This window comes from Aegilops tauschii, chromosome 2 (genome assembly GCF_002575655.3).
Source record: "Aegilops tauschii subsp. strangulata cultivar AL8/78 chromosome 2, Aet v6.0, whole genome shotgun sequence".
In the NCBI taxonomy this organism is placed as follows: Eukaryota; Viridiplantae; Streptophyta; class Magnoliopsida; order Poales; family Poaceae; genus Aegilops; species Aegilops tauschii.
The window spans coordinates 541,703,386-541,774,354 of NC_053036.3; the positions used below are offsets into that span (position 1 = coordinate 541,703,386).

Consider the following 70,969-nt stretch of genomic DNA (forward strand, 5'->3'; position numbering starts at 1 on the left):
GCGGCAGTACCGCTTATCGCCCCAAGCGGTAGTACCGCCTATGGCCATAAGCGGTAGTACGGCTACGGTTCCGCGCTGGTACCGCCTCGATTTTGGGTCTTGCATTTTTCGTGTCGAGTTTTGCAGTAGTTGCACGGCAGTAAGGCACGGCAGTTCCGCCTATAAGCGGTAGTACCGCCCCGATGGGCGGTAGTACCGCCTATAAGCAGTAGTACCGCTCCGGTCGGGCGGTAGTACCGCTACTGCATTTTTGGTCCCATGTTCTGCTCCTCCAGCAGTAGTACCGCTGGGGTGCGCAGTAGTACCGCTTATAAGCGGTACTACCGCCCCAAGGTTCATGTTTGGTTGCTCCTTTTCCCTGCTTCTTCCGCCAGAGCGGTAGTACCGCTCGTGGAGCGGTAGTACCGCTCGTGTGCGGGCTGAGCACATAACGGTTGGATTTTTCCCCTTCTATAAAAGGGGGTCTTCTTCCCCAATGAACCTTATCCTTTGAGCTCGTGTTCTTCCCCCGTTGTTGACCTTCTTCGAGCTTGCTAACTCTCAATCCCTCCATGGATTCTTGCTAGTTTTTGAGGGAAAAGAGAGAGGAGATCTAGATCCACATTTCCACCAATCACTTTCTCCTCTATGTGAGGGGAACCCATTGGATCTAGATCTTGGAGTTCTTGGTGTTCTCCTTCTTGTTCTTCCTCTCTTTTTCCTCCCTAGCATTAGTTGCTTCGGTGGGATTTGAGAGAGAAGGACTTGGGCACTCCGTGTGCCCTTGCCATTGCATTTGGTGCATCGATTTGAGTTCTCCACGGTGATACGTGGAAGTTACAAGTTGAGAAGCTTATTACTCTTGGGTGCTTGGTGCCCTTGAGCTTGTTCCTCTTGGGTGCTTGGGCACCCTAGACGGTTGGTGGTGTTCGAAGCTTAATCATTGTGGTGTAAAGCTCCGGGCAAGCGTCGGGGTCTCCAATTAGGTTGTGGAGATCGCCCCGAGCAATTTGACGGGTTCCGGTGACCGCCCCCAAGGGTTTCCAAAGTGTACGGGTTCGGTGACCGCCCCCAAGGGTTGCCATTTGTACGGGTTCGGTGACCGCCCTCAAGGGTCCCTTAGTGGAATCACGGCATCTTGCATTGTGCGAGGGCGTGAGGAGATTACGGTGGCCCTAGTGACTTCTTGGGGAGCATTGTGCCTCCACACCGCTCCAAACGGAGATTAGCATCCGCAAGGGTGTGAACTTCGGGATACATCGTCGTCTCCGCGTGTCTCGGTTATCTCTTACCCGAACCCTTTACTTATGCACTTTACTTTGTGATAGCCATATTGTTTCTTGTCATATATCTTGCTATCACTTAGTTGTTTATCTTGCTTAGCATAAGTTGTTGGTGCACATAGGTGAGCCTAGTTGTTGTAGGTTTTGTGCTTGTCAAATTAACCGCTAGGTTTATTCCGCATTTGTTCAAGCCTAAACCGTAATTATTTTAAAGCGCCTATTCACCCCCCCTCTAGGCGACATCCACGATCTTTCAACTATGATCATTAATGGTATAATTGCAACTCCAACATTGTATCTCAAAACAAACACATCAAAATGCGCGAACATGTCCGGACGTGTTCACAAAAAATGGTAAGGGAGCCAATCATTCAACCGATGCATCAAAATGACACCAAATCGTGACAACATGGTGTGTTAGGTGGACCTAGAGGAAAAGTCACACGAGCTATGAGGACACGTGGTCCAACTGACAGTGGGCCAACCGAAATGTCTGGACTCCTCTAAATCTCCCCTAGGTTTTCTTCAGATTTGTGGGAATTCAGACATCTAAACTGGTCCACAGACGTTTGATACACGGCTTGGAAGACAAAAAGTATCCAGACCATGCGGTCTAGACATTTAGGGCATTTTTTAACATAGTATAATTGGTCGCAAGCACTCATCCACGCACGCATGCGCACAACCCTATCTTTTGAACACCTTCAAAATACTACATCGACACAACAACTTAAGATTTACGAAGGCATCACAAACGCCTTATTGTGGACTTGATTTATTTTTCCGCATTGAATAAACATTGCTAGAATTCTAAAATGAATACAAACAATACGAGTAGCGACATGAACGCGGTGGTTGGTTCTATAAGAAACCTAACCATTGCACATTTAGGGCATTTTGATGATTGACCGCACTGAAGATGCCCTAATCGCACTAACCAATCGGAAAACCATTTTTTTATTTTTTGAGGATCAAAACCATTTTATATTTTAAAAACGAAAACACTAACGCCCACACGTGTGGGCGTTAGCCAACTCGCCCACACGCCTTCATCGCCGTCCAACGCCTTTTGCACGAATTTTGTTATGAAAAGGCTGTTTTTGTGTGCCACGTAGGACAACTCGTGCGTGTGGCGTGTGAGGGAGTTCGCCCGCACGCCGGTTTTCTCTCCGTGGTCAACGGTCGCCAGTTGGGACGTGCGATGGAACTGCTGTCGCGCCCGCACGTCGCGCACCACTTCTGTTCCCCGTCTCCCACGACTGCCCATTCTCCCACTCCCCACACCCAAGCTGTCATTTGCCATGTTTTTGAAGGGTACATGGCAACTGCCCTATTTGTGATTGTAAGCAAATGGCAACTCTCTTTTACCCGAACGTGTTATCTATTGCCACGTCTGTTTGTTGCACTACATGGCAACTGTCTAGTGTTAGTAGGTGGGAACTCCTAAAGATACCACCATCGCCCACATGCCCGTCTCCTCTCCCACACACCAAAAGCTATCAGTTGCCATGTGTTTTTGCAGGGTACATGGCAACTGCCCTAGCGTGCTTGTAAGTAGATGGCAACTCTCTCTCTTTTACCCGAAAAAAAACATGTTTTTTGCCATGTTTTTTTAGTGCTACATGGCAATTGTCCGGTGTTAGTAGGTGGCAACCCCTAAAGTTTTTCAAATCATGATAACTGTAGTAGACCAGATCATACATGGCAATAGCTGCAGTTGCCTAAAAATGGCATCCGACACTTGACCTAAGATGAAAACTGCAGTTGAGCAACCATGGCAACTGTAGTTCAGCAACATGGCAACTGCAGTTCAGCAACATGGCAACTGAAGAGGGTCCGGACCATGGCAATCGCGTCGGGACGCGTGGGTACTGCCACGCGGGGCGTGTGGCTCGCAGGTGGGGAGGGGCGACGGCCGAGACGGGGTCGTGCGGGCCGCGTGCTCGCTCGCCCGAACGTGTTCGTGCGGGGCGATCGCGCTGCACCGAACGTGCGGGCTGTGGCGGGGGTGCGCCCGGACGCCGTCGTGCGGGCGGGGTTGTCTCCGTGCCACACAGAGCGTGCGGTACAACCACCCGATACACCACACATGTGGCAGTTATCGGCGTCGTTTAAAAAAAGAAAATTCTTTTTTCCGTCCGAGTCCAAGGAAAAATCGACACCCTATGCTAAATCGGACCCATCGCCCCGTCCGTCCCTATATCCGGCCGCAGCTTCCACCGCAGGGGTATCCCCGTCTCGCGTCGTCCCCGTCTCCAAGTAAACTCGCAGACGCCCCGCACCGAGCCCAACAAACCCTCGCGCACCCCCACATCTTCGCCGACGCGGCCATGGCGGCGGTGGCGACTGTCAGCTCGGCCGGCGGGATCCTCGCCATGCTCCACGAGCCGGCGGAGGAGCTCAAGCTGCACGCGCTCGCCAGCCTCAACTCCGTCGTCCACCTCTTCTACCCCGAGATCTCCACCAGCATCCCCACCATGTGAGACCCCTCCCCTCCCCCCTCTCGTATCCTTCCCGCGCTACCCGGTCGCCGCCGCCTCTCGGCCGGCGCCCGCTGCCGCAGCCGCAGCTGCTCCGCCCTGCCCGCGCGATTCGTTCCAGCGCCTTGGCTTGGCCGGCCGGGCGGTTTCAGTGTTTCGATCTGGTTCGCCGATTGATGAGGATTCGGGAAGAGAAGTTGCCCTAGATGCTGTTGCTGTCGCGCGATTCGTTTGCTTGGCCTCGTCTGGCTCGATCTGCTGCTTTCGTGGGGGAACCGTAGGTTGTGGTTTGACTCTGATCTGGTAGCCTGGGGATTCCTGGGATTCAGTGCGCGGCTGTGCTCTCCATGATGAATCCGCAGAGTTTGAAGTGAATTCACCCAAAAGAATCTAGTAAATTGTGTGATTGTATTCGGTAGCCGTGGTAAAAACATGAAATTTTTGCACTTTCGTGTCACCGACAGTTGTAGGAGTGAGATGTGAACTGAGGAGGGGTGGGAATTTAGAAAGCTTCCAACTTTCAGTTTGTAGAAGTTGTTTTAGGGTTTTGCTTCGCTGGGTTGGTTATAATCAGTCATAATGCCTGCCCTGTGCTAAGAAAGAACCTGACAGAGTGACCATTGAACTGTTACTGGCAATAGTTTAGGGTGACATGTTTTGGGAAGTTAATCTAATGTTTGTTTCTTAAGTTCAGATTAAATTTCTTGTCTTCTAGGGTATGTTTGGTGTGCCTAGTCTAACCCTACCAAATATTTTAGGCCCAAAAATCTGGCAAGCCACTATTTGCCAGACAATCATAGGCTTCCAATTTTGCACCAACTGAACATATCCATAATTTCCATATGGTTGTTTCGCTTGCGTTAGAATAATGTGTCTGTTTAAGTTATTTTAGTTTTAACGTTGCTTTTCATATGCAATTGTTGTGCGTCTAGTTGTTATTTTTGTGTAACAATGAGGCTCTAATTTGTAATTGGTTTTGATTTGGGAGCTTTATACATTGGATCATAAATATCGAGCAAAAATTCTCTAGAATACAGGTTGTTAAAGTTTGTATTTCCAATGAAGCAAGCTAATAATTTGTTTCCATCATATCCTTTTGCCTGCAGTGAGAGCTTGTATGAAGATGAGGAGTTTGACCAGAGACAGCTAGCTGCACTAGTTGTTTCTAAGGTAGGACCTCATGTTATTTTATACCTCATCTGTAAGTGTCATATTTTGTATTGCTTATATTGACGATTGCTGCATATTATGTAGGTATTTTATTACTTGGGCGAGTTAAATGATGCACTATTGTATGCACTTGGTGCTGGGCCTCTGTTTGACGTTTCTGAGGATTCAGATTATGCTCATGCTCTTCTAGGTGAGGAGTTGTCTTGAGTTCTCTATCATTCTGGATGTTATTCACATGAATTTCTTTTGCTCATTGTGTTGAGTCGGTGGTTCTTTTCTTTCAGCCAAAGCATTAGATGAATATGCGAGTTTCAAGACAAGAGCTTCTAAAGCTACCGAGGAAGAAGAAAATGTGGATCCTAGATTAGAGGCCATAGTGGAGAGGATGTTGGAGAAGTATGATAAGATCCTACCGTTTGTGCATATTCTCTTATTTATCAGATGGAGTATTCAGCTAACAGTTACTCTTTGCTGTAGGTGTGTTCTTGATGGGAAATACCAACAGGCCATGGGTATGGCTGTTGAATGCAGGAGACTGGATAAACTGGAGGAAGCAATTGTTCGGTGTGATAATATTCACGGGGCTCTTTCATATTGCATCAACCTTTCTCATCAATATGTTAGTCACCGTGAATATCGCTGTGAGGTAGGGGCATGTTAAAAATTATTTGGCAGTATGGTTGGTTTATATTAATTAAAAAGCAAGTATTAGTTTAGACTAGAGTAAGCAAAAATTAACATTCTTTATGTGTTGACCTAATAATCCATTTTATTGACAGGTTCTTCGCTGTCTTGTTAAAATATACCAGACTTTGCCGCATCCAGATTTTCTGAGCATCTGCCAGTGCCTTATGTTTCTGGGTGAGCCTGAAACTGTTGCGAATATATTGGACACACTAATTTCTGGAAGCAAGGTACATGTTTGTTCTTTACTCTGCCCACCACATTACTTATGTTTTAGTCCCTGTTGCTTACTTGAGATATTGTGTTCATTATACAGGATGATGCTCTCCTTGCATACCAAATTGCTTTTGATCTGGTGGAAAATGAAAATCAGGCCTTCCTTCTGAATGTGAGGAATCGCCTGGACTCACAGACTCCTGGTCAGTCCAACCCTGATAGTGGTTCAGCTTTACCAGTTGATCAGACTGTTAACGCGGGTACAACTAGCACAGAACCAGCGGGTGATGTTCAGATGGGAGATGACACTACTACGGCAAATGGAAATGCTCACCCAGTTGATCCAAATGAGGCAGCGCATGCTGATAAGCTTGCAAAACTTAAAGGGATACTGTCAGGGGAGAAGTCTATTCAGCTTACGCTGCAATTTTTGTATAGCCACAACAGGTATACTTGTTATTATGTCTTAAACATTGAACCCTGGTCTCTTGTAACTTTTATATCTGACATCACCTTGATGGGTTTGTTGATATAGGTCCGATCTTCTAATTCTGAAGACAATAAAGCAGGCCGTGGAAATGAGGAACAGTGTTTGCCATAGCGCAACTATTTGTTCCAATGCGATCATGCATGCAGGAACAACTGTAGATACTTTTCTAAGAGAGAATCTGGTAAGAAAAAATATCTGGTTGTTTTGTTGTCATGCGGTATATACTTTTTCCCCTCTGTAATGTCTCATTTTGGTAATGTCTTGCAGGAGTGGTTGAGCAGGGCTACTAATTGGGCTAAATTCAGTGCAACAGCTGGGCTAGGTGTGATTCATAGAGGCCACCTTCAGCAAGGTCGGGCTTTGATGGCCCCATACCTACCTCAAAGTGGTGCAGTTGGTGGTGGCAGTCCATACTCGGAAGGTGGTGCCCTCTATGCTTTAGGTTTGATTCATGCCAACCATGGTGAAGGAATCAAACAATTCCTCCGTGAAAGCCTTCGCAACACCAGTGCAGAGGTGACATTCTGTTCCTTGTCCTTCTTGTGTAATGCTACTTATATTGTGTGTATATATATTTTTCTTACCTAAAACTATATTATGCAGGTCATCCAGCATGGTGCTTGTTTGGGACTTGGGCTTGCCTCTCTGGGGACAGCAGATGAAGAAGTGTTTGAGGACATAAAGAATGTCCTTTACACAGACAGTGCTGTGGCTGGTGAAGCAGCTGGTATTGGCATGGGTTTGCTCATGGTAGGGACAGCCAGCGAGAAGGCTGCTGAGATGCTCGCTTATGCACATGATACACAGCATGAAAAGATTATCAGGTCAGTGCTGTTTAATTATTGTTGTGGTATTTCTGAAGATGCGTCCAGCTCTTGTTTCTGACATCTTTCTCTCTCTCTTGCTGCAGGGGTTTGGCACTTGGCATCGCATTGACGGTGTATGGCAGGGAAGAGGAAGCTGACACCTTGATCGAACAAATGACTAGAGATCAAGATCCCATACTACGTTATGGTGGTATGTATGCATTGGCTCTAGCCTACAGAGGAACCGCGAATAACAAAGCTATCCATCAGCTGCTGCATTTTGCTGTATCGGACGTCAGTGATGATGTTCGTAGGACTGCAGTTATGGGTCTTGGATTTGTTCTATACAACGAACCTGAGCAGGTATGTAGCATTGAAATGCCTTAATGTTTAAATAGATGCCCTATATTCAAATTTATTCCAAGAAACAACATAGATCTGTTCATTATGCATTTATGCTTACATCTCTTTGCCATCTAATAGAATGTTTTTGCTAAAATAAACAATCACCGATAGCTTTGATCCACACCTTACATCTTCTTAATAGCTTTGATCTACAACTTACATCTTCCGTTCTGATCATGCAGACTCCAAGAATTGTGTCCCTGCTCTCTGAATCATACAACCCGCATGTTCGTTATGGTGCAGCTTTAGCTGTTGGGATATCCTGTGCAGGAACAGGGTTAAGTGATGCCATTTCCTTGTTGGAGCCTCTCACGTCGGACGTTGTTGACTTTGTACGTCAGGGGGCTCTAATTGCCATGGCAATGGTCATGATCCAGACGAATGAATCCTTTGATTCTCGTGTTGGAACATTCAGGCGTCAGTTGGAGAAGATCATCCTTGACAAGCATGAGGACACCATGAGCAAAATGGGTGCCATACTTGCTTCTGGTATTCTGGATGCTGGTGGCAGGAATGTCACAATCAAACTTCTCTCGAGGAACAAGCATGACAAGCTCACTGCTGTGATTGGCCTCGCTGTTTTCACCCAGTTCTGGTACTGGTACCCACTCCTATACTTTATCAGCTTGGCCTTCTCGCCAACAGCCATCATTGGTCTCAACTCGAACCTGGAAGTGCCTAAGTTCGAATTCCTGTCACATGCTAAACCGTCCCTCTTTGAGTATCCGAAGCCGACCACTCAGCAGACTACGACTTCAGCAGTCAAGCTGCCCACAGCCATTTTGTCAACCTATGCCAAGGCAAAATCTAGGGCGAAGAAGGATGCAGAAAGCAAAGCTGCTAACCAGGAGAAGACAGCAGAAGCAGAAAGCAAAGCTAACCAGGAGAAGTCAACAGCAGAAAGCAAACCTAGCCAGGAGAAATCAACGGACGCAGAAAGCAAAGCTAAGACAACGGAAGATGCTTCTGGTTCTACTTCAGGCGAGGCAGCTAAGACACAGGAGAAGGATGGTGATGCAATGCAGGTAAGAATAAGACTTAACTGTATATGATTCGCTTCACTTTTTTCCATCATGTGTTCACATTCAAGAATTTTACCAGCTCATAATTAAGTCATGCTAGTTACTTCTCTTGCTTTACAACCATGCTAGTTACTGTACCTGCTTGCTCGAATAGCTCCCCATAATAAATTACTAAGATGTCACAGCACAGCTCATCATATCACAACTGTTTTTGATTTAATATAAGCCTGCTGATAGAGCCCTTTGCTGTACCTTGTGTTCGGTAGTGAACTTGTGATCATATCTAGCTGAAGTTTCTTTTTGGAGTCCTCTGCTATTCAGTAGTGAACTTGTGATTCATATCCAGCTCAAGTTACTCTTTTTCCTTTTTGGCATCAGCTCAGTTCATTTGATTGAACTCTCTGGCCTCTTCTGAATTTACCCGTCTCTCTCAATCTTTGTTACCAGGTTGACGGCGCGGCAGAGAAGAAGGCCCCGGAGCCAGAACCGGCCTTCCAGATCCTGGCGAACCCAGCCCGTGTTGTCCCCGCGCAGGAGAAGTTCATCAAGTTCATCGAGGGCAGCCGATACGTCCCCGTGAGGCCCGCCCCCTGTGGGTTCATCCTCCTCCGAGACACGCAGCCCAGCGAGGCGGAGGAGCTGGTGCTCACCGACGCCCCTGCGACCGTGGCCACGGGCGCTGGCAACAATGCAGCAGCCGCTGCTGCGGGGCAAGGCTCGGCCGCCATGGCCGTCGACGACGAGCCCCAGCCGCCCCAACCTTTCGAGTACTCGGCGTAGGCTGCTGTGATAGGATGGAGCGTTGTCTGTACTCACCCACTAGCTATACGTTGTTGCTTATTCCTTTTTCAAGAGTGCGAGGGAATTTGTTGTTTGTTGGAAACTGTGTAGAATCATCATGAGTAGAGAACTCAACTCTGAACGGGAGTTACAGGATATGTGCTCAACCATGTTTGCATCAAGGAAGACGATTTGATTTATATTTTCAATCGCATGCAAGGATAATTTGTTGCAATTTTAATTCGAAACTGCGGGGAGTGCTAGAAAGAGATGGACCAAACGACCTTGGATATTTGCCAGAACTACAGTGCCTAATTTGTACCCAGTTTCACCCTTTTGCTGTTAATTCTGAAGCCCAAAGTCCATGGGCTCTTTGATCCGGTCGAGTTTGTTGTTGATTAGTCAGACGGAATACAATCTGCATAAAATTACGTCTTTGGTTGATGCAAACATTTGTTGAAAAACATAAATTTAGACGGTTAAAAGAAAATCTTGTGGATCTTAAGAGATAATCTTTGGAGAAGGTAGTGTGGCTTACTCTGTAGGTACACATGTTTATATTTAGAAAAATTTATCTATAGTTTTACACAATTTTTTTGCGGAAATATAGTTTTACACATTTGCAATGTTTGCAGACCAAAAGTTTGTGCATGCAGATGGCACATGTTTAAATTTTATTTATAATTTTATCATGTATCAGTAGCATGCAGATGACACATGCAGATTTTTTTTTTCAAATTTAAACGTGTCAATTTTTTTTTCAAAAATATCATGTGTTCAAAAGACACGTGTCTACAACTTGTAAAAAATTCAAATCAAAACCTGAGATACACATGGAGAAACAAAAAAGAAATATCCAGATTCTTTTGACACACTTTATGACGGATTTGTCCTTTTTATTTCTCAGTGTGTATTTTGAGTTTGGGTCTGATTCTTTTAGGAGTTGTAAACACTTGTGTTGTGAACATCCACGATTGTTTTTTTTGAAACATTTAGATTTGAATTTTTTAAGCTGGAAACATGGAAGGATTTAATGGACTATAAAATCTCTGATCTTGTCATTCTCAAAACAAAACAAAAAAGTAATCTTTGATCTTGTCATTCTCGAAAAAAAAAAAACTTTGATCTTGTCCACTAAAAAAGGGAGTATCAATACATGTCGTTATAGGAAAATCAATTCAGGATATGTGATTTCTCAGGCAAAAAAAAACATAAGAATAATTGCAGTGCGTTTATAATAATCCTGATGGTGAACCACACAATTTCTATCCATGTTTATAATTAGAAAAGGCACAAACCATAGACTGACCCTCATTCTCAAAAGAAAAAGCGGGCCAAACCATTGAACAATTACCGTTGGAGCCATGAAGAAAATAACAGACATTTTACCAAGACATTCAGATCAAATTTTCTTTAGAACATACTACTCAGATCAAATTAGGTAGGTGCGGAACTGCAGAGGACATGCAAAATCAAGAGTTTCTCCAATGCTGCTCTGTTGTGTTCGTGTCTTTGTGGCAGATCAGCGTAAGGAAAAACCACAGGTCAAGCCAATGCAATGGTGATACATTCTTGTGATCCACACACTACCCAGGAGCAAAAATTATAAGACAACGGGTATATGCAACCATGAATCAAGTGCCAAATTATCCATCTGTATTCCTATACTTTCTGAGAGTTATAAATTCATATTCCCTAAACTAAAACCACGACAAGTATTTTGGAACAGAGAGAGTAGTAAACTACACCCACACATTTCAAAACTAATGGCAACATTTGCTGAAGCCCCATCAGCTGGAGAACAATCTATGGACCTACACGCCGGGGTCCGAAAAAGCAGAAGCACCCGGGGTTCGTCCCTTCCGGAATCATGCCTCCGCCCTTGGTCGTGTCAAGATCCTCCAGGAGATGCACCACCTCCTTCATCTCGGGCCGCTTATCAGGGTCAGCGTCCCAGCATCTCTTCATGATGTTCGCCAACCGGGTTGGGCAGCAGCGTGGGATCTTAGGTCGCAGATTCTATGCACACAACATAAGTAAAACTATAAGCAAAAAATATTTGTTGTGTAAGCTTATTTTAACACATATGTGCATGCACCATTCTTCTGGGTGTAATATTGAGTGAGGGATCTGACGGCTGAAAACATACATTGTGAACAACAGCAGACGAGATCTCTATGGAGCTCATGCCTGGATAGTACGGTATGTCACAGCAGTAGATCGCCCACAAGCAAATCCCAAAGCTGTAAACATCGCACTTTCTGTCGTATGGCTTGCCCTCAATAACCTGCATAGAGAAAACAACGACAACATTTTTTTTTGTGAAGAAACACAAGAATTGAGCACAAAAAGCGTTGAAATCGATTGGTAGGCAGCAAGTAATACCTCCGGGGCCATGTAACCGAGAGTGCCTGTCATGCCTGTCATGTCCTCCGGATTCTTAGCTTGGACACGGGTGACGCCAAAGTCGGCGATCTTAACGACCGCTTCTGCGTCAAGAAGCATGTTCTCAGGTTTGACATCCCGATGCACGATATCTTTCGAGTGAAGATAGCTCAGTCTGCAAAAGAAAATATATGAGATTGTTGTTTATTCTCGGATTCAGATTGGAAGATATATGGGAGCTAGCCAGCTTGCTTACCCGTTGGCCAAATCCAACGCAAACTCAACCACAATTTTGTATCCGATCTTTCTCTCTCTGTGAGCATATAGACGTTGTCTCAGTGTTCCTAAACAGAGATATTCAACGACAACACAACAGGCTCTCTCTGGCAGATCAATGGGTGCACTGCTCTCGCCACTATCAGCCGGAATGCTACGGTCAGTGGTACCCGTTGATGCACCGATGAACTGCAAGGAAGAGAACATGACACATTCAATGTACCACACAAAGAGACTCAGAAGACAGTGTTGTAGTGCCTACTATTGTCGATCCCGAGGTAACATTGTTATAACACACCGAAAATGAACTGACGTCGCTACTACCCCAAAAAAAATTAACATCAAACATTGGTAACACAGTATGCAAATGCACAATGAGGAAAAAATATTCACCCTTGCAACATTTCGGTGGTTGAGCTCCTTCCAGACCGCAACCTCCTTCCTGAATGCTTCGCGCCGAGTAGAAATTTCAGTCTCTGTCATAAAGCCATCTTCTCCCTGGTCCAATAGTTTAGCTTCATACACGATGAAGAAAATAAGCATTAGCGCTATAATCTTTGGAAGCTCGGAGCATTGTAGTGCGTATTGTGGCAGCTTGGTAAAAATATCTCAACAAAACTTGAAACTCGTTAAGATCAGAGGATGTTCATCAGATATATTTTGCCCATTTGATAAGATGCTATTTAGGCATTTATTTATTTACTTGCCCACAAGACTGCAATGATGACAATGCTGCGAATATCTAGCAGAGTCAAACACAATGACCTACCATGTACTCCCTCCGCCCAAAAAAACTTGTCCCAAGCTTATCCCTCAAATGAATGTATATAGCACTAACTTGGTGCTAGATACATCCATTTGAGGGACAACCTTTTTCGGACGGAGGGAGTAGCAGTCTAACATGTTTAATTAGGATATTTAAATATGAGATCTTGATCAGCTTCAGGTTCTGTGACCAAGAAGCAAAAGCTTAAACAATAAAATTCCAATTTTAATCTTATAAATGCATATTACTGGCTAAGGAAAATGTAAAGACACATGCGGAACTTTAGCAGGAATGAACTAAAGAAGATCAGCGTGTCCAAGGCCCCCAATGATGATTTATCAATGACGACAAATTAACGAAAACAAGAATCTGACGGAGGGAATACAAGAAAAATAGGATCTGAATTATAAATTGTTCATATACACAAGAAATATGCACATGCAGCAGATGATAATTATATACACTGTGTGCAGGATGATAAAGCATCTAACACAGAACATGATCCAACCAATTTGTACTATTCAATCCCATGGTACTCCTATATAACATTATAAACTCCAAAGTTACTCAAATATGTGAGCTTTACAATTCCATCACACTCATAACTTGATTGCAAGAGTTGTGAGTCCAAGATTAGACCTCAAGACTAGACATTACTGTACTTTTTTTATTTTTTGCGAAGAATATAGACATTACTGAGCTTGAGGGTACACACCCAACCGCTTGATCGGACTTTCTTTTCGGAAAGTGCTATTCACGGCAGTTATTTATTTAATTATGCACAGGACATCAATGATGGTATGTTTTGAATATCACATGGACCAGCCAAGGCGCGGAAAATAGCATGATCCAAGAAAACAAAAGCAGAAACATAAATTCCCAGTTTTAGGAAACTTTAATCTTTTTGACTGGAGGCATGACGCGTACGGACTAGACGTGTCTACTCGCAAGAATTTAGATGAACGTATCCAAAGCCCAGCAACGATGATCCATATATAGATTCGAAGTGTCAAACCAACACCAAATTGAAGAGCATCGACCGAGAAATAAACAAGATCGCAGAGATATACCCAGGACCTTTCTGCCATTATAGGTGGCGCTGCAGAAGCTGCCGAAGGATCCGGGCGGTTCCCGGTGGTGGATGTCGAGCTTGGCGAGGTCGATCTCCCAGGACGCCATGGGCCGGTCGCCTTCCCCCTTGCGCAGCTGCTTCTCCATGGCGAGGGTCTTCTTCCACACCACCACGTCCAGGTCCTCTAGGCCGAAACGGTCGGCCCGCAGGTAGCTCTCCGGCTTGTCGCCGCCGGCGCTGAGGAATCCGCCCGTCGCTCCGGGAGGGCAGCGCTCTCAGATTGTGTTGCCACGGCTAGCCGGGATCCTACTCTCCCGTGCAAATCTCCATTTAAACAGATACTGCAGATATCTCCGGCGGGCATGCATATCTCGTCTCTGGAGTACATACCAACCAAAAAAAAAAAAATCTCTAACGGCCAAACTAGATCGTCCATGTACATGTTTATGGATAATCCCCGCAAAAAAATGTTTATGGACATTTATTTGTATATCAGCAAAGCCGACGAAGCAGCACAAGCTGCGACCGTCAAGCGAGCAGCGAGGACGCGCCATCGCGCCCGCGTCCATCAGCCGGAAATAGTCAAGCATGGATACGTCAATCAATATAATGAACCAAATAAGGCAGCAGGAAGAACCAAACATATACTACCACGTTAATTAACTCAACAAAAAAAAACCCTTACTGTCAGGCTTCACATCTTCTAATCTAAAAATACACGACCATACTGAAGGCTACATAGACCTCGGACGTCATACCAGGAGTTAGTAACAAACCTCTTAAGCAGTTGTACCAAAAGTAACTGATTTAAACGTAGCGTCGGCTACTTTCTCCACAATCTTCGCCGCGTTGGGCATAATTCACACTCGGTCCCAACAACCTACGAGCACGACACGATCCGGAAGGACCGAGCCCTCCATAGTTTTTGAGCCAACATCTGCCACCAATTCCCTGTCTCGTGCCGAGAACATGGGTGCGATTCAAAACCAAGTATCACCGACTACAGTACTACTGCTGTTCCTTGTTCTTGAGTTCAGTCTCGATGACCCGTAGCTTCTGATTGTTCTCCTCGTTGAGGAGCGACAGCCTCTCCAGCGAAGACTTCATCAGCGACATCTGGGACTCCGAAACGTGGCCTCTTCCGGCCTTCGGCGCCTGAAATGGCGCCATTCCTGTGCCAGCTGCACCACCGCCCAGGGATGGTTGGGTGAACCGTTTCATCCTCGCGCTCAGGGCAGCAATGGAAGTACGCAGAGCGTCCAGCTCCACGTCCGCAAACCTATCTGCACAAGTTTTAGCAGGTAGGAAGCATGTTAGGGCATGATGAAGCTGTACGGGAAGAATATGTGAGGTCAGGTTTCTCGACTACGGACCAAGCTGTGACTTGAACTCCAGCTCCGCTTGTGACAACGGTTTCTTGTTTGCGGCAGGCAGCATCTTGAAGCTTTCTATGCGCTTTTCCAACAGGTCGTATACCTTGGAGGCCCGATTAACCCGCTTGTTTATCTCCTCGTCTTTGGCTTCTATGGACAGAAGTGACTGCTTCACTGCTTGTAAGCGTTTCTGCTTGTCTTCAATCTCTGTCTTCACATAATCTTCGTGTTCCTTGAGCTCGATGAAAACCTGAACATCATTCAAATGAACCCACGATCGTTAGTGATATGCTTATATTGTGGGGATTGAAAGATGTAACAGGTTCAGTTATCTCCAGAATGGAATGACTTTTACTTGTGCACCAACAATGGCATATGACATATTCTAAGTTGGTGGAGGCACTCTTTGCCTTTCTTCTTTAATAATGATATGCACACTCATGCATATTCGAGACTAAGTTGATAAGGGATATGCACAAAATACCATGATGATAGCTCTTACCTTGTGCCCATACTCCACATAGTGCTCATGGAAAACCTTAATATAGTGATGAAGTGTGGACTTCCCTTCGATGGAGTCAGGAGTCAACGACCTCAGGCTTGTTGAAGATGGAAGTATAGGTGGATCTGGACCAGCAAGAAGTTCTTTGCTGATCATTCCAGTTGTCGAAGATTCCACATCCTTGATGTCCTTGCTACATATGTCAAGCTGAAGAGGTGTTGGTTCCTTCCAACCTTTCATCTCCACCACAAAGCACTCACCAGTATATGTGATGCCAACTAACTGCACATGGCCATATGCATCCGCTATGGCGACAAATCCAGAAAGGAAGGGAGAACTTGTATCGCTGTTGCCTGTGGTGAGTACAGGATGCACGGAGGGTGGTGTGGAAGCCATTTCAGGGTATGAAAATGGCAGGAAGTGCAACGTGACCATGTCAAGTCCCCCGCCATGTGCACAATAAAATCTCTCCGGGACAAGGGGGTCCAGAAATAACGATAAAGAGCTACCGTTAGAAGTTTTTGGTAGTGCCAAATCCACAATTGAGAGCCTTAGCAAAGGAGGAGAGTGTCCCATCCAGACAGCTTCTGTATTGCTCTTCACATTTGACCCCATACTGGATGAACGATGTGATCTCAGGGCCGACGAATCTTGTGGATTAGAGTCACATATCATAGCAACGCTCTTTATGCGTCCATGTGAATCAACATTAAGGCGAGTAGGAACCCCAATGCTCCATTGTGGTTGGATTTCATCGGCTAGAGCATCAATCTGGAGCTGTCCACTACCCCAGGCAGTTACAAGAACTGAATCTTTTCCAACAGAGCTGTACACAAAACCCACAGCTTTACCTTCACAAGAGCTGTTCTTGCCTTCGAGTTCATTGTTTTCCTCGCAAACTCTACAAAGAGGCCCCTGCATGGGTGCTCAATCTTAATACACATTGATTCATGATAAAAACATAGAATGAAGGTCACATAGAAAATAGCAGTCAGAATTTGGAGAACCAAATTCTAAATTTCTCATGACAAGAAATGATGATATTTCTCGGTTATCAAAGCAGTTCAGGAATAGTTGGTATTTTGTTGATTTTCTGTATAACATGTTTCGTAAACTTTAACATTTAAGTTAGACTACAGATTGGTCTTGTTTCCAAGGAACTTCAGAATTCAAAATGAGTGGTAGATTTACAAATAGAAAATTTTATACCTATAGTAAGTCAACCAAATATAACCACAACAGTGATTTTCAAAGAGAATTTAAAACAGTAGAATCAATGTTCAACATAGTGTTTACTATTTTCTTCCTCCAAAGCGTGCTGGCTATCAAAACATTTAACCAATTGTCCGTCCATGACCAAAACTGTGGGTACAATATTTGTTGACACATTTCTCGAAAAATATATTTGCTGACACAATTACAGTAGCAAAACTGCGCCTGCAGAGGAAGTGTCACGTGTACACGTGAGTGTTGCAGACATGACTGTGCAATCTGTGGCAAATGTTTGGTCACGAGCCAAATGGCTCCTACTCTTACAAATCAACAATCTTATGTACTAGAAAAGCATCGGATTGACTATGAGCACTTAAATGAACAAATTACTAGTTTAAGAGGCATGCCTTTTTCCTTCCTCTTCATCATGGTTGTGTTACAGCATCCTAACTTTATATACAGCAAGGAATAGAGGCGATTTGCTACTTGTATCCACGGTCAAATCTCACCTCAAAATATTTCTGACCAAAAGTAATTTACTTTGTTCCTTCAAAAGGTGCTTACTTTTTTCCTTCTAAAGGTGTTTACTTGATATTCACGTGTTAAAACCGAATGCAATAATGCATGAAAAATTTTCATACGTCTAGCCATCCCAAGATAATAAAAGCATCAGCCCTATTCGAACACCACAAGCTGAATTCTCCAGTTAAACACATAGAGCTACACTTGCTCGGTCATTCTCAGATATATTTCAGAAAGTCAATAGAAGCATACCTGTAGAGTTAGAGAATCGTCTACTGGGGCATATGCACGAGCTCTTGACATCAGTGTGCTGCTATCTGCTGATTGACGTAACAGCTCCGGAAATGTTGCCTCCAACCATGCAATGGCCAAATGTGAGTTCGTGACAACATTTGGATTTGAAGATTTCAGCCCAAATGTATTAACATCTTCATATATCTCTTCAATATGTTTCTTACTATAGTCACTGCATCATAGAAAATAATTGCCAAATCAATGTAGATAAAGTACAACCTACAGCATGAAATTAAGTAGTTCTCACAATGTTAGGCAACATATCGAAATAAAATGTTAGGCAACATAAAAATGATAAGCGCTGAAAGAAGGGGGCAGATAGAAGTGCAATATTACCATCCAAATGGAACAACGGGGCAGAGCACAAAAATTGAACCATCACTGAACAAGATGAAAACCTGCATAAACAGGCTTACATGTGAAAAAAAGCACAGGGATTGACTACTCAACATACAAAACATTAATCCTAATCAAGGTAACTTTGAAGAGACTACACATGTATGTCCAAACAACATATCAAATGACAACTTGAAAGAAAAATTGAAATGCATGAAAAAATTCTGTTATGAACAGCACGGTGTAGACTTCACACACAAAAAAAATAGCATTGATAGTGTCATACAGAAACAGTAAATAAGCATGGCATTCCCAAATTCATTGGACAAAGATGCTGTATAGATAGTGTAGTAATATCAATTGATACCATAAATATTTGTACCATGTAATAAGCTTAAAACCTTAAACTAGCAAAACGATAAATTCCCATATGCAAAATTCACCACCAAATTGCTCTAGAGCTGTTTGAAGTTACTCTAAGTGTGATACTATCTTGCTTGCTATATTAAAATAATGATCCTGATAACTTTGTAAACTATTCTGGGCAAGTTTATTTTTGAGAGGGCTTCTATTATCTAGGCAACTGCAACCAAGAGACATACCGAAAATCTATCCCACAGATGATCACTGCCATAAGAGAATGCCACTGGACAAATTGACGATGCATTCTGACATCTTCCAGGTAGAATTGGCTGCAAATAAAATTCCTGCTCTGGTTGCTCTAAATCAAATGAGAGATCAAATAACCTGCATAGATGGCTCTTGATTATTTTATCTTACAGAAAATTTAATATAGTGGTTCCATTATGTTGATCTAAGAATATTGTATCAGTTTTTTAAGAAGAGATGAAGAATGGGCGTAGAGATAAATAAATATACATGATGACACACAGAAAAAAAGGGTACTTGATATGGGAATGGACAGAGGAAAATACATTTCCCATTTACATAAACTCCAACAAATTGCATGTTAAATAAGCTTAAATTAGCCCCTCCATGTAGCACCAAAATCCATTTTAGCATACCTGAAAACAGCATCTGATGTCAAAACACCAAAATGGCTGCTGCTAAAAGGGTGCCAAGATGTCTGCAGAACTTTTATGCCATTGTTATTGGTAGGTAAAATCTGAGAAGCAACTGGTGCGGTCCTGTAGTCAAATGCAGGGGAAGGTAACATTATAGTATAATGAAGTTATGAACAATGGGTCAATGGCATCAAAAGAAGAAGAAAAGATAGCTATACATCCCATTAATCTAAACTGCAGAGTGAATGAAAACTCTGTAGACGCCTTCTTTAATACCCAATGAGAAGAGTAGAAGATTGCTCTTGATGTGCATGACTAATGAGAAGAGCAGAAGATTTCTTGATGTGCATGACTAATGACATGCAGGAGAAATAAAAGAATATTCTTCCACTGGTTTTAATTTTTAATTGCAAGAAAAATATTCATAACTAGAATAATCTCAGAACATTCAGGAAATAAAGGAGCAAGAGTGCATTATCAACATGAGATATGGTTGTGATGAAGATATATACCTGCATATGATTGTATCACCATCTTCTGATACCCTCTCATGTACATACAGAACATTTATGTTATGTGATCCAGCTAGGAGTAATGATGACCCATCCGTATTAAGTGATATATGAGTGACCTCGTAACCAAGATCCATCTCCGGCATCAACATCTGGACAGCACAGGAGCGACATCGATTATGTCAATGCAAGATAGTACAGAACAATCATCATGGTAAAGAAAGAATACCTACTGTGGAAACTTATAAAAGATTACCACCTCACAAGCAATGAGTACAAAAGCATAAAAGTTTTCTCAATTCAACTATGACGGCATTTCATGACAAAAAGTGAGATCAAAGGAAGCAAATAATGCTGCAACCAAAACCAGTTAGGTAGAAATGTAAAATAGGCCTTATTTTTGGCATAGGAATACACACATTCCAAAAAAGCTATCATATCACTGTCAGGAATGGAAATTTCCCAATGTATTAAATAGTGGGCTATGCCATTTAGCGGCGACTCGGCCAGAAGCTATTAAAAGCTATAGCGAAGCTAAGCCCCATTTAGCGTTTTCTTAAATTATGATTTTAAAAAATAGGTATAAAATCAGGCTTCATATGTGATGTATCGCATATACTTGACATAAACACATGTTCGCACAACAAAACCAGAGCTCCAATCAGGTATCTTAATTCAATAACCAAGCTTCACACTATGCACCAGATATATCAGAAACAAGAACAATAGAATAATGCAGCGGGATGGTTTCATATAGCGCCTTAGTGGGCTAAATGACTCCAAATTTAGCGCCAGCGGGAAATAGCGGGCTATTAGCATCATTTTCAATTTAGTATTAAAATTGCATAGCTTTAGCAGGAGAGCTCAAAGGCTATAGCAGGGCTATAGCGAAGCTATAGCCGGATATTTAAAACTTTGAAATTTCCCCAATATGAGGAGGGAATCAATAACTTTCTTTTGAAGCCTTAGTCCACATCCAAATAAAAAATGTACAACTATGCCTCAGCCTCTCCCATGTATGTTCTCGTCAGATCTCCAAAACGTGAAAATGCACAACATAGGTGGTGCATTTTCATGCCTAGAAACATGGTAGCTGATAGTATACCATGTGATGCCAAAAACTTATTTTACATAGTTATATTATTATATGCTACTACATAAAAAATGAGCTCAGAGAAACTTTAATGTTGTGGAACCGTTTAAAACCTAACCTCCGTACAAATATAGGGGAAGGTAGACCCATCTTTCCCACCATGTGCCCATCGCACATCATAATATCGACTTCCCATTTGTAAAAATTAGATAATATGCCGCACTATATTTCCTACATCACAGTACAAACCTCTTGGAAATATTGTGCTTAGGGTAGCAAAGAGTACTACCTAAATTAACATACGATCCGACACTAAGAAATCCAAATGCTCCACACTATGTCCAGTTGCACAACATCACACAGAGAAGCTTCTCCCCATTTTTGTTCACACACAGAAGTACTAGTGAATTGCAAATTGCCCCAGACACCAATGTAGATTCTCAAACATATGGCTCTGACCTAGTGACCAGGGAACGGGGAGAACCGATGCCTATCCCTACCATTTCACAGTGCCTTTATACTACGAGAAAGCAACCACGGGGAGAAATCACTTCACCTCAGAAGGCACGGCGGCTTCGACGGAGACCTCCTCCCCGTCCCACTCCGCCTCGGCGTCGCGGATCCGCACGGACACCCGGTGGGCGCCGCGCGCCGAAGGGTCCCAGACGTAGAGCCTCGACCCGGCGGCATCCCACGCGGCACCGCCGCCGCCCAGGGCACCGCGGAGCGCGAAGGCGGGGTGGGAGGAGAAGGGGACCCACTGCGCCGGCGAGTAGGTCCTCTTGGGCGAGGGCCGGGGCCTGGGCCTCGAGGAGGTGGCGGAGGTGGAGGCGGAGGAGGGCGTGAGCGCGAGGGACGGGGACGGGGAGGGGCGGCGGCGGGAGGGCGGGGTCGCCGGGGCCGGGGAGCGGCGAGCGGGAGGCGGGGAGTCCGGGGGCGAGGGCGACAGCTCCGGCGCGGTGATGCGAGTCATCGCCGACGAGGTTGCGCTTCGCTGCTGTCGGAGCGGCCGGAGCGGTCGTGGGGTTTGAGGTTTGCGGGAGGGAGGGGAGTGGGCGTCTTGTTGGGCTTTTAGGGGGCCTTTCTGTATAGACTTCGAGGGCGCGCAATGGCTCTTTCTCCGAAGAAGGGAGCGGCTATGTGGTGGGCCGGCCCAGTACGATGTGGCTCGTCATGCTGACGTCATATCAATTTCCCCTCCTTTTTACTTTATTTATGGAGTATATTTAAATTACACATATTAATAAATATTCACGGGTTTAAAAAAATGTCCGTGAAGTTCAAAAAATATTCAATGAAAATGAATGGTCGTACAACTTGTATTTGAAAAGTGTCAACATGTATCAGGTAAAAGTTTCACGTGTTTCTAAAAATGTACTTTGTGTACTGGAAAAAAATAGACATGTGTTGAAAAAAGAAAAACGACAAAAGGCCAAAGAAACAAAAATGAAAGCAAAAAAACAACAAAAAACCCAAAGGAAAACAAAGGGGAAAAAGAAAACCCAAAGTAAAATGAAGAAAAAAAACCCAAAGAGAAACCGATGAAAAGTATATAAAAGAAAACAAAAAACCCTGAATAAAACCGAAGCAGAGTGAACCTATAGCGCGTAGCGAGCAAACTACGCTAATGGGCAAACCCTCTAGTCGTAGCCCGTTGGAGATTCCTATTAGGAATCGGTACGGGAACACATAGCCATGGCGCTTTTTGAAACCACAACAATTTCCTATGGACTTTGAACGAGACTAACAACGTCTTTTTCCTTTTTTCGGTTTTGGTAATCCTACTGGTTTGAATATACCATTTAGCCTAACAAAGGTTATCTGATTTTTGTTTGCGTTCGTTGATTCCATGGTCGAAAACGGCGGCGAGGCTTCGTACAGAAGAAATTGGAAACTGCGACACCACAATAGCCGCGACGCAGATGGACGATAGTCCGAAGGTTGATTGGTTTGTATAAGGGCTGAAAATTTGGTGCACGAGGAGGTTCAGAGGGATGAATGGGCGGGGAGGTGAGGCCCGTGTGGTAGTGACACCGATCATGGGTGGTGAAGACAAGCGCTTTGGCCAGCGGCACAGATGGTGGGGCTGCAGTTGAAGGAAGAATATGACTAGATCATGTGTGAAATAGTTGGAAGTTAAAGGCACTGTGTGAGGTGTTGGATTTCGATCGAACGGTTAGGATAGAAAGAGGGAAATCAACCGTCTTGTTTAGACGGTCCCTTCCTCCCTTTTTGGAAAAAGCGACATCAACCTGGATCCGACGTTGAAGATGCTCGGAGGGCTCCTCCTGTCGGTGTTCCTTACCGGACTAGATCCAGTCTTTGAGGGTTGGTATCTTGATGACTATCACGACTCGTTAATGCCTCCCGGTTAGGGGTTTCTTTAGTGTCAAGATGTGGACTGTGCTCTTCTTCTTTGGCGATGACGAAGATCGTCAGTGCTTGGTAGTCACGTCTAAGGCGATATGCGGAGTACAACCGCTTGGTTCTCCCTTATTCTTTTGTTGCTTGTATGCGTTTTATCTCTATATCTTCATTCACTACTATGAATACAAGTAATTTATGCCTACGGGTGTACATCTTAAAAAAAAAAGCAAGAAAAAAAAAGTGATGTTCGCTCCTAGTGGATTGATGGGTGGGACTGTGGGAGGACGCTCCGTCGCGATAGATGACCAAGGAATGGGCTGCTGCACCTGCAGGCACCGCCACCGCCATCGGCCATCCGCCGGCTTCAGCTTCAACCCGTCGATCGGAGGCGCATCGACCACACCGTCGCCTGCGCTAGCCCCATGCCTCGAGCAATGCGTATACCACTCGTTTAGCTCGTGCGCCATGGACTGCAGCCGCGAACCAAACTACAATGCCCGTCTGTGCTATCGACAGCTTCGTCAGTGCACTGATTTCTCCTTGTCGATCGACTGGCCCTGCCCGGCCGGGCCACCGTCGTGCTCCTGCCGCGGCACTGCATTTCCGGTCGGTTTGCCTGCCTGCTTGTTTCTGGACACTTGCATGCGTGCATACTCGCCCCGCCCGGCCGTGAGATCGATCGATCCCTATCCACGGCCAGTCTTTCTCTTTCATGGCAGCAGATCAACCAAAGACAGCAAAACGTGGAGCGTGGGCAGCATTGACGTACAGTACATACAGATACAGGTCTCTGTCTGTCACATGGATGGATGGCATGGCCGCCGTGTCCGAATCCATACGTGTTGATTCCGATTCCTAGCTAACATATGCTAAGCCCGGCGATCATCAACCTGTTCCCTCTATTTTCTTCACCGGGGCGCCGGGGCCACGGCTGCTCGGCACCCTAACGACAGTGGGTCGACGGCACGGCAGACCGGCCGCCGGCGTGGTCCATCCTGAAACCTGAAACCTGAAACTATGGACGCAGACAGTCATGAACTCATGACGCATCAATCATCCACTCAGGCAGCATCCATCAAGATTGCGCAAATGTGAGCTAGGATGATCCTGCCACATGCACGGTGTCTCTCATGAAGCGCATCACTGCCTCGTCATCTTGCCAATTAAACCTAAAGAGGCCATATATGCACAAGCATTCGGCAAATCGGCATCCACTACGACATGATCCATCAGTATATATGCACTGACAGCGAGATGGATCGACCGCGCAAAACGTCAGCTAGTAGGATCTTGTCACGATCATGATATCCGTGCTGGTCTGCTGTGCTAGCTAGGTGATCCATGCGTGCACTTAATCTCAATCATGCAAAACACTCGACATTTCAGTCATGATCTATGCACTGTGCCGTTACTATCAGTGTCTCTCTCCGCTATTGTCAGACATAAATCTGAAGCCTGCTTGTGCCACCATATATAGACAGACGGACCCTATTTAGTTCTATACGCACATGGAACATCAGCGCGAAGTATCTATGGATGGTGGATAACACATGCTCATATCTTCCTTTGGTAAGACCACATGCTCCAACATCTCTCTGGAAGTCTCTTCTGCCTGAATGTGCACACCTCCTGCTCCTAGACAAGCTAGAACCAAAACATGGGCAACCAAAATCTTCCCATATCTCACCACATGCGAGTATGCGACTGGATCCAATTGAATGGCGCCTCCAATTCGCACAACCTTCTCGATCTCATGCTTCTACGCTCTTGACAGTTGCAAACAACCCCACATGTGTCCAGCATTTCCTGTTCTAACTGCATGCGCACCCATCATCCATGCTTGGAAACATAGCGACGTTGCAAAGCTATGCGCCGCCTTAAAATCGAGGTGCATCCTCACATGCTCGTATGCATGGCAAGACCGTTTTGTTCATGCTTCAATGTCCATGGATCTTGATATCGAGCGAGGCAAATGTGCACTAGGCTTACCCTGTACAGGTTCAGAGTTCAGACTAGCTAGCTAGTTTGACCTTTGAAGAGACGCAAAAGCATTCCCTGCTTACAAGGGAACAGAAGACGTTTGCATAAGCAGATAAGCTCCTATGTACTTGATTATGCCTTTGTATTGGACTTTGAGTCGCCTTATGAGACTTTCGTGTGATAACATCGTGCCCAGATTAGCTTAAGGGTGAAGTAAATTCAGCTACAAGGCAGTACAATAAAACAACTAGAGAGTTCGTACTGTCAATCATACATTTTGATAACCGAAGATCAACATGAAGATCGAGTGCAGATTGAGCAATGTATATATATATATATGTGAGACTATTTAACTTCGGTTCTGGCAAGAATTTAGCTATTTACCGTATATATTGATACACTTATACTAGTGCACAGACACCCACCCTGGGTCAAATGAAGACTTTGTATCATCATCAGGTCAAGTCTGATTGCTTTTCATGATATTTAACTTGTCACAAGGAAGGAACGGCATTATACTTGTATAATTGCATCCACCAATTGCAGTTCAGACATATTATCTTTTGAGCTTAAAAAAAGTTGTTTGTTTCACAACTAACTTGCCCACTGGAACTGGAATCTCCCATCATTTATGTGCATTATTATCCTATATATAAACAAGAAGAGTCCTCATTTCGTTGACAAAAATATATTGCTCTGCTGAGAAACAACTCCCGCCACTTCTCTGATGTATTAACAACAATCATGCATGAGCTGCTGATCATCAGAATAATAAAAAACACGCGCGCAGTCCAACAATCATGTATTAATAATAAACAACTAATTGGGGCAGAGATGATGCAATGTTGATTGAAACGTCCTTCGCGTTCCACACACGGTTCTTGAGGTCCATTCCATCTAGAGGCCAAATAGGCCCAAGTGCCCAACTTGCGTTTTGCACATCGCTTATATTTTCCATAGACCAGACTTGCCTTCCCCCCCCCCCCCCCCCCCCCACAGTCTGGTCTTTTCACAATTTTGACTGAACCGCGAAGGAATGGTGACATTTCTAGAAGATCTATCCATTTTTTGGCTACGATCTCGACGTGTTCCACAAAAAAACACACGTCTCTAGTTTGGACTAAATACCTGTATGTATTCTCTCTTCTTTTTTTGACAGGTATTTTTTTTTTGACAGGTATGTATTCTCTCTTCTTAATGAATAGGCAAAGCCCCTGCCGGGTTTCTGTGAAACTTTTTTTGGGGGGCTGCAAGCATCGCTCCAGCAGAGACAGAAGGACAGATAAATTGAAAAGCCTGACTAGTGCAAAACTTCAAATGCAGTTTTCACCAGTGGACTTCTCTTCTCTCTCAAGAAAAAAAAAGGTTTTTCCCAGTGGACGGTCACGTGAGGCGCACATGCGGCGACTCGGTAGCGGCAACCGCTAGCAGTTTGTGATGCAAACAATGTTGGGAAAGCGCTAATTATTAACTGAAAAGAAAATGGGGGTGCAAATGGATCTGTGTGTGGAATTTGTGGATCCGATGCAAGTACTGGTACTAAAATTAGGCGGCATCTGAAGGTGGTACGTCCGTCCTTGCAGGTACCGCAAGGCCAGTGGGCAATGGCCGGCGACTCCCCCATCATCAATGGCGATTAGATTATAAACTATTCGGCCCGGCCTCCGGGGACGGACGCTCCATTACTGGCTTTGACACCTCGCAACGTGCAGACCACATGCCGCTGCCCGTAGAGGCTGGCTCCATCACCATAGCCTATGAACCCTAACAGTAACTGTTTCAGATGGTTAACCGTTGAAGCCAGTTCACACTCCAAAAAGCTGCTTACTATCGTTGCTAGTGATCGGCTAGACAATCGGACATTGCATGTTGCTGAAAATTCAGTCTGTCAAATAGTTCTACAGTGCATATTTTTCCTAACACGATCATGATCAACTGACCAGCACAAACCCATTGCTTCTAGAGGTCGTCAAGCAAGCCGTCCATCATGACGATCGGGATACATGCAGGCCATGTTCCTGGCGAAAAACAAACGGCGCATGTGTGGACTTTCCGGGAGGGGGGCTGTATATCTCCATTCCAAAGCGCATCGGGCTGAACAGTCTCGTGCTCCTAACCAAGATTAGAATTCAACCTACAGTAGCTGCTACGAGGCTACGATCCACAGGCACGAGAGAGAGGTGGACCTGATCTAACGGAACGGGGCGCATCGGGATGCGAGGAGAAGCAAGCAACATCTTCTTCTCATCGAGATGCTCACTGTTGGACCAGAGAAACCTTTGGAGAGGATCCATCCATTCAATTTCAAGGTCGGCGGACGACGAGATGCGTGCAAGTGCTGCTGCAGCGCCCACTTTTCTCGCTCGGAGACTCGTGCAAGCTTTTGAGGGAATCTCATCATCACTACCCGGCTTGCAAAAGAGGGGCCGCTTTTCCTTTCCTTTTGGTTCGGGCTCCCGAGAAAGGTTCATGAATGAAAGTGTGGCACACAACAACAAACGGAAAAGCAGAGGGATATGGGGCCCGTGGATAAGTAGGATTAGTCGGTTAGATCCTCGTCCGTTCAAAAAGTTCGACGACCCTCCAATATTCCGTTGTGCTAGATGCATCCCTTGTTTATAACTAATGTAGTATTAAAAACGTTCTTATATTATGGGACGGAGGGAGTAACTCCGAATGCCCCGGTTGTGCCGTGAAAATCACAACAGAAAACACAAGAACTAAAAGGGGTAAACTGAACGGAGCCACAAACAGACACAATGCATGCATCTCTGAAGGTATTGTGTTGTGCCGGCCAGCCTGAAAATCAGAAAAAATAACAAGGAAATTAAACACATGAACAGTGGCCTCCATGAATCTGGGTGCCGTGCTTGTCCCTACTGGTACTGTATGTCACCTAGCTTCGTCGTACTGTTGGTCGCCCGTTTTGCTTTGCACCGTACAAGTGTGTGTTTTATCCCATGGCCGTTTCTGTACTCGGCTTCAGGCAATGCCGCACAGTGCTCACCTGACGCTTTGCCTCATGTGACGACCAGTGGTAAAAACAGTAGTAGAAAGGCTCCCTAAAAAAGCAGCAAAAACGCCACTGTGGCAGTGCCTTTTTTTTATTAAGAAAAATCGTTGGGTGCATGTGGTGACTTTTTTTGGGATCGAATTGCACCACGTAGTACTGCGATCTAAAGTTGGATTCATTTTACCTGCGGGTACACATGCGCGCCAATAGTCAAGATTGTTTCTTTTTTCCTGAAGAATAGTTAAGATTGTTTTAGAACAACGGCCGGCGAGATGTACGCACGCGAAATATGTAAAGGCCATAACTGCAGCGTATGAAAGAGAACATTCAAAATATTTCCGGTGACATCGCAACAGATCCCTGGTAAATGGGCAAAAACAAATCAATCAAGAGAGAAAAAACCGTCCTTAATTTTTCACATCCAATCTTTCCATGATAAGATCAATGGCGTCCGCATGCATGCATTACATCAACCGGCTAATCCAGATCATCATCAGAGGAAGAATGCGGGCAGTGGTAATAATTCCTACTAAGAAAAAACCGTGGGGGGAGATACCGTACGTCGAATCATCCCTCACCATCACGACGCTGAGAAAACAGGACCGAAGAAGAAGAAGAAGAACGGGAAAAAAAGGAGCATTTTTCGTGGGACAGACAGGATGGTGGTCAGGTACTGCTGCTAATGGTGGCCGGCGAGTGACGACGGGCTCCGGCGGCCGGCCGGGCCGGGCTTATTATCTGCAGAGCGAGTTGTTGGGGGTGCCGACGTCGGCGGCGGCGATGGCGAACTCGGCGCTGCAGTAGCAGAAGGCGGCGTTGTCCTTGTGCTTGCGGCCCTTGTCGACGGCGCGGAGGATGGCCTCGAAGGCGGGCACGTCGCAGGGGATGCGGAGCAGGCCCTCCTGCTGGAACCCGAACTCCTCCTCCGCCTCCCGGAGCAGCGCCGCGAACGCCTGGTGCTTGAGGTACTCGGTCGGGATCACGAACCGCCGCATCGCCGGGCCCACCGACACCGCCAGGTGGCCCTTGGGCGGCGGCCCCGACGCCGCCGACGACGGCGGGCTCTCCGTGAAGGACAGCGTCCGCTTCAGGAACTTCTTGGCCTTGCTCTCGCCGTTGCCGCCGGCGGTGACCGTGGCCACGGCGGGCGTGCTGGCCGCCGCCGCGTCGGACTTGGACGCGACGGAGAGCTTGCGCCACTTCTTGAGCATCTGCTGCAGCCGCACGATCTCCGTGATCTTGTTCGACTTCTTGCCCCCGAGCTGCTCCATCTCCGGCGCTCCGGGGGAAGATCTTCGGGCGGTGGTTTTCACGGGCGAGAGCGGGAGCGTTTCCTTTCCTCCTACGGGATTTTGGGCTTTGGTTGTGGCGTTGCTGTTGCGCTGCTTGGGGGCGTTCGTCGAGGGGGCATTTAAAGGGCGAGGGGTCCGGTGGGGCCCACCTTAATTGTAGGGTTTCCGTGGGGGGTAGCGGCAGTTTCTACTGTTTTTATTTTTTGATGATTGTGGGTTTTTTATTTCTCTGATCTCTCTGAATAATGGAGTAGTTAATTAGTTGAGATGAGGTTTGTGAATGCCAGTTCGAAGCATCTGAATAGACTTGTGTTTGTTGTTGCCACCTTTGGGGAAATGTGTGCTGGCCTGCAACTGCCTGGCGAAAATTTAACCAAGATTCTTTTTGCTGTTCACGCAGTGTCATGTGTTGCGCTTTGACTTGAATTTGTGGACGGTTAGCCTTTTTATCCAAGGGTAGATCGGAATGGAGTATATAGTCGTAACCCTCTTGGATTTTACTCTACTGTTTTTTCTTTCGTCCCCGAAGGATAGTAGCTTCTTGTTATTAACCGAAAGTTTGTTAGGGTCGTATGGTTAAAGTGCACAAAACATTTTTTTTCTAACTATATTTTTGCGAAAAGGGGTATGGATCTATTATAATGGCTTACTGAATGTACAAAGCACCCCAAACATCCTAAGAATTACATCGAGATTCATGCACCACTGAGTGACCACTACCGCTATGAGAACGAGCCGCTGACGTGTCGTCATTGCCACTCCCTTACCAGAGCCGGCTTGACCATATCAATGACAGTCGGGAAGTCTTCATGCACATGACCATAAGAATCAGCGTCCCAAAGCTGCCATCGTTGCCATTAAGCCATTAAATTGATCATACCAAATCTCGTCGCCTCGCACGTACATCAAGAAACCCTAACATCACCTCCCCAAGGAGACAACATGTTTTACACCGGAGATCCATCGACTATATTCTAATGGACGAACTAGAGAAGGATTGAAACCCGAAAGATCAGCTCGAAGAAGAATCACCACCATCCGCCATGGCCCCGCCCCCGTGAGGACTAAAAAACCTAACCTAAAGTATTGACTATATCAAGGCACCAGGAATCCTCCCTCCCCTCGCCGGCCACCAGAGCGGCAAACCGATGAGATGGTAGTCCATGGGCTCGTCGTCGAAGCCTGGAGGGATATATAGATGGCCATGGACACTACTTTGGTTATCGAGCTTTTTCTTTTGACAGATTAAATCGCTCCACTCCTTAAACACCAAAAATATAATGTTACAATAATTTTATCTGGAGCAGATAAAAACTATCAGTAGAGTAGTAGTAATAGACTTCTTTGTTTTTTGTTTTTGGAGCTGAATAGTAATGGACTCTTAACCGCCCGTTCAGTCAGACTTGGCAGAGCCACTTGCACTTCGCCTCCTCCCAGGCTTTGCGACGACTCTTGGCCGTGGTCTCCACCTCTCGAATAACCATGGAGAGATCATCGTGTAGAGCGGCCGATGCGTCCGTCGAGTGGCCAGGGCAGCCAACCGTTGCAGCATCCGCATCCTCTGGCTCGCTCGATTTGCCTGCTTTTTTCTGCTGTTGATGTGAACGAAAATAGGTGAAACATGGCCAAGGCGAATCCCTAGATGCGCGTACATGAGGTCGGCTCTGTTACAATGCGTGCAGATCACGAAGAGAGAACAAGGAATAACGCAAGGAAATTCGCAGGCAAAAAAAAAAGGAATAACACATGAATATCTACTGTTGCCTAACGACAACATACTTTCTGCGAGCTCCTCCGGCCACGTACCCCCAACAGCGACTTTACCCCTTCAACAGTTGCATCCTTCAACAATTGTGTTAAAGGAACTCGCAAAAAGAAAAATGTGATAGAGGAGCTTGCCCGATTTAAAACAGCTCATTTTTAGGTTGCCATTTTCTGTTGCGACTGATTAACTTTATTTTTTATAGTAATATATTGTGAGGAAAACAAAAAGCCGCCCGCAGAGGTTGGATAGCCAAGTGAAAAGAAAAGGTGAGGCCATATTATTTTTCTATGATACGTACAAGCATGTATACCATATATTTAGAGAAGACGGGATTAAGAAGCGCACCCGCAAGCATACTCTTAATCACTCATCGCATCAGATATGCATCAGATATGTCATTCGACGCCATGGATTGCGCCCACATATTATTGAACTATTCGGGGGCTGCAACAACGTGGACAAGGATTGCACCCACATGTTATTCAACTATTCGGGGACTGCTACAGCTTGGTGCATGTTTGGCACCGCACGGGCTCCTCTTTGTGATTTTTTTTGGAAGATTTGGGATGCGCACACGGCAAAAGTTCTTCACAGCGGTGATCAGTCGGCTATCAATAATGTTAGCTAACATCATCATCGATTTCTCTCCGCGGTCTCACCGGTTTAGGTCATCGAAGCAAAAAGATGACCACAACCCAATTGCCACCCACGATGTTGTAATTTTGGTCCTTAGCAGTTGATTCAGGTGGGGAACCTCGCTTCTAATAATACTAGCTAACATCGATGATTCCACTCCATGGTTTCTCATGTTTAGGTCATTCGAGCAAAAGATAAAAGAGCCGCAAAAAAAGAGAGCAGAAGATAGCGAGAAACCAATGGCATGATTATCTATCCCCATGAAAATCTTGATCTTTAATATGTAGTATATTCAGGTGAGGAATGCCCCCCCTTCCCCCTCCGCCATGGTGGCCAACCCTAAAAAGGTGAGTTGGTGTCATTGTTTGCTCCTCATGTATCGCACCATCACCATGTGAATAAGCACATTTCCATTTAGAAAAAAACACGTTTATACGTGTGCTAATCGTCACGTGCCTAGAATTTTTTCTGGTGTCTCCTGAATTTTTCTGGCTCATGTGAGGCCAAAGGTGGGGCGACGTGAGGAGCACGACGACAGGCAGTGACCCCGACAAAGCCGAGCTAGGACCTGCCGAAGACGACACCGCAAGCAACAATGAGTTGCGAAGTCCCAAGCGAAGGTGATGAAGCAGGTCGTGGGGGTGCAGAGATGGTCACAGACGGCGGTGGGGGAAGGTTAACAAGAGGGCGGGGCTGCGAGGCCGTGCACCACAATGTCCGCCGGTTGTGGGGAGTGAAGGTGGGGTAGATCGAGGCGCGCGGAAGGAAGAAAAAGATAAACCTTTGGATCCAGGGGCCCAGAAAATCAACCTAACACGGAATTTTTTCCGGGCGTTTTTTCCTCAAAACATATATGTGCTCTTCGAGGTGGCCAAGTGCACCCCCCACATTATCCTACGCCATCAAAATTGCAGGCATTGCTTCTCCAGTAGGAGCATCTTGGAAGGCTCAGATCCCACGAAAACAGCTCTAAAATTACCACGACCCCCACCGGCAATATTCAGTCAAACGAGGCCGCATCAACCGTTGCCTCGACCAATGAGCCGTTGACCATCCCATCTCCCTCGCCTGCAACAGATCTACGGCAGCTAAGGTGTCAGAGAGAGCCTCTGCGTTTTTGGACGGCCGTGGAATCCAGCGCCCCAGCATGTCCACGGACCCAACCCAACCCCATCATCCTTCTCCTCCAACTGGATTTGCTGCTGGGCGTGGACGGAGAGAGGCGTTGTACGGATCGATCCATTCACACCAGAGCATGCATTCATACGGCCGGTGAGCGTAGTGCATACATGTGATCAACTCCGCCTAATAATGCTTCCACCGGCTAAGCGCTGATATTATATATGCTTTCAGCTCTGCCAGCTCGTGATTGCGCTAATCATTTCGGCGGTTGGCGATGGCCATTGACTTGCTTGAATAGCTCTGGCAGTACTGTACGGTCCTCTCAGATTTCGGGATCTACTTACCGCCGGGCATCGTCGACTTCGTCCGTCTCCTCTAATTCCAATCTCACCGACTGCGGTGGTTTGGATGTTTGATGCCTGACTAAACATACCCATCCGGTGGTTAAAGGTGGCGAGGGGTTCATTGCATTGCATTGCATCGTCGATGATTGTGGAGGGAAGTAGGTTGCCGGTGATAATCGTACTACGTGGCTAATCATTTGGTTGGTAAGATCGATCGATTACTTGCCCTCGCGACGTGCGACAGGCAACCAAACGGCCGGAACAAAATCGACCGTCGATCATCTGCGCCGCAACGGCAGATTCTCTGGTATTTTTCTTCTAGAGTACCCCTCTGTTCCAGACGCTCTTATATTTCTTTACCGAGGGAGTACTTCTTTGCTCTTTGTCTCTTCGATCAGTTGTCCTGTTGTTCATCGCTAATCATTACAGCTCGATCGATCGTCGATCTATCTGCGAAAACTCAAAGTGAAATAAAAGGAATAAGGGGTACGTGAAAGCATCACATTTCCTTTCCTTAAACCCCAAGTAGCAGCTACTCCAGGTAGTAACATGACGCACGCTCGGTTGATGACAAGTGGCTCTGTCTCTTAGTGACTTGGTCGCAGGCCTGTCGAGATCCCAAATGTACACAGTGTGTTCCGCATTTGCAAACTAGTCGCAAATTGCAGCGAGGCAGCACGTGAAATGCTTGAAGCTCCAAGTAAGATATGCGCACCCTCTGTACGCGCAGTTGTACCCCTAATTAGACCGCAATTAACAAACCAAACGGAACACAACTATAGTGGTGCCAAGTACAAGTGGTGGTACTTTGATCGGTCGATTCGATCTACCTCCATGATGTTGCTACACCATCCAGAGACTTCTTAAATGTCTACTAACTTATTAGAGCTGCAACTTGCGGCTCATAACACATACAGGCATACAACACATACTAACGCATATATACTTCTAAGAGTTTATCACGTCTGTATATAGCAAAGATGAATTAGATTACTCCTAGATTAGCATCGACGATGCAACTATGTCTGCCACCCATCCGGTCCACTGCATGCTACTACTTGGACTTAAATTAGTATCATGTGATAAAACAGTGCTAGTTATAAGGTCACAAGTGGGACTTGAGAGTTGTTCTTCCTAAAGCCATGTGAAATCCTGTTTGGCATTACAGTGATCTCTGCTGGCGATGAGTAAAATTGAAATAATGTGATGGGAGTTCTGGTTTTGTGCAGGTAGGTCAGTGACTGAACATGGTGCAATTTGCAAAGAACATGGCGTATATGTACTCCACTAGATAGGACTAGGAGACACCTCGATCGATCTTAAATTTTGAGATCTAGTAGTTGTAGGCTTGTAGCCCTTCCAAATAAATCCTCTCGTGATGCGCATGTACTGTAAATTACTACTAGTTCCTGCATCAACTTGGTTAATCATCTCTGTAGTTTAGTAGTTTTGTGCTGGATAGTTAGTGACAGAACATGATGCAATAATTTGCAAAGAACATGGTACTACTATACTCCACTAGACATGTACGTACTCTGTAAATTACTAGTTCCTGCATCAAGTTGGTTAATCATCTCTGTAAATTAGGGTTAGGGGTAGCCTTATCGATCTATCTGCAAGCAACAAGTAATTAACTCTGTCTTAACAACTTAAACCAGGTGTAAACAGCCCACTGGTTCCACGGCCTTGGCGAAAGCTGAAGAGAGTCGCTCGTGGCGCGGGAGCCCGAAGTTTTGACCAGCTGCACCTGCACCTGCACCTGCACGCCGAGGTCGGTGCGACGCTGCGTGCAAAAACAGTAGCATCGGGAGCTGCAAGCCTGCGATGCTGCTCAGACTAGCCACAATGTGTAGTAACATGTCCATGTTACTACTCTATGTTACTATCTCTATAGTGGGGAGTAACATATGTGTGGTAACATACAACACTTCATTTAGACTAGCCACAATGGGTAGTAACATAGAGTAGTAACATGCCCATGTTACTACTCTATATTACTACCTCAATAGTGGGTAGTAACATAAGTGTGGTAACATGCAAAGCTTCATTTATTACTCCCTCCATTCCAAAATATAGTGCGCCCGCGCTTCCCGAGGTCGAACTTTGACCATAAATTTAACGAACGAGACCGACTGCGGCGGGTGAAAAATTTACATAATTAAAAACTTCTTTCGAATACGAATTCACTGATATAATTTTTGCTCCCGCCGCAATCGGTCTTGGTAGTTAAATTTACGGTCAAAGTTGAAGCACGGATATAGAGGAAGCACTACATTGTGGAATGGAGGGAGTACGTTATAGACTCATATTGCATTGGGACATGTGATGTTACAGTAACTAGCTAAGTTACTAGTACTACATCTCTCCTCATTAACTCATTGCCACATAAGCAAAATTGCTGAGTTGGACTCGATGTTACTACCGAAGTTACTCCCACTGTGGCTAGTCTTATTAGGCTATAGACTCATCTTGTCTTGATATGTGTGATGTTACTCACATTAGTAGTAACTAGCTATGTTACCACATGCATCTCTTTCTTCATTTATTGCTTGCCACATCATCTATATTATCTAGATATGTGTGATGTTACTACCTATGTTACTCCCATTATGGGTAGTCGCACAGCGCATTACTGACAGTAAGTACTTAAAATTTAGTTAGGGTAATACAGTCAAACCCTAGCTATAGCCGGCCCCTGCCGTGCAGGGTGGCTCGTTTTGTCATCGACCAACGGTCAATAGTATATCCAGTGATACTTGACTTGGAAAAAGTGGAGTGGTGACTTGGAAAAGTGAGCACACCAGAGATGTATGGACGGTGAGCATCATGCATGGCTTCTTGGCTCGATTGGACCGGACTGTACATGCGATGTCTGTTCCAGACGATGCATTTTCCGAGAGGGGCGACGCACTGTTTCCGGGAGAATTGTCAGTCGTTGCTCTTGCACGAACGAGAGGGACAAGAGCGGAAAGGGACGCGCACGCGAGACTGTTGAAAGGCACGCCTAGCTTTAGCTTTAGCTAGCCGGTGAAAGTTGAATAGTATACTCCGTATGTGTTATCGACGACCCACGTAGGGTTTAGGTCTTGTTGGAAAATTATTGCTGATCCGGGTGAGTAGTCGTCGTGGAAGGTCCCGCTGGAATTTTGTTTATTTTGGACCTAGCCCAATAGCAATTTCAGAAATTCCTAATAAATTCTAGAGGCTCACACAGCCCATTTATGCAAGGCAAGAGGAGGAACTAAAGTTTAGTCCCACATTGCTAGTTTAGAAGGAGTTGGACCTCTTTATAAGGGAGTCTCTTTCTTCACAGGTATGAGGATGAGAACAAGAGGGACATCCACGCGCGCTCCTCCTCCATCGCCCGCCTCGCCGCGGGAATGAGCCGAGCAGAGTTATATTACATCAAATTGTTGCTGCAGTTCTAACTAGAGATAGTGATTGTCTTGGTTGTGAACCTGCAGCGGCGATAAGAAACGGGGCGCCTAATCCCGGCGCTGGCTCTCCGCCTCCAGCTCCTTCACCTTGTCGGCGTGAACCTGGGCCTGGGCATCGAGCGCCTCTTTGTGCCTCTGCTCCAGCTCACTGGTCCGCTGCAAGACAAGCTTCTCCACCTCTTCATCCTTGCCGCGGAGCGTGGCGGCAAGCTTCTCCTCGCGCGCAGCGAGGTCCTCCTCCTGGGAGTTCAGTGCGGCCTGGTGCTGAGTCCTGACGGCCTCGGCTGCCGCGGCCAAGCCCTCCGCCGTCTCCTGGGCCTTCTCGATGTCGGCCAGCTTCATGGTGAGCTCCACATCGCGCTTGGCCAGCTCGCCCTGGGCGGCCTTCAGCTCCTTGTGAGCCTCGCAGAACCAGTCCTGCGTCTCGGCCACACGCCTCTCTCCTGGGCCTTCTCGATGTCGGCCAGCTTCATGGTGAGCTCCACATCGCGCTTGGCCAGCTCGCCCTGGGCAGCCTTCAGCTCCTTGTAAGCCTCGCAGAACCAGTCCTGCGTCTCGGCCACACGCCTCTGGAGGTCCGCCTCCGCCTTCTCCACCACCGCCGTCTTGGACTTAGCTTTGTCCAGGCGGGCGCGGTGGAGCGCCTGGAACTTCCGGTAGCTGGCGCCCATGGCGTGGAGGAGCCTCTCTTCCTGCAAGCCGTCGCCGCCGCCAACGCTCGGCTCGTCGACGACCTCAAGCCCGGCGGCGGCAAGCACTTCGTCGTCGAACACCTCTCCCTCGACGGGTGTCCTGGTGCTCGACACGCCTGGAAGGTGGAGGAACAAGTCGTCACTCACCCTCAGGTACCTGCCGGAGCCGGAAGCGGCAGAGGAGCAAGGCTGGTCATCAGCCACCTCCTCCTCCTCCTCGGCAGCAGCCCTGCCGGCCTCCCCGGCAGGCCCCTTGGCGGCGTCCTCAGCAGCGCCCTCGGCGGCCTCCTCAGCGGCGATCTTCTCGGCGTCCGCCTCGGCGGCCTTGGCGACGTCCTCAATGACGGCGTCCACGTCCTCTGGGCTCACCGAGGAGGAATCTGGACAGCAATGAAGGGAGTGAGGCAAGGCCAAGACCAAGAGCCAGAAAGAAAAAGGAACAGTGACGAACGGTGAACGACTTACCAGTGCCAGTACCAGGCTGGGAAACGAAAGTCCCCTCCCCGCCAACATTTGGCGTCGAGGCAAAGCCGCCGGCGCCCAAGTTCTCCTCCTCCTCCATGTGCGTGGGCTCGGTGCTTGGCGCCCTTACCGGGGACGCCCCTCGGGGCGGCGTGGTCGATGGGGGCGGCATGTTGGGAGTAGCCCTCTGCGGCTCCTCCTGCGGCTGCTCTCCTCCTGCATACCTGGCAAGGTCAGCACCAAAGTGTCGTGCCCCTGACACATGTCGACGGGGGAAGAGTGATGAACTTACGCTGGGGGCTATGCCGGGGGCTGCTGTCCGGGCTGCTCAACACCACCAGTGGCGCCCTCGAAGTACCAACCGGGGGCTGGCCACCTGCCGAGACCTTGGCCCTCTTCACTCTCTGGGCCAGCGTCTCCACGTCCCTGCAAAGACGGAGACAAGTCAAGACGGGCGACACAGATTGAGGAGGCAGAGATAACGAAAAGGAACCACATACTTACTCGTCGTCCGCCTCCTCCTCTACTGTCTTCCTCTTCCTCCTCGGGCCGATGGATCCATAATCGAAAGTGACCTCCGCGTCAACATCCACCGGAGGAGGGGAAGGAGGCGGTGTCTGGACACGCTTGGACGAAGAAGGGGCGGCTGTCTTCTTCTTCACCGCGGCCTTCGCCAGCTTCTTCGCTGCTGCGACCCTCGTGTGGCGCCCGGACCCCTCCAAGGTCAGCTGCGGCCGCGCAGCCCTGCCGGGCCGGACCGGCTCGCCAGAACTAGCCCGTCGCAGGACTCGCCCTCTCCCCATAGCCGGCGTCGGGCCTGCAGCCTCGGCCTCCTCCTCCGATGACTCGCCGACCACATCTTCAACCAGAGGAGCCTCGGTGCCGGCGCTGCTGGCTTCCCCGGCGGCCGCCGCCCACCGGGCGAGCTCCTCCTCCTCCGCGGCCGTCACGGCCTTGTCCTCCACACCGCCAGCGCTGCCGGCCTCCTCGACAAGCTGTGCCTCCCTCGCCCTGGTGGCGATGTAGTCCAGTTCCGCCTGGGTGGTGTCCTGGACGAGCAGCCGCTCGGCGTCGGCGTTGACGTACCCCTCGTGCAGAGTATCAAAGAATTGCTGCACCTCGGTGTCCTCCGGCTCCTTCCAGCTCGGGTCAGGACCATGCGCGTTACAGTCCGGCATCATGGCGATGATATCGGACCGGCGCGAGTTGTTACACAACGGGACAACCCCCGTCGGCAGCTTGAACAAAGGCCCTTGAGGACCTTGCCGGCCTTCGCGGCGGCCCTCGTGACCTTGCCGGTCCGCTCGACCTCGCCGTCGCGGCCCACATCGAGCTGGAAGAGCCGCTGGCAGAAATGGGCGTGTCCCATCACTGTGAAGTTGTGGTCGAGGCCGGGACGAAGCCGCATGATGTCGGCGGGGTTCGTGAAGAGCCAGGCTGGCCTCCCCTTGTTATGCAGTGGAGCAATCCGGCGGCGGATGAAGTCCGCCCCGATCATCTCAAGGGTGAGCCCGACCTCGGTGAGCCGGAGGATCCTGGTGGTGGCGACTGTGAGCTTCTCGTCGTCAGCGTCGACGTCACTCCAATCGCTTCTGCGGACCGGCGGCGCCCGGCGAACTTCGCAGAACGCCGGCGGGTCCTTCTCCTCGATCCAGCACCACCGGGCCCGCCATTCTTCCCACCTCTCCTTCATGGCGCCCTCCGGATACGCTCCCTTGGACCTTGAGACCCAGGCGATGCAACCGGAGATGGCGCCCCCTGGTTGGATCCGAGGGGAGAAGTAATGGCGAAAGAGCGCCGTGTTGGGGTGCACCCCGGCGAAGCCCTCGCAGAGATGCGCGAAAAGGGCCATGCACGCCACCGCATTCGGGGTAAAATCCAGGAGGCGGAAGCCAAAAGTGTGCATGATGTCGCTGAAGAAATCGGAGAAGGGAGGACAGAGCCCGCAGGAAAAATAATCAACAAAGAAGGGGTACTGATTTGGGGCAGCCTCGGCGCAGTCGACGGGGATGACGCGCGTGGCTGGATGCCCCGAATTCTCCCCCCACAGGGGCCTGAAGGATTCCCGAAGCTCGAACACGTCAACTATCGAGGGGAAGAAGGCGGACTGCGTCCGCTACACCGCCAGCGCACTCTCCGGCGTCCTTGGCCACTCCCTTGCCCTTGGTGGATTTTGGCGCCATGGCGGCTGGGGGAGGGGGGCAAGACAGAGGACGACGGGAACGCAGTAGCGGCGAGCAAGGGCGAGGCTGAGGGAGGAGGAGGAAGACGAGCGGAGGCTTCCGAGATTGGGGTTGCGCGAAGGGTAAAAGGAACAGTGCACCCACGGTTATCCCTTTTTATGGGGAAAGTGCGGGTCGCGCTGCCCATTTACTGCGATGTGACGCATGCGTGCGAAAACCGCCCCACGTATGCCGCCCACGTCACGCACACCCCTCCACGCCACGCCGCGCCACGCGCGGGTCATGAGAAGCGCAGCGCGCGAAAAGTTTTACCGCGGTAAAAACCGCCCCGCCTGCCCGCGCACCGTTTTGGGCTTGGCCCAACAATGTGTCGCGCTTATGTGTGGCCCAGGTCCGAGGGCTCCTGTCGGTGTACAAAAGAAGGGGCGCACCTTTGTACCCCTTTACCTGTGCACGGGCAGTCGGAGTCGCGCCCACGGTCACACCAAGCAGAACAGGGGAGGTGAACCAAGGTAAAACCGAAGCCCAAGATAACCAGAGCAACGCCAAGGCCAAGACCACAAAGAGCAGAGGGACGAAGCAGGTTCCCCTGGCAAGGCCCTTGCCGGGGCAGCTCGCCCCACACCAACAGAGCGAGCCACCCTTGAGCCCACGGTCCCCAACACCATCATCCACGTGGGGCCAGGGCTCGGGAGGCACCTCTGTGGTGGCATGCAGATCTTTGTGAAGACATATTCAAGATCCGATGAGGATTAGAAGACGACGATCCTCGGCAAGATCCTTGCCGAGGAAAGCCACGAGACCCCCGGTAAGGTCCTTGCCGGGGACGACAGCGCGCCACGGCAAGACCCTTGCCGGGCCACCCGGCAAGTCCCTCACCAAGGACGCCAGCAGGGCCACTGCCAGGCCCACACCAACCAAGTCTCCACCGTCGTTCACATGCAGCTGCCAGCCCGACCAGCTGGGCGGGCACCTGCGTGGCAACATGCAGCTTCCAGGCCAACTCAGCACACGCCTGCGTGGCGACATGCAGATCTTCGTGAAGACCCTACCACCGCGCCACCTCAGCTGCCCGCCTGCCTACATGGCGCTGCACGCATCGCTGGCCAGGGCGCGTGTCGAAGCGAGGAGGAGCGGCGACGGACGGGACGGGCCTCGCCCCCATCCCCGATGAAGCAAGGGGACACCTCGGCAGCGCATTAAATGGGTCTTGTCCTGTAATACGAGCGATAAGCTCATAGCACTGTGCGCCTTTCCACCTCCTGTATGCCACTGTGGCAGCCCCTTTCGCCTATAAAAGGAGGCCCACGGCATACTGGAGAAGGATTCGGCTCTTTTGAACCACGCACTCACCACAGCTAGTTCGAGAGCTCAAGAACTCTCTGAAATACACCCACCAAAGCAGGACTAGGGTTTTACGCATCCTCGCGGCCCGAACCTGGGTAAACGATCCTTGTGCTGGTTACTAATCCTGCTCTTCTCGCAACCTTGCGCCCCGGCAACCGTTGTAGGGATTCTTGTGATCCCATAGGTGTCGTTCCACACCGACACACCGACCCCAAGTCCAGTGCAACTGCTGCTGCTGCCCCGTATGTGTTCTTCTCCTTTCTGTTCGAGGTCCTGCCACAGTTCCTTGTTCTGTTGTTTGCCCTAGATATGTTAGGTTCTACTTCATATATGAAACTTGTTCTACTGTCTGCTCTAGATAAACTGGTTACAGTTCAAATATGCAGATGTTATTTACCTTCTGTCTGTCAGATCGCATGACTAGTTTTATCACTGTTATATTAGTCATGCTTTATCTAATATTTCTGTTAATAAAATCATTTGGTAAATTGCTCATATTTCCAACAATCCAAAAACCTTATTATAGGAAATTTACCCCGAGTGGTTTTGCTGCTTCCATGAAACCTCCTATGTTTGAGGTTATCCACTATAAGAGGTGGCGCGTGAGAGCAGTCTTATGGTTTCAAACCATGAGTTGCTATGACGCCACTCTTGGCAAACCTGAAGGAGAGCTTGATGCTCAACAGGCACAAGCTTTTCAGAAAATGGATACTCTGTTTAAGGCTGCTCTCTTGAGTGTTCTTGGTGAGAACATAGTTGATGCTTATGCGTCGATTGATGATACGTCTCCGTCGTATCTACTTTTCCAAACACTTTTGCCCTTGTTTTGGACTCTAACTTGCATGATTTGAATGGAACTAACCCGGACTGACGCTGTTTTCAGCAGAATTGCCATGGTGTTATTTATGTGCAGAAACAAAAGTTCTCGGAATGACCTGAAACTCCACGGAACTTATTTTTGGAAAATATTAAAAATATTGGCGAAAGAATCAAGGCCAGGGGGCCCACCACCTGTCCACGAGGGTGGGGGGCGCGCCCCCTGCCTCGTGGGCCCCCTGTTGCTCCACCGACCTCAACTCCAACTGCATATATTCGTGTTCGGGGAGAAAAAAAATCAGAGGGAAAGATTCATCGCGTTTTACGATACCGAGCCGCCGCCAAGCCCTAAACTCTCTCGGGAGGGCTGATCTAGAGTCCATTAGGGGCTCCGGAGAGGGGAATCCGTCGCCGTCGTCATCATCAACCATCCTCCATCACCAATTTCATGATGCTCACCGCCGTGCGTGAGTAATTCCATCGTAGGCTTGCTGGACGGTGATGGGTTGGATGAGATTTATCATGTAATTGAGTTAGTTTTGTTAGGGTTTCATCCCTAGTATCCACATGTTCTGAGATTGATGTTGCTATGACTTTGCTATGCTTAATGCTTGTCAGTAGGGCCCGAGTGCCATGATTTCAGATCTGAACCTATTATGTTTTCATGAATATATGTGAGTTCTTGATCCTATCTTGCAAGTCTATAGTCACCTACTATGTGTTATGATCTGGCAACCCCGAAGTGACAATAATCGGGACCACTCCCGGTGATGACCATAGTTTGAGGAGTTCATGTATTCACTATGTGTTAATGCTTTGGTCTGGTACTCTATTAAAAGGAGGCCTTAATATCCCTTAGTTTCCGCTAGGACCCCGCTGCCACGAGAGGGTAGGACAAAAGATGTCATGCAAGTTCTTTTCCATAAGCACGTATGACTATATTCGGAATACATGCCTACATTACATTGATGAATTGGAGCTAGTTCTGTGTCACCCTATGTTATGACTGTTACATGATGAACCGCATCCGGCATAATTCTCCATCACTGATCCAATGCCTACGAGCTTTTCACATATTGTTCTTCGCTTATTTACTTTTCGTTGCTACTGTTACAATCACTACAAAACCCAAAAATATTACTTTTGTTACCGTTACCGTTACTTCCATATTACTTTGCTACTAAATACTTTGCTGCAGATACTAAGTTATCCAGGTGTGGTTGAATTGACAACTCAACTGCTAATACTTGAGAATATTCTTTGACCCCCCTTGTGTCGAATCAATAAATTTGGGTTGAATACTCTACCCTCGAAAACTGTTGCGGTCCCCTATACTTGTGGGTTATCAAGACTATTTTCTGGCGCCGTTGCCGGGGAGCATAGCTCTATTTTTGAGTCACTTGGGATTTATATCTGCTGGTCACTATGAGGAACTTGAAAGACGAGAAAACAAAAATCTATCCCTCAACTACGAGGGGAGGCAAGGAACTGCCATCTAGCTCTGCACTTTATTCACATTCTGTTTTGAGTAAGCTTGCGACACCTAAACCTGCTTCTGCTATTAATTCTGATATGTCACATGTTATTGATCATGCCACTTCTGCTATGCATGATGCTTATGATGAAACTACTTCTATGCTTGATACTACTGTGCCACTTGGTGAATTTCTTGATGAACAACTTGCTAGGGCTAGAGAGTGTGAAATTATTGAAACTGATAATATTGATGAAAGTGATGATGAAGGCTCTCCCAATAAATATGAATTGCCTGTTGTGCCTGAGGGCTATGTTATACATGAAGAGACTAAAAGAGACTTTCTTGCTTGCAATGATAGAAGTGATCTTAAGAAATTATTAGCTAAGCTTAAACAAAAAACTCTGAATGCTAGAATGAAATATGATCCTGCTTATGCTACTTCACCTATCTTTGTTACTGATAAGGATTATGAATTCTCCATTGATCCTGATATAATTACTTTGGTTGAATCTGATCCTTTCTATGGCTATGAATCTGAAACTGTTGTGGCACATCTTACTAAATTAAATGATATAGCCACCCTATTCACTAATGATGAGAGAACTCGCTACTTTTATATCCTTAAAATATTTCCGTTCTCATTAAAGGGTGATGCTAAGATATGGTTTAATTCTCTTGATCCTGGTTGTGTGCGTAGTCCCCAGGATATGATTTATTACTTCTTTGCTAAATATTTCCCTGCTCATAAGAAACAAGCTGCTTTAAGGGAAATATATAGTTTTGTGCAAATTGAAGAAGAGAGTCTCCCACAAGCTTGGGGGAGGCTTCTCCAATTACTTAATGCTTTGCCTGATCATCCTCTTAAGAAAAATGAAATACTTGATATCTTTTATAATGGACTAACCGATGCTTCCAGAGATTACCTGGATAGTTGTGCTGGTTCTGTTTTCAAGGAAAGAACACCGGATGAAGCTGAAATTCTATTGAATAATATGTTGACCAACGAAAATAATTGGACACTTCCTGAGCCAACTCCTAAGCCTATTCCTAAAACAACTCCGAAGAAGAGGGGTGTTCTATTTCTCAGTCCTGAAGATATGCAAGAGGCAAAGAAATCTATGAAAGAAAAGGGTATTAAAGCTGAAGATGTTAAGAATTTACCTCCTATTGAAGAAGTACATGGTCTTAATTTACCGCCTGTTGAAGAAATATATGATCTTAATCCATTACCTATCGAAGAAAGTCATGGTCTTGATAACCCGACACAAGTAGTAAAGGTAAATTCTCTCTATAGATATGATAAAGCTGAAATCCCTCCTACTAAGTTTGCTAGCCAATGTTTGGATGAGTTTGATAACTTTATGCTTAAGCAAGAAGATTTTAATGCTTATTTTGGTAGACAATTAAAACAAAATGCTTATATGATTGAACACTTGGGTGATTATATGTCTAGAGTTAAAGGTGAACTTAAACTCATTAGTAAACATGCTTCTATGGTTACCACTCAAGTAGAACAAGTACTTAAGGCTCAGAATGATTTGCTCAATGAATTAAATAGTAAGAATAATGATTATGCTGTTAGAGTGGCTACTAGAACTGGTAAAATGACTCAGGAACCTTTGTATCCTGAAGGCCATCCTAGGAGAATTGAGCAAGATTCTCAGAGAAATAATATTGATGCACCTAGTCCTTCTAAAAAGAAGAAAAATAAAAATGATAGGACTTTGCATGCTTCTAGTGAACCTGTTGTAGACACACCTGAGAATCCCAATAATATTTCTATTTCTGATGCTGAAACACAATCTGGTAATGAACATGAACCTAATGATAATGTTAATGATGATGTTCATGTTGATGCTCAACGTTGATCTTGATAACCCACAATCAAAGAATCAGCGTTATGATAAGAGAGACTTTGTTGCTAGGAAGCATGGTAAAGAAAGAGAACCATGGGTTCAGAAACCCATGCCTTTTCCTCCCAAACCATCCAAGAAAAAGGATGATGAGGATTTTGAGCGCTTTGCTGAAATGATTAGACCTATCTTCTTGCGTATGCGATTAACTGATATGCTCAAAATGAATCCTTATGCTAAGTACATGAAAGAAATTGTTACTAATAAAAAACAGATACCGGAAGGTGAAATTTCCACCATGCTTGCTAATTATACTTTCAAGGGTGGAGTACCAAAGAAATAAGGAGATCCAGGGGTACCAACTATACCATGCTCCATTAAAGAAATTATGTTAGAACTGCTTTGTGTGATCTTGGAGTCGGTGTTAGTGTTATGCCTCTCTCTTTATATCGTAGACTTGATTTGAATAAGTTCACACCTACTGAAATATCTTTGCAAATGGCTGATAAATCAACTGCTATACCTGTCGGTATTTGTGAGGATGTGCCTGTTGTGGTTGCAAACGTTACTATTTTAACGGACTTTGTTATTCTTGATATTCCCGAGGACGATAGTATGTCTATTATTCTTGGAAGACCCTTTTTGAATACTGCAGGGGCTGTTATTGATTGCAACAAAGGCAATGTCACTTTTCATGTTAATGGCAATGAGCATACGGTACACTTTCCGAGGAAACAACCTCAAGTTCATAGTATAAACTCTATTGGAAAAATTCCATCGATTATTTTTGGAGGTTTTGAATTTCCTCTTCCTACTGTCAAGAAGAAATATGATATTCTTATTATTGGGGATGTGCATATCCCCGTTGAGGTAATATAGTGTTATTCGAAATTTCTCCGGTTTCATGCGATTCAGAATGAGTTTGTTAACAAGACTTGATCAACCTTGTTAGTGGATTCCTTTTGATGAGCATGAGATGGATGAAGTTAGAAATCACAACCTTCTGTACCCTCTCTCTACCTTCTGTTATTTAGTTGAAATAAAGTAAAAAATGGTATTTTCTGTCAATTTTCTGAATTATCCGTGCAATATAAAAATACCCCGAAAATAAAAGTTCTCCAAATGCCCTGCCAATTTAATATGATTTTTTCTGGAATATTTGAGAATATCTGGCAATGAGAACGCAGCAGGGGGAGCAAGCACCTGGCCACGAGGGTCCAGGGCGCGCCCACCCCCTGGGCACGCCCCCTGCCTCGTGGGCCCATGGTGGCTCCCCTCCACTTATTCCTGCACCCACACACTTCTTCTTCCTCCCAAAAAAATCACCATCCAGCTCAAGCACGAGTTCTAGCTCATTTTGCTGCGATTTTCGATCTCCTTGCTCAAAGCACCTCTCACAAAACTGCTTTGGGGGATTGTTCCTTGGTATGTGACTCCTCCATTGGTCCAATTAGTTTTTGTTCTAGTACTTTATTCATTGCAAATTTGTGCTGACTAGGTGACCATGTTCTTGAGCTTGCATGTCAAATTTATATGGTTCCAAGTAGTTCTAATGCATGATATAGTCTCTAGGAACTTGTAGGAGTAGTTGCTATCAATTTTGTTGAGCTTGGTTCACTTTTATTTGAAGTTACTAAAATTTTCAGAAATTCTTCAGAGGAAGAAATATGTTTTGGAAAATGTACCAAGGTGGTTCTTCAAGGAAACAAGGACCCAGGCTTGCAATGCGTGATGCTAACAATGAACCACCAAGGGACGCTCCAGTGCGGCCTTGTGAATGGCCTTCAGAGTACTTTATGGATCGAGCGGGAATCAAGGAAGAATTTAATGCATATTTGCGTAACGCTGATCTTGTGAGCTTCGAGGCAGAAAAGTGCCGTCAGTACCACTATCTCACTAGTTCCTTTGTGAGGAGGTTTGAATTTTCATCTTCACGCAATTCTCAAACTGTCCTGTTTGATCTTTATGAAAATTCTTATACTATGGACTTAGAGGATTTTACTACTGCTTGCAAACTTCCACAATGGGGTAGTACTAGTGAACCTCGCAAATCTGAATTTAGAGATTTTCTTGCTAGTATAACTGTGGGGGAATCTAGAGATATAGCACAAGCTACCATAGGGGGCATTCATTTTCCTGCTATACATTATTTTGCTCTCTTTATAGGTAGGTGCATAAATGGTAAAGATGAAGCATGTCATATGTGTGTCCCTGACCTCAGTGTTCTTAGGAGTGCTGTGTTAGGAGATAAATCTTATAATTTGGGGGCCATTGTTGCACGTAGGTTGCATCATAATAGATTTAATGGAGATTTCTTTGGCGGAATTTATGCAACCCGCTTAGCTGATTTTCTTGGTGTAACCATACGCGATGATGATATTGAGTTGCCTCCTACTTATCTAGACTTTAATGCTATGGTTCACCATCATGTTGTCGAGAGGAATGAACCACCTCTCCAGTACCGACTAATCTTTGACAGGCGTCACGCCGTCAATATTGTTCTCCCTGCCCCTGCTCTCTTTGACTTTCAAGCAAATGGGAGACATTTTATAACCAGGGAGGAGGCAAATGAGTACGAAAGGAGGACGAGGGCAGCTCGCCTCCAAGCTGCAGCCCACGATGCAGTAGCCGCTGCATCTCAGCACGACCCCAACTACAACTCTGGATATCCGCCAGGCCATCCGTGGCAATAAACCAACTTAGGCCAAAAGCCTAAGCTTGGGGGAGTACGTATTTCCCACCGACATTACATTTATGTTTACACACTCATTGCTAGATGTCGGTGCTCATACTCTTTCATTGTATTATCCATGCTAGTTTATTTTCTTTTTCCTGCTTTCTTCTTGTGTGTTTGATAAACCTTAAGAAAGAAAACCAAAAAAATTAGTTGTAGCTTTTAGTTAGTTTACCTTTCTTGCTGTAATAGTAATAATTAAAAATAAAACCCAAAAATATTTCATGTTCTTCTTTTGCTTGTTGGGAGCTTTCCCGTGTAAATATTTTTATTTCTTCTCTTTTCTTTGGGGGTCGATAGGAGAAGACCATAATGAAATTGTTGAAGTGGCTCTTATATGCATTATTGTCGATTTAACCAAGAGCCCATATTGCCTTGTCTTCTCCTGTTTATTGAATGCATGCAGATTCCAGCTTAGTCCAATGCACGTGCACTATTATTATTATTCACAATCGTTCGGTCGTGCAAGTGAAAGGCAATTATGACGATATATGACGAATTGATTGAGATGAGAAAAGCTGGTATGAACTCGACCTCTCTTGTTTTTGTAAATATGATTAGTTCATCGTTTCTGATTCAGCCTATTATGAATAAACATGTTTGCAATGACAATTAGAGGTTATAGTTTCTTATGCCATGCTTAATTAGCTAGGAGTTTACAATGGTTTACCTTGCGTGCCAACATGCTATTAAAATGGTTGTGATGTGGTATAGTAGGGTGGTATCCTCCTTTGAATGATTTAAGTGGCTTGACTTGGCACATGTTCACGCCTGTAGTTGAAACAAATCAACATAGCCTTCACGATATTTATGTTCATGGTGGATTATATCCTACTCATGCTTGCACTCAATGTTTATTAATTTTAATGCATGTTCATGACTGTTGTCGCTCTCTAATTGGTCGCTTCCCAGTCTTTTGCTAGCCTTCACTTGTACTAAGCGGGAATACTGCTTGTGCATCCAATCCCTTAAACCCCAAAGTTATTCCATATGAGTCCACCATACCTTCCTATATGCGGTATCTACCTGCCGTTCCAAGTAAATTTGTATGTGCCAAACTCTAAACCTTCAAATGAAATTCTGTTTTGTATGCTCGAATAGCTCATGTATCAACTAGGGTTGTCCGTATCTTCCATGCTAGGCGGGTTATTCTCAAGAGGAGTGGACTCCGCTCCTCACTCACGAGAAAATGGCTGGTCACCGGGATGCCCAGTCCCATGCTTTATGCAAATCAAATCAAAATAATTGCAAACAAAACTCCCCCTGGACTGTTGTTAGTTGGAGGCACTCGTTGTTTCGAGCAAGCCATGGATTGATGCTTGTTGGTGGAGGGGGAGTATAAACTTTACCATTCTGTTTGGGTACCGCCTATAATGTGTGTAGCATGGAAGATATCGCCATCTCTTGGTTGTTATGTTGACAATGAAAGTATGCCGCTCAAAATATTATTTATCTCTGCTTTAAAATCGAGCTCTGGCACCTCTACAAATCCCTGCTTCCCTCTGCGAAGGGCCTATCTATTTACTTCCATGTTGAGTCATCACCCTCTTATTAGAAAGCACCAGCTGGAGAGCACCGCTGTCATTTGCATCCATTACTGTTAATTTATATTGGGTATGACTATGACTGGATCTCTTTTACCATGAATTACAATGTTTAGTCAGTCCTTGATCTTTAAAGGTGCTCTGCATTTATGTTTTGCGGTCTCAGAAAGGGCTAGCAAGATACCATCTTGTTATATCATATCATGATTGTTTTGAGAAAGTGTTATCATCCGAGATTTATTATTATTGCTCGCTAGTTGATTATGCCATTGATATGAGTAAACATGAGACCTAAGTGTTATTGTGAATATGGTTAGTTATAATCTTTGCTGAAAACTTGAATGCTGGCTTTACATATTTACAACAACAAGAGCAAACAGAGTTTGTAAAAGTTTTTCTTTATCACTTTCAGTTTATCAACTGAATTGCTTGAGGACAAGCAAACGTTTAAGCTTGGGGGAGTTGATACGTCTCCGTCGTATCTACTTTTCCAAACACTTTTGCCCTTGTTTTGGACTCTAACTTGCATGATTTGAATGGAACTAACCCGGACTGACGCTGTTTTCAGCAGAATTGCCATGGTGTTATTTATGTGCAGAAACAAAAGTTCTCGGAATGACCTGAAACTCCACGGTACTTATTTTTGGAAAATATTAAAAATATTGGTGAAAGAATCAAGGCCAGGGCGGCCACCACCTGTCCACGAGGGTGGGGGCGCGCCTGCCCCCCGGGCGCTCCCCTGCCTCCTGGCCCCCTTGTTGCTCCACCGACCTCAACTCCAACTCCATATATTCGTGTTCGGGGAGAAAAAAATCAGAGGGAAAGATTCATCACGTTTTACGATACGGAGCCGCCGCCAAGCCCTAAACTCTCTCGGGAGGGCTGATCTGGAGTCCGTTTGGGGCTCCGGAGAGGGGAATCCGTCGCCGTCATCAACCATCCTCCATCACCAATTTCATGATGCTCACCGCCGTGCGTGAGTAATTCCATCGTAGGCTTGCTGGACGGTGATGGGTTGGATGAGATTTATCATGTAATCGAGTTAGTTTCGTTAAGGTTTGATACCTAGTATCCACTATGTTCTGAGATTGATGTTGCTATGACTTTGCTATGCTTAATGCTTGTCACTAGGGCCCGAGTGCCATGATTTCAGATCTGAACCTATTATGTTTTCATGAATATATGTGAGTTCTTGATCCTATCTTTCAAGTCTATAGTCACCTACTATGTGTTATGATCCGGCAACCCCGAAGTGACAATAATCGGGACCACTCCCGGTGATGACCATAGTTTGAGGAGTTCATGTATTCACTATGTGTTAATGCTTTGGTCCGGTACTCTATTAAAAGGAGGCCTTAATATCCCTTAGTTTCCGCTAGGACCCCGTTGCCACGGGAGGGTAGGACAAAAGATGTCATGCAAGTTCTTTTCCATAAGCATGTATGACTATATTCGGAATACATGCCTACATTACATTGATGAATTGGAGCTAGTTTTGTGTCACCCTATGTTATGACTGTTACATGATGAGCCGCATCCGGCATAATTCTCCATCACCGATCCAATGCCTATGAGCTTTTCACATATTGTTCTTCGCTTATTTACTTTTCATTGCTACTGTTACAATCACTACAAAACCCAAAAATATTACTTTTGTTATCGTTACCGTTACTTCCATATTACTTTGCTACTAAATACTTTGCTGCAGATACTAAGTTATCCAAGTGTGGTTGAATTGACAACTCAACTGCTAATACTTGAGAATATTGTTTGGCTCCCCTTGTGTCGAATCAATAAATTTGGGTGGAATACTCTACCCTCGAAAATTGTTGCGATCCCCTATACTTGTGGGTTATCAATTGATAATGGAAAAGACATGTGGGATGCACTCGAGGCCAAGTTTGGGATCTCGGATGCTGGCACTGAGTTGTACATCTGGAGCAATTCTATGATTGCAGGATGACTGAAGAGTGCTCCGTGGTTGAGCAAGCCCATGAGATACAGTCATTTGCTAGAGAACTTGAGCACTTCAGTTGTATGCTACCGGACAAGTTTGTTGCCGGAGGTATCATCACTAAGCTTCCTCCTTCGTGGAGGAACTTTGCTACCTTACTAAAACATAAGAGATAGGAGTTTTCCGTCCCGGATCTCATTGGCACTCTTGATGTGGAAGAAAAGGCGAGAGCAAAGGACACACGTGCTCGAGGTATTGAGGGAGGATCTAGTGCCAATCTGGTACAGAAGAAGAACTTCCAGCCCCACAAGTTCAAGAACACGGGCAAGTTTGATGGTAAAGCAAAGTTTGATGGGAAGAACAAGGCTGTGCAACACACGAACTTCAAGAAGAAGAATGACAAGAAGAAAGGTGTTTGTCATGTGTGTGGGGATCCTGATCATTGGGCTCCTAGTTGCCCTAATCGCTATGACAAGCGTCATCCTGGGAAAGGCGGCAAGACCGCTAATGTTGTCATTGGAGACACTGACATGAAGGATGTTGGGTATGGTATATTTCCCACTATTCTTTCAGTATGTCATTCTCCTGATTGGTTGATTGACACGGGTGCTAATGTGCATGTGTGCGGTGATATTTTCATGTTTTCGTCTTATCAGACCGCAGGGACTTCAACCGTGCTGATGGGCAACGGTTCAAGTGCTTCTGTTCGTGGCGTTGGCACGATCGATCTGAAGTTTACTTCGGGGAAGATCATGCGGCTGAAGAACGTGCATTATGTCCCCTCCGTCAATACAAATCTTGTTAGCGGATCTCTTCTGTGTAGAGATGGCTACAAGCTTGTCTTTGAGTCGAATAAATTTGTAATATCCAAGTATGGAACCTTTGTTGGTAAAGGCTATGAGTCAGGAGGCCTGTTTCGTTTATCCTTATTAGACGTTTGCAATAAAGTTGTTAATCATATTTGCAACAATAGTGAATCAAATGTGTGGCATTCACGTCTTTGTCATGTTAACTTTGGTTGCATGTCGCGACTAGCGAAGTTGAACTTAATCCCTAGGTTCACCACTGTCAAGGGATCCAAGTGTCAAGTGTGTGTGCAAGCTAAGCAACCTCGTAAGTCTCATGTGACTGCGGAAACGAGAAATCTTGCACCACTAGCTAGAACTCATACATTCAGATCTATGTGAAATGAATGGTGTTTTGACAAAAGGAGGAAAGAAATATTTCATGACGTTAATTGACGACTCCACTAGATATTGCCCTGTGTATCTTCTGAAATCTAAGGATGAGGTTTTGAATTTTTTCAAGATCTATAAAGCTGAAGTGGAAAACCAACTTGATCGGAAAATCAAGAGGCTTAGGTCCGATCGTGGTGGAGAGTATTTTCCATTGAATTTGATGCTTTTTGTGCGGAACATGGTATAATCCATGAGAGGACGCCTCCCTATTCACCTTAGTCAAATGGGGTGGCCGAAAGAAAGAACCGTACTCTAACTGATTTGGTTAAAGCCATGTTAGACACATCGTGTCTCTCCAAGGCATGGTGGGGGGAGGCGATATTGACGGCATGTCATGTCCTAAACCGAGTTCCCACAAAGAACAAAGAAATAACTCCATTCGAGGAATGGGAGAAGAAAAGGTTAAAACTCTCATATCTACGAACATGGGGTTGTTTGGCGAAAGTCAATGTTCCAATTCCAAAGAAGCGGAACCTTGGACCAAAGACCGTGGATTGTGTTTTCCTGGGATATGCTTTTCATAGCATTGGCTATAGATTCTTGGTTGTAAAATCTGAGTTACCTGACATGCATGTCGGTACGATCATGGAGTCGAATGATGCGACTTTCTTTGAAGATATTTTTCCAATGAAGGATATGGCTACCTCATCTAATTAGGAGATGCCTAGTTCGTCGAATCAGGAACCAGTTACAATTACCGAACCTGCCATTTCGATGGAACACTTTGAAAATCCTGTGGGGAGAACAATAAAGTTCCTACTAGGAGCAAGAGACAGAGGACTTCAAAGTCCTTTGGTGATGATTTTCTTGTGTATCTCATAGATGACACTCCCAGTTCTATTTCAGAGGCCTATGCATCTGAAGATGCTGACTACTGGAAGGAAGCGGTTCGTAGCGAGATGGATTCCATCTTGGCGAATGAAACTTGGGAGATAACTGATCGTCCTTATGGGTGCAAACCTATAGGATGCAAATGGGTATTCAAGAAGAAGCTTAGGCCTGATGGTACTATTGAAAAGTGCAAGGCTCGACTCGTGGCTAAGGGTTATACCCAAAAGGAAGGTGAAGACTTCTTTGATACGTACTCACCTGTGGCTCGACTGACCACTAGTCAAGTTCTACTTTCACTAGCTGCCTCACATGGTCTTCTCGTTCATCAAATGGATGTTAAGACCGCTTTCCTAAATGGAGAGTTGGATGAGGAAATTTATATGGGACAACCAGATGGGTTTGTACTAGATGGCCAGGAAGGAAAAGTGTGCAAGTTGCTGAAGTCTTTGTATGGACTCAAGCAAGCACCCAAACAGTGGCATGAGAAGTTTGAAAGAACTTTAATAGCTGCAGGCTTTGTTGTAAACGAAGCTGAAAAATGTGTGTACTATCGCCATGGTGGGGGCGAGGGAGTTATCCTTTGCTTGTATGTTGATGACATACTGATTTTCGGAACAAATCTGAATGTTATTAAGGAGGTCAAGGATTTCCTATCTCGTTGTTTTGAGATGTAGGATTTAGGAGTGGCTGATGTCATTCTGAACATCAAGTTGTTGAGAGACGATGATGGTGGGATTACATTGCTTCAATCTCACTATGTGGAAAAGATCTGGAGTCGCTTTGGCTATAATGACTGCAAGCCCTCTCCAACACCATATGATGCTAGCGTGCTGCTTCGAAAGAATCGAAGAATTGCTAGAGATCAATTGAAATATTCTCAGATTATTGGCTCGCTTATGTACTTAGCCAGTGCTACAAGACCTGACATCTCTTTTACTGTTAGCAAACTGAGTCGGTTTGTCTCAAAACCAGGAGATGTGCATTGGAGAGCTCTAGAGAGAGTTTTGCGTTATTTGAAAGGCACTGTGAATTATGGAATTCACTACACCGGGCACCCAAAGGTGCTTGAAGGGTATAGTGACTCAAACTGGATCTCAGATGCTGATGAGATAAAGGCCACGAGCGGTTATGTATTCACTCATGGAGGTGGCGCTGTTTCTTGGAAGTCTTGCAAGCAGACCATCTTAACGAGGTCAACAATGGAAGCAGAACTCACAGCACTAGATACAGCTACGGTCGAAGCAGATTGGCTTCACCGGCTCTTGAATGACTTGCCGGTTGTTGAGAAACCTGTACCGGGTATCCTTATGAACTGCGACAATCAAACTGTAATCACGAAAGTGAGTAGCTCAAAGGATAACATGAAGTCATCAAGACACGTTCAGAGAAGGTTAAAGTCTGTCAGGGAAATGAGAAACTCCAGAGTTATTGCATTGGATTATATCCAAACGTCTAAAAATCTGACAAATCCTTTTACTAAGGGTCTATCACGTAATGTGATAGATAATGCATCGAGGGAGATGGGTATGAGACCCACAATATGAGTTGTTCACAGTGGTAACCTAGTCTATGTGATCGGTGATCCCGTGAATTAGATGTGGAAGACAAGCTGTTGGTCAACTGAGAGGAGAGTATCCTTACTGTTAACAATACCACTCCATGAAGATGCAATACTCTCCTAAATCTGCATGGCAGGTTGATGTATATCTTAATGTGTTCTAAGTGGCTCATTTAAGCAGAGATGTTGTCCTGCAGAACATCTTTTGAAGAACACACCTATATGAGTCTGATTGTCAAACCTCGCAATCTATGAGAGTAGGTTTCTCTTTAGTAAACTCATGAAAGGTCACGGAGTATGACGCATAAGCTCCACCCGCGGGGAAGACCCACGGTAGCCTAGTATCGATCAAGGCTTTGTGTGAAGATAGATTCGCAGAAAACTTGCAGTTCAAGGCCCAGTCCACTGTTCAAGTTGCTTACTAGTGTAGCATAGAGTTCTAGGTGGAAGTTCAACTTAATAGTCTCCACTGTAGTACCGGTATATAAAACAGTGTTTTGGAACCAAAGGCAAATTTTGTGTGCCTCTGGGATCTGGTGGGGGATTGCTGGATTTTTGTCTATTTTGGGCCTAGCCCAATAGCAATTTCAGAAATTCCTAATAAATCCTAGAGGCCCACTGTAACGCCCCCAGTGTCATGCTACAGTAATCCCCTGTTAATCGTGCCACGTCATCACATTACTGTTGCTAATCCTCACTTGATCCAAATCACTATTCATATTCAAATTCAAATTTTTCAAACATGAAAACTAAAATGTTCTAAGTGTGGCAAATAATCCCAGGATAATTGTCATGTTGAAATAGCATTTTTTAATGTGTTTAAATGCTCTGAAATGATTAAAACAGGGGCTAGCTGTTTAATTCATAAAACTATAAAGAGAAAAAGGAAAAGAAGGAGAGAGCCCCCTGCCCCCCTAGACCTAACCCACTTGGGCCAGCCCAGCCGAATGGCCCATTCCCCCTCCCCGTTCATCAATCTCCTCCTCTCTGTTCATGCGACCGAGCCGTTCCTGCCGCACCCGGTCCGCCGCCCCGTGCAGCCTCGTTGGCGAGGGGATAAGATCCCCCGACGCCTCGGGCTCCCCTCGCCTCCCCGCTCCACTTCCCCTGGCCTCACTCCTCCTCGGCGCCCTCCCTCCCAGATCCATCTTCTCTCTCTCCCTCGTCGGCATCTCCGCTCACCCGAGCGCCTACGTCGCCGCCGTCGGCCACCACTGTGGCGGCCATCTCCCCCGTGCCTCTCCAACCTGTCCGTCTGCACCGCCGTCGTCGACTGCGTCCTCCCAGTCCAGAAGATAGAGCTCGGACCCCCTCCATCGTCGAGCCGACCCTCTTCTTCCACCTCCGGCCACTGAAGGCCGCCGCCGTCGTTCCGCTGCACCGAGCCTCCCCTGAGCCCGCTCGTGCACATCTGCAGGTCCGCGGTGAGCAACAACGTCGATCCCCTTCTCTCCTGCCGTTTCTCGTGCCTGTAGACCTCGTTGCCGCCATGGTCGAACCCGCAGCCGCCAACGAGCTCGCAGCCATGGCCTCAGTCGTGGTCACGCGCGCCTGATGCTCACCGTCGAGCTCTTGGGGTTCCCAGGAGCCTGACGCGCGCACGCACGCAGCCCCGCGATCCACCCTTGCCCCCTGCGGTCGACCTTGCCGAGTTGCAGCTCCGGCCACCGCCCGTCGTCTTTGCCACGGTTATTTCCGACCACCCCAGCCGATGCCACTGGTGCAGTTGGACGCGCGTGGGCCTCCTCGTTCTGTAAGTGCTCGCGACGCTCGGTTTGGTCGCCGGACGCCGGATCCCGCACGTCGCCGCCGTCGGACGTCGTCCCGGTCGACGCGCCCATCCCTCGGCCATGTCCGGCGCATCTGGCCTCCCACGCGCGCGCCCCGCTCCTACGCGCATGCGTTGGCCTCGCCCGCCTTGCTCCCTGGCCGCTCGCCGCTGCTTCCGCCGCTGCAGCGCTCGTCTCTGGCTGCTGCCATGCCCCGCCTCCGCCTGAAGCGCTGTGGCTGCCGCCCCCAGCCTTCGCCACTGCACCCGCGCCCTCCGCAGTCGGCCCCTCCCGCGCCACAGCGCCCGCGCCCCGGCGCCGCCCCGCCGTGGCCTCGCCGCCGCCGGGCATAGCCTCGGCCGGCCTCGCCTCCCCCCCGCGTGGTGGGCGCCTGGGTGCGCCCCGCACCCACACGCCCGAAACCCGTCGCCCGTTTAGGCCCCATGGGCCACTAACGTTGGGGCCCCACGCGCCCTTTAAAAAAGAGATTAAAAAATATATAAAAATAAAAATAAATAATAGTGTTAATTAATTAATTAAAATGTTAATTAACCTGCTAATTACCTAATTAGTCAATTAGTCAGCACTAACAGAAATTGACATGTGGGTCCCCTGCCTAGTTGACCAGTCAACTGGTCAATAGTTGACCTGGTCAACGGGGTCCACTATCAGCCTCTGGTGGCCCTGTTGTGTGCACTCTGGTGGGTGCACATAGCAATTTCACCTTTTATTTTCGAATTAAAATAATTTCAGAGTATTGCTAAAACTTAGAAAAATCATAATAAATAATCCGTAGCTCGGATGAAAATGTTTTCTACATGGAAGTTGCTCAGAACGACGAGACGAATCCGAACACGCGAACCGTTTACCTATCAGATGCCTCTAACTATCTGAACATGGAACATTCCCCCTCCGGTCATCTGTCTGACACAGGTCCGGAACCGGGAAAACATTCCCGGTGGAATTCCCCCTTCACCTATGTCATGTAGCCATATGTTAGTTCACCCCTAACACCGCGTCTTACCATGTTATGCTTTGTGATGCTATGTTTGCTTTATATTTACTGTTTCTTCCCCCTCTTCTCTCCGGTAGACCCCGAGACCAATGTTGCCCCTGTGATCGACTACGTCGACGATGACCCCTCCTTGCCAGAGCAACCGGGCAAGCCCCCCCCTTTGATCATCCCGATATCGCCCATTCCATTCTCTCATGCTTGCATTAGATTTTGCTATTGTTATTGTTTGCTCCTATTCTGATGCATAGCCTGCTTTTGTAACCTGCTTATCCTAAACTACTTAGTATAGGTTGGTTAGTGATCCATCAGTGACCCCCACCTTGTCCTTGTTGCCCCTGCTTCATCATCGAAGACCCGATCAACGGGATTGAAGACCAGGCCCCGGCACCGCACATTACTTTCCCCTTAGTTGCTCGACACTACTGGGTTACTATCGAGTGCCGAGGTTGAGACCTCTACAGCACTTCTGATGTTAATCCTGTAGTGTAGCTATTCGGTCGTGGTCATCGAGGGTGATTCCGCCTTAACCACTTCCGATACGACTCTGTTGTGCAACCCCTCAAGTGTGAACCTCGGGGGTGGTTCCTCTTATGTTCACCTTGATGATTACATCAAGTGGAATTCACCAGGGGTGATTCCTCGGGTTTTCCCCTTGATGTTTGGACACACGGATACTTGGACTTTACCACTGTTACTTGGAAAGGCGGGTCGACCCTGAGGGGTACCCGCGAGTGATGTGGAGACGGGTTGACCTGGAGGGTGCCCGCGAGATAATTACGAGGCGTTGCCGGGCATTCCTAGCCCTTGCCGCAAGTCCTCGAGACGGGGCAACGGGGTCACATCTTTCGTGAGTCTCTGCTTGTTACCGCGTGCTCCTAATCCACTATGATTTGGATATGATCCGAGGGGCCTCTGGCCTGATAGCACTAACCATCACGTGGGCATAGTATGGGTGTTCTGCGTCGTATGCATCAGCCGAAGCTTAATAGACGTCAGCGACTGAGCGGCGCGCGCCGGGTTGGACTGGTAAGCACCTGCCTTTTTCAATGAGGTAGCTAGGTCTGCTCACCGGCCGCGTTTGCAACGTGCATGAGTTCTCGGGGCGATGGCCCATGACCCCTGGGGGCATAGGTTTAGTCCGGCGTGCTGACCTCTCTATTAAGCCTAGGTCGGGTTGCGGCGTATTGTTTGGCTGAGGCCGGGCATGACCCAGGAAAGTGTGTCCGGCCGGAGTTAATCGAGCGTGGTGGGTAAGTTGGTGCACCCCTGCAGGGAAGAAAACATCTATCGATAGCTTGTCCTACGGTAACGGACACTTGGAGTTGTATCCCGATCGATACAACTAGAACTGGATACCTGTGATGAGAATTGGATTGTGATGAGAAATGGATAGTATGGCTCTTGGATTGCTTTCTCGCAGGGAGTCGAGAAAGGATCTCTGGCCGAGGTTGATAACACTTCTACTACTTTACTTTATGCTACTCTACTCCCTCCTGTTGCTGCAAGATGGTGGTTTCCAGAAGATGCTAGTCTTCGATAGGCTAGGCTTTCCCCTTCTCTTCTGGCATTCTGCAGTTCAGTCCACATATGCTACCCTTTTCATTGATACCGATGCATATGTAGTGTAGATCCTTGCTGGCGAGTACTTTGGATGAGTACTCACGGTTGCTTTGCTCCCCCTTTCCCTCTTTCTTCTTCTTTCCGGTTGATGCAACCAGATATCGGAGCCCAGGAGCCAGATGCCACCGCTGATGCCTGCTACTACGTGGAGACCGCTGACGACCAGGAGTAGTTAGGAGGCTCCCAGGCATGAGGCCTTGCCTTTTCGATCGTTGTTGCTTTTGTGCTAGCCTTCTTTAGGCAAACTTGTCTAACTCATGTCTGTACTCAGATATTGTTGCTTTCGCTGACTCTTGTGTATTCGAGCCCTCGAGGCCCCTGGCTTGTAATATAAAGCTTGTATTATTTTAATTTGTGTCTAGAGTTGTGTTGTGATATCTTCACGTGAGTCCTTGATCTTGATCGTACACATTGTTGGGGAACGTAGCAGAAATTCAAAATTTTCTACGCATCACCAAGATCAATCTATGGAGTAATCTAGCAACGAGGGGAGGAGAGTGCATCTACATACCATTGTAGATCGCGATGCGGAAGCGTTGCAAGAACGCGGATGAGGGAGTCGTACTCGTAGCGATTCAGATCGCGGTTGATTCCGATCTAAGCACCGAAGAACGGTGCCTCCGCGTTCAACACACGTGCAGCCCGGTGACGTCTCCCATGCCTTGAGCCAGCAAGGAGAGAGGGAGAGGTTGGGGAAGACTCCATCCAGCAGCAGCACGACGGCGTGGTGGTGGTGGAGGAGCGTGGCAATCCCGCAGGGCTTCGCCAAGCACCGCGGGAGAGGAGGAGGAGGGAGAGGGGTAGGGCTGCACCGAAAGAGAGACGTTCTCGTGTGTCTTGGGCAGCCCAAACCTCAACTATATATAGGGGGGGAGGGGGCTGCGCCCCCCTTAGGGTTTCCACCCCCAAGAGGAGGCGGCCAGCCCTAGATCCCATCAAGGGGGGCGGCCAAGGGGAGGAGAGGGGGGGCGCCCCACTAGATGGGCCCTAAGGCCCATCTGGACCTAGGGTTTGCCCCCTCCCACTCTCCCATGCGCCTTGGGCCTTGGTGGGGGGGGGGGGGGGCGCACCAGCCCACCTGGGGCTGGTCCCCTCCCACACTTGGCCCACGCAGCCTTCTGGGGCTGGTGGCCCCACTTGGTGGACCCCCGGGACCCTCCCGGTGGTCCCGGTACATTACCGATTTCACCCGAAACTTTTCCGGTGACCAAAACAGGACTTCCCATATATAAATCTTTACCTCCGGACCATTCCGGAACTCCTCGTGACGTCCAGGATCTCATCCGAGACTCCGAACAACATCCGGTAACCACGTACATACTTTCCCTATAACCCTAGCGTCATCGAACCTTAAGCGTGTAGACCCTACGGGTTCGGGAACCATGCAGACATGACCGAGACGTTCTCCAGTCAATAACCAACAGCGGGATCTGGATACCCATGTTGGCTCCCACATGTTCCATGATGATCTCATCGGATGAACCATGATGTCAGGGATTCAATCAATCCCGTATGCAATTCCCTTTGTCTATCGATATGTTACTTGCCCGAGATTCGATCGTCGGTATCCCTATACCTTGTTCAATCTCGTTACCGGCAAGTCTCTTTACTCGTTCCGTAACTCACATCATCCCGTGATCAACTCCTTGGTCACATTGTGCACATTATGATGATGTCCTACCGAGTGGGCCCAGAGATACCTCTCCGTTTACACGGAGTGACAAATCCCAGTCTCGATTCGTGCCAACCCAACAGACACTTTCGGAGATACCCGTAGTGCACCTTTATAGCCACCCAGTTACGTTGTGACGTTTGGCACACCCAAAGCATTCCTACGGTATCCGGGAGTTGCACAATCTCATGGTCTAAGGAAATGATACTTGACATTAGAAAAGCTCTGAGCAAACGAACTACACGATCTTGTGCTAGGCTTAGGATTGGGTCTTGTCCATCACATCATTCTCCGAATGATGTGATCCCGTTATCAACGACATCCAATGTCCATGGTCAGGAAACCGTAACCATCTATTGATCAACGAGCTAGTCAACTAGAGGCTTACTAGGGACATGGTGTTGTCTATGTATCCACACATGTATCTGAGTTTCCTATCAATACAATTCTAGCATGGATAATAAACGATTATCATGAACAAGGAAATATAATAATAACCAATTTATTATTGCTTCTAGGGCATATTTCTAATAGTCTCCCACTTGCACTAGAGTCAATAATCTAGTCCACATCACCATGTGATTAACAGTCATAGGTCACATCACCATGTGACCAACATCCAAAGAGTTCACTAGAGTCAACAATCTAGTTCACATCACTATGTGATTAACACTCAATGAGTTCTGGTTTGATCATGTTATGCTTGTGAGAGAGGTTATTAGTCAACGGGTCTGAACCTTTCAGATCCGTGTGTGCTTTACGAATATCTATGTCATCTTTGTGGATGCTACCACGTGCTACTTGGAGCCATTTCAAGTAATTGCTCTACTATACGAATCCGGTTTACTACTCAGAGTCATTCGGATTAGTGTCAAAGTTCGCATCGACGTAACCCTTTACGACGAACTCCTTTTCACCTCCATAATCGAGAAAATTCCTTAGTCCACTAGGTACTAAGGATAAGTTCGACCGCTGTCATGTGATCCATTCCCGGATCACTATTGTACCCCTTGACCAACTCATGGCAAGGCACACTACATGTGCGGTACACAGCATAGCATACTGTAGAGCCTACGTCTAAAGCATAGGGGACGACCTTCGTCCTTTCTCTTTCTTCTGCTGTGGTCAGGTCTTGAGTCTTACTCAATACTCACACCTTGTAACACAGCTAAGAACTCCTTCTTTGCTGATCTATTTTGAACTCTTTCAAAATCATGTTAAGGTGTGCGTTCTTTGAAAGTATCATCGGGCGTCTTGATCTATCTCTATAGATCTTGATGCCAAATATGTAAGTAGCTTTTATCCAGGTCTTCCTTTGAAAGACTCCTTTCAAACAACCCTTTATGCTTTCTAGAAATTTGTGACACCCAAGTTTTTATTTGGATTTTTTTCAAAAGATTTTATTTGACTTGAGGGGAGTGATTTAAATTTTTCTTCAAGAGAACTCTCCCTCTCATATATTTTTCTTTATGGCAAAAGTTTTATTTGGATTCACCCAAGATTTGCCTTTGGTCTTGGGAGTTCTTGCCTTTCATTTGGACTCAAGACAAAATGTTTTTCTTTTGGGGAAAATAACCTTTGAAAACCTTTTTGAATTTGCACTATGGCTTTTGGAAAATCCTTTGCCACTTTCAACAATTCCTTCTTGCCATGGCATTAGTGCAAATCCTCTCTCCTAACCACTCCCTCACCTCTGGACCATGATTTGCATCAAATCCAACAAGTTGAACCTCCCCATGTGATTATTTCCATTCAAATTATATTCAAACAAATTTCTGTCTTCTATTTCTACCACTTGGAGACTTACAAAGGAACTCCACTTTCTGTCTTGATTTTTGGCACCAAACCTTTTTCCCCTCCTAGTCCCTTGTACCCTCAACCTAGAACCATGAAGATCCACTGGTCTTCAGTTCAAAATTTTCAAACTACACTTGCTGCAAGTTTGGACCAGATTTGTCAAATTTGGTGAAATTCATTCCAAACCTTCTCCAAAGATTCCAAGTAAAATCAGGCAGCCCCTGGGTGCTTTGAGTGGTCATCTCACCAAGTTACAGCTCCAAAATTTTTTATCTCATAGCCAAAACCTCCTGTCGAACACCTGCAGTGCACTGTCCTTGTCAAAGTTCAGAAAGTTCAGAGATTCAGTCAAGTGGCTGCTGTCGTTTTCTTCAGAGGAGGACGTCGATCTCGCCAGTGCCACCGCGTCGCCTTGCTCCTCGTCCCCGCCCCCTTGTTCCTGCACCGCACGAACGCCTGGCGTCTTGCGGGCGTCGGCGACAAGCAGCAGAAGGTGCGCTGCCCCGTGACCGACGCCGGCGGCGGCTTTGCGGACGCCAGCGGGAGACACGGCGCCGACGACGCCACCCAGCGCCGCCCAAACCACCGGAGCTCGCCGCGTGGCCTTCCACTCCCCCGAACGCGCTGCCGCTCTCGTCGTGAACCGCAGGGCGCGGAGCGCGCTCTCTGCCGCCGTTGAGCCCGTGCGGTCACCTCACCGTGGACCGACGCCATTACGCCAAGACCGACCCCGTTTAGCTGCAAAACGAATCCAGTAACCTCCACTGATGCTGCCCGGCCGCTCAAACCCCCTGCCAATCCACTGCTCCGCCATAATCGCTCGCCGGAGATTCTCCGTTCACGGCCACCCCGTCGATCTGCCTATAAATAGAGGCCCCGAGCTTCAACTCGAGCACCCACCAGCCCTGCACTCCCCCTAGAGCACGCCTAGCCACTAGAAGAGCCCCGAGGAGGTCCCCTTCCTCGACTCCGGCCGCCGCGACCCGCCACGGGATCCAGCCCGATTCGCCCCCGTGTGTGCTCCTCCGCCTCCATCCTCTTGCCAGTAGCTTCACCATGCATCCCTCTTTCTGACCCGCACTTCAATTTGAAGCTTGCAGCCCTCCACCGGAGTTCCCCATCCTCACCCGAGCCGCCGCCCGCCGGAGAAAGTGTCGCCGTCGACGTGGTGCTCCCCGTTGGATGAGTCCACCACCCACCGACGCGGAAGAGGACGTTGAAGCTCTTGGTACCATCCATTCCTCCTAACTCGCCGTGGTTCGACACCGGCGTCCACCGCAGTCTTCGGGCGCCGGGAGCTTTTCAAACCTGACATGTGGACCCCGCGTGTCAGCCTCTGTTCTTCTATTCGCGAACCGTTTTCTGTTGGCGCCTTCGGGCAGAATACGTTTTCTCCTTTGCGCTTGCGCATTCCCAACCGAAGTGTTTTCTGTTTTCTCAGTAAAAACCCTGGAACTTTTCTGTTTCATTACAGATAAGTCCCTGGACAGAAACCTTTATAACTTTTTATTAAAAAGGTATTTTTGAGTGATTCTTTTTCTGACAATCTTCAGATTTTGTCTAGTTTTTTATGGGATTTATTTGAAAAATATTTGGAAAAGTTTCTGTGCATGTGTTGGTTTTCACGTTAGTACCCGTTTCGTGATTGCCGTAGGTTCCGGGAGAGGTGACGGAGCCGCGAACTTCGCCGAGCTAGACTCCGACTTCTCCGAACCAGGCAAGCATGTTTTGAACATTTGATATGATAGGTGTTTTTCATGTTCACGTGAGAGTTTGTGCGTGGCAAATGAATGTCGGTAAATACCTCGTTGCTTGTAAGGCAACAACCCTGTTGTTCCAAAGTTGCGATGACCTCTGTTGAGAGGTGGCCTAATCATGTGGTGACATGAAGGGGCAGCAAGGTGGCACTGTTGTAGCATACCAGCCTTGCGTCATCCGACTTTCCTCGACGTTAACGTGGTTGGAGCCACGTTATCGAACCTTTCCCGCATGTTCCAAAGTTGCGATGATCTCTGATGAGAGATAGCCTAATCATGTGGTGACATGAAGGGCAGCAAGGTGGTACTGTTGTAGCATGCCAGCCTTGCGTCATCCGACTTTTTCCGACGTTAACGTGGTTGGAGCCGCGTTACCGTCCTTTCCCCTTTCCGTGCTACCACATGTCTCATTGCCAGGATGCGGTTTAGTAAGTTGGTAACCTCTTTCCGTGTACACACCAAACAGAGAGGCCGGGATGATGGTACCTTGGCCCAGGATTAAAGCCAGTCATTCGGTCAGGGGGCATGGGTGTTTCCGGTTGGGACCGAGAGGGGGGCACCCCCTTAAAGCGCGCGTATAGAAATTTGATCCCATGCTACGCGAGGTTGTAGCCTCCCCGTCTCAAGGTTTTTCTTGAATGTTGCCGAGGGTGATCCCTGGCTTCGGATGGATGAATTGGGTGTGTACTGGTTAGACGTGTTTCTTCCAAAACACCGTAGACGGAACTAGTCCCCGTGACTACTGAAATCTGTTGGCTGTGGTTAAGTACAAACTCTGCAGAGTCAAATTCTTTCCAAATCATCGTATCCATGATCAAGCAGTGTAAGAATTATATCCATATCTATCTGTGTGAAAAACTTGTCCCCGGTGAACAAGCTCAAGTGGTAAATTCAGATTTAAGGTTCTTCCTGTGGATGGACTAACTTTATATTTGTCTCATGCTTATGATAATTTATGTTCCCGAACTATTGTATTAATGAGTTGTGATATAAGCCCTTTATGAGACGTCGCGCAGACGTCCGACTGTGGCGTGTACTCGTTTCTCACTTTAAATATAAGCCCTTTATGTGATGTCGCTCAGACGTCCGACTGCGGCATGTACTGTCTTTATTTTCTGTTATAAGCCCTTTATGTGGTGTCGCCCCGACGCCCGACTGTGGCATTATTATTCCGCATTTTCCGCTCGAGGAGTCTTTCAGACACTCGTTTGGTACCCGCATTAATATTCCGCATTTTCCGCTCGAGGAGTCTTTCGGACACTCGTTTGGCACCCGCATTAATATTCCGCATTTTCCGCTCGAGGAGTCTTTCAGACACTCGTTTGGCACCAGTATTACTATTCTGCAGTTTCCGCTCGAGGCGTCATTCAGACCCTCGCTTGGCACCCAGTATTTATTTCCGCTATGTCTAATCGCACCGGTTAACTTGTTCATATGCTTCATGTTTACATTTGTTATATCTTATGTCCGAACTGTCTTGCGAGTACTTTCATAGTACTCACCTGGCTTGTTGATTTGGCCAGATGTTGACGAAGGCGATCTCTTGGATGAAGAGTTTGATAGCGCGTCCGATGCCTAGAGGAGCCCCAGTCAGTCCTGCGCGATCCCGGACATTGGTCACTTGTATTGTATACGCTTCTGCCACCCAAAATAAGTCTCCTCGAGCCTCACTTCGACGCTCGATGAGTTGTAGTCTCCTGGAATCATATCACTCGCTTCGCGATGATATTTCCACCACCGTTATTATCGTAAGTTAGTAGTTTGCCACCCTATCCGCCGCCTTGTTTTAGCGGCGTGCTTGTAATAAATTGTTGGGCTGTCTCTGCTCAACCTTGTATTATATTTAGTACTCCTGGTATTTTTTTCTTCTATGACCAAGATATTGTCTACCAGTGAGAAGGAATTCTTCCTCGCTGGTCCGTAAAAGGGATTGGTCTCTCAATAAATATTTTATTGAAAAACCGGTCGTGACAAGCTTGGTATCAGAGCCAGGCTGACTGTAGGAAGCCACTAGGTGCGATCGCTAATCGGTTATTAGCGTCCTTTGTGCCTTTTCAGCATTTTTGCAATTTTAGCTATTTTCTGTTGGTCATCATAAATTTATGACATGACGACTCAGAATTTTTGCCTACTTTTGTAGATGGCTGGCAGCAGCTGTGAGAATCGAGTGTTCACCAACGTGCCCGAGGGGTTTGTCAAGCTCCTCGTCTCCATCACCAAGCTCGCGATCGGGCCAGCAGCTCGCCCGGAGTTCACGCTCTATCAGCACAAGCTCAGTGACGACATGTCTATGCACCAAGCCGTGGTGCAGTTCAGGGGAGGACGTTCTGCTGCTCGTCACTTCCGTTTTACGGGAAGGGCCATGCCTACGGAGAGGCATGCCATGCAGATGGCTGCCCGCGAGGCGATAGCTCGCCTTCGGGACATCCTTCCTACGATGAAGACTCGTCGCTACCGCTACCTCCCATGCCATGTGCCTTACACCAGCCACTATGCGTTCGCCTGCCATCGGGGAGAACAAGATGAAGCCATCGAGATGGTTGTGGAGTATCTCAAGGCGCTGGAGGAGTCTTTCGACAACCTCGTAGATGATCTTGTGGCTGCCCGCATGGACTTAGTCCGGGGCGGTCCTGCCAGCAGGAAGGAGCTTCTCCACACGGCGCCGCCTCTGACTTTCGTCTCGTCTTCAGCCTCGTATGCACCGGCCGTTTTGGCCACTGCTCGCCGTCTGCCTACCACTGAGGAGTTCGACCGAGTCATCGCTCCTAATCCAGTCAGAGCCGCACCGCCTGCCGCACGCGCTCTACCACCAGTCGCCCCCGCACCATCACCGCCGCGCAGTGTCGCGCGCCAGGAACCAGCTAGAGAGGAGGAGGTTGATTCTCCTGGACCTCTGAGCCTTGCCATCGGCAAGGGGAAGGAGATCTTCACCATCTCCGACTGAGAGCACCGAGTAGCCACGTGTTATGCCTGCTTGTATGGTGTGTTGTTTTATCTGTACGCTAGTTTGTATTGGTGTGATTGCTGCCTTCCGGAGTAGTACGCTAGTTTTTAAATAACATGTCAGGATGTGTACGCGCATCTTGAGTGCTGTATCGTGTGTTTGCGTTTCGCATGTAAGTTTTATGTTAAGCACTTCTTCTCCGTGAAAAATCATTTGTGTTTCTTTGAAAACCTTGAAGCCTCTTTAATTATCGCCTTTGCAAGATTTTTCTTGTGCTGCACAGTTTTTCTCATGGGTTTTGCAAATAATACCCCAGACTGGAAAAATGTCTCGCCCATGGACTCGCTCTATGCCCAATCAGCCAGAAGAGGTTTACGGGACACAGACCAGCAACAATTTCACTCAGGGTCAGTCCAGCCAACAAGACAGCGAAGCAGCACTGTCTCAAGTATGCCGTCTCTTCGAGCAAAGCCAGCAACAGCACCAAGAGATGATGAACCATGTCATCAATATGGGAAACCACCGTGAACCCTATCAACCACATTCCAAGTTATCTGAGTTACAGAAGACTCGCCCCTCAACTTTTGCTCACACCGATAGACCGCTGGAAGCCGATGATTGGCTTTGCGAGATTGAAAGGAAACTGATTATTGCTCAGTGCTCAGATCATGAGAAGGTGCTTTATGCACCACACTACCTTACTGGAGCAGCCGCAGCATGGTGGGAAAACTTCCTACACATGCATCCCAGGGAACACAACATCACCTGGGAAGAATTCAAGGAAGGCTTCCGTGGGCACACATCCCCAGGAGCATCCTAAAGATCAAGAAAAGAGAGTTTGATGACCTAAAGCAAAGAGGCATGTCAGTGACAGAGTACAATGGTCAGTTCACCCAGCTGTCTCGTTATGCCTACGACGAGCACATGACAGAAAACAAGAAGATGGAAAAATTCCTGGACGGCCTGGCACCAGCATTAAGATGCCAACTGATCGTACACACCTTTCCGGATTTTAAGACGCTAGTGGACAAGGCCATCACCTTGGAGAATGAACGCCGTAGTCTAGAAGATATCCGTAAGCGGAAGAGGGACAAGACAACGCTTGCCCGCAGCAACCGAGGCAAGACTGAGGTCCCAAGGATAGACGCAAGGAGATCCACGACTACTGAGCCAAGGCCCGTCGGACAGTTTCATGCCAGGGACAAGGAGTTCACATACCGTCCAGGGGTCACCTGCTATGCATGTGGGCAACAAGGGCATTATGCTAAACAGTGCCCGAAGCCGAGAGACTCGGCACCCAAGCCGAACAATGGTGGGAACAATCCAGCCCCCAAGCGCAACAACTTCAACCCCAGCAACAACCACAGGAAGGGTCACCTGAACCATGTGACCAGGGAAGAAGCGCAGAATGCCCCAGACATCGTGCTCGGTATGTTCCCTGTCAACACAGTACCTGCCACGGTTTTGTTTGATTCTGGAGCTTCCCATTCGTTCGTTTCGAAGAGTTTTGTTTCGCAACACAGTTTTCCGATTCTTCCCTTGGAAAAATCTATGATCATCAAGTCCCCCGGAAATAAGCAAATCTCTCAAGGTTACTGCCAAGGAGTGGTCATTGAGTTCGAAGGACTACAATTCCCCGCGAATCTCATCGTGTTGGAAAGTAAAGGACTGGATGTCATTTTAGGGATGGACTGGTTGACCACCAACAAAGGATTCATCGACTGTTTCAATCGGACAGTGATTCTCACTCACCATCACGGCAAGACTATAAGAGTTTCCGCTCAAGAAAGGCCACAATCCCAGAAACCAAAACTGAACAAAATGGACATTGCGGAACTGAGGAAAGTTCCAGTGGTATGCGAGTTCCCCGATGTGTTCCCAGAAGAACTACCAGGCATGCCACCAGACCGAGAGATAGAATTCAGCATTGAACTAGCACCTGACACCGCTCCCATCTATAAAAAGCCGTATAGAATGGCACCCTCAGAATTGGTGGAGTTGAAGAAGCAGATAAAGGAATTGTTGGACAAAGGATTTATTCGAGCCAGCTCCTCACCTTGGGGTTCGCCTGTGTTGTTCGCCAAAAAGAAAGATGGAACACTGAGGCTGTGCATAGACTATCGAGCCCTCAATATGGTCACCATCAAAAACAAATATCCGATGCCACGAATAAATGATTTGTTTGACCAGCTCGCACAGGCCAAGGTATTCTCAAAAATTGATTTGAGATTGGGATATCACCAATTGAAGGTACGGACGGAAGATATTCCCAAGACAGCTTTCACTTCCAGATATGGGTTATATGAGTTTACAGTGATGCCTTTTGGACTAACGAACGCCCCCGCATATTTCGTCCACCTCATGAACAAAGTATTCATGAAATTCATGGACAAATTTGTGGTGGTATTCATTGACGATATTCTGGTTTACTCAAGGACACCAGAAGAGCATGCTGAGCACCTCAGAATTGTTTTGGGAGAATTGAGGAAACATCAGTTGTACGCCAAATTTAGCAAATGCGAATTTTGGCTAAGACAAGTTGGTTTCTTGGGCCATATATTGAACCAAGAAGGCGTGGCCGTAGACCCAGAAAAAGTCAAGGCCATACTAGACTGGAAGCCACCCGCGAATGTTATAGATGTGCGGAGTTTCCTAGGAATGGCCGGATATTACAGGAGATTTATTGAAGGATTATCCACTGTGGCAAAACCTATAACACAGTTACTCAAGAAGGACAAGAAATTTGTATGGACGGAAGCATGCGAGCAGAGCTTCCAAGAACTCAAGAAGAAACTGACAACCGCACCGGTCTTAACCGTACCAGACATACACAAGAGCTTTGAAGTGTATTGTGACGCATCCCGAAAAGGTCTCGGATGTGTGCTAATGCAGGATGGCAAGGTTGTCGCATATGCCTCCAGGCAGCTGCGAAAACATGAGGAAAATTACCCAACACATGACCTGGAGCTAGCAGCAGTTATACATGCACTCAAGGAGTGGAGGCACTTTCTGTTGGGAAATCGCTGTGAAATATATACGGACCATAAGAGCCTCAAATATATTTTCA

At 47.0% G+C, this 70,969-nt stretch overlaps 4 protein-coding genes across 7 annotated transcripts; 1 reads left to right on the plus strand and 3 right to left on the minus strand.

Annotated features, from left to right (window-relative positions):
- The first annotated feature begins 3,463 nt into the window (after nt 1-3,463).
- LOC109748334 (26S proteasome non-ATPase regulatory subunit 1 homolog A) lies at nt 3,464-9,515 on the plus strand. 4 transcript variants are annotated; one of them, XM_020307370.4, is made up of 14 exons: nt 3,468-3,741; nt 4,849-4,912; nt 4,997-5,102; nt 5,197-5,308; nt 5,390-5,558; nt 5,692-5,826; nt 5,913-6,015; nt 6,088-6,259; nt 6,348-6,483; nt 6,570-6,818; nt 6,906-7,126; nt 7,213-7,471; nt 7,696-8,538; nt 8,983-9,515. In XM_020307370.4, exons 1-14 carry the CDS (start codon nt 3,593-3,595, stop codon nt 9,313-9,315), a joined length of 3,051 nt encoding a protein of 1,016 aa, XP_020162959.1. In that variant the 5' UTR covers nt 3,468-3,592; the 3' UTR covers nt 9,316-9,515. The 4 variants fall into 4 exon arrangements, with proteins under 4 accessions (XP_020162958.1, XP_020162959.1, XP_045089184.1 ...); XM_020307369.4 differs by having other exon boundaries at nt 3,464-3,741; nt 5,913-6,259; XM_045233249.2 differs by having other exon boundaries at nt 3,472-3,741; nt 5,197-5,558.
- Nucleotides 9,516-10,949: 1,434 nt separating this feature from the next.
- Nucleotides 10,950-14,333, minus strand: LOC109748329 (serine/threonine-protein kinase 54-like). Its single transcript, XM_020307362.3, has 6 exons — nt 13,813-14,333; nt 12,370-12,491; nt 11,957-12,165; nt 11,701-11,875; nt 11,465-11,602; nt 10,950-11,334 (listed from the first exon to the last, which is right to left on the minus strand). The coding sequence occupies exons 1-6, from the start codon at nt 13,958-13,960 to the stop codon at nt 11,122-11,124; spliced, it is 1,005 nt and encodes a 334-aa protein (XP_020162951.2). The 5' UTR covers nt 13,961-14,333; the 3' UTR covers nt 10,950-11,121.
- A 114-nt stretch (nt 14,334-14,447) lies between these two features.
- LOC109748335 (nuclear pore complex protein NUP88) lies at nt 14,448-21,738 on the minus strand. Its single transcript, XM_020307371.4, has 9 exons — nt 21,240-21,738; nt 19,591-19,742; nt 19,079-19,201; nt 18,656-18,800; nt 18,054-18,115; nt 17,676-17,889; nt 15,690-16,604; nt 15,188-15,437; nt 14,448-15,097 (listed from the first exon to the last, which is right to left on the minus strand). The coding sequence occupies exons 1-9, from the start codon at nt 21,654-21,656 to the stop codon at nt 14,823-14,825; spliced, it is 2,553 nt and encodes an 850-aa protein (XP_020162960.1). The 5' UTR covers nt 21,657-21,738; the 3' UTR covers nt 14,448-14,822.
- A 6,691-nt stretch (nt 21,739-28,429) lies between these two features.
- LOC109748331 (uncharacterized) lies at nt 28,430-29,421 on the minus strand. The gene has a single exon (XM_020307363.3). The coding sequence runs from the start codon at nt 29,312-29,314 to the stop codon at nt 28,778-28,780; it is 537 nt and encodes a 178-aa protein (XP_020162952.1). The 5' UTR covers nt 29,315-29,421; the 3' UTR covers nt 28,430-28,777.
- Between the last annotated feature and the right edge of the window lie 41,548 nt (nt 29,422-70,969).

Excerpts from the sequence above, each read along its gene's own strand:
- LOC109748331 (XM_020307363.3), bottom strand. The coding sequence starts at position 29,314 with ATGGAGCAGCTCGGGGGCAAGAAGTCGAACAAGATCACGGAGATCGTG.
- LOC109748329 (XM_020307362.3), bottom strand. The coding sequence starts at position 13,960 with ATGGAGAAGCAGCTGCGCAAGGGGGAAGGCGACCGGCCCATGGCGTCC. Across the intron at positions 12,166-12,369 it reads ACCACCGAAATGTTGCAAGG|TTCATCGGTGCATCAACGGG; the intron begins GTGAATATTTTT and ends TCTTCCTTGCAG. Across the intron at positions 11,603-11,700 it reads TCGGTTACATGGCCCCGGAG|GTTATTGAGGGCAAGCCATA; the intron begins GTATTACTTGCT and ends TTCTCTATGCAG.
- LOC109748335 (XM_020307371.4), bottom strand. The coding sequence starts at position 21,656 with ATGACTCGCATCACCGCGCCGGAGCTGTCGCCCTCGCCCCCGGACTCC. Across the intron at positions 16,605-17,675 it reads ACGATTCTCTAACTCTACAG|GGGCCTCTTTGTAGAGTTTG; the intron begins GTATGCTTCTAT and ends GCACCCATGCAG. Across the intron at positions 15,098-15,187 it reads GGAGTTCAAGTCACAGCTTG|ATAGGTTTGCGGACGTGGAG; the intron begins GTCCGTAGTCGA and ends AAACTTGTGCAG.
- LOC109748334 (XM_020307367.4), top strand. The coding sequence starts at position 3,593 with ATGGCGGCGGTGGCGACTGTCAGCTCGGCCGGCGGGATCCTCGCCATG. Across the intron at positions 5,103-5,196 it reads TTATGCTCATGCTCTTCTAG|CCAAAGCATTAGATGAATAT; the intron begins GTGAGGAGTTGT and ends CTTTTCTTTCAG. Across the intron at positions 6,484-6,569 it reads CTTTTCTAAGAGAGAATCTG|GAGTGGTTGAGCAGGGCTAC; the intron begins GTAAGAAAAAAT and ends AATGTCTTGCAG.